General features: G+C 33.9%; 3 protein-coding genes and 1 non-coding gene across 4 annotated transcripts; 1 reads left to right on the plus strand and 3 right to left on the minus strand.

Annotated features, from left to right (window-relative positions):
• Positions 1 to 16,227: 16,227 nt before the first annotated feature.
• LOC115987405 (NDR1/HIN1-like protein 6) lies at positions 16,228 to 18,718 on the minus strand. Its single transcript, XM_031110938.1, has 2 exons — positions 17,689 to 18,718; positions 16,228 to 16,677 (listed from the first exon to the last, which is right to left on the minus strand). Exons 1-2 carry the CDS (start codon positions 18,435 to 18,437, stop codon positions 16,662 to 16,664), a joined length of 765 nt encoding a protein of 254 aa, XP_030966798.1. The 5' UTR covers positions 18,438 to 18,718; the 3' UTR covers positions 16,228 to 16,661.
• Positions 18,719 to 43,544: 24,826 nt separating this feature from the next.
• Positions 43,545 to 43,616, plus strand: TRNAM-CAU. Its single transcript has one exon. It is a non-coding gene; the product is annotated as a tRNA-Met (tRNA).
• Positions 43,617 to 43,990: 374 nt separating this feature from the next.
• Positions 43,991 to 49,376, minus strand: LOC115987864 (putative glucose-6-phosphate 1-epimerase). Its single transcript, XM_031111469.1, has 8 exons — positions 48,013 to 49,376; positions 47,764 to 47,838; positions 46,775 to 46,831; positions 46,532 to 46,695; positions 45,826 to 45,960; positions 45,435 to 45,537; positions 44,734 to 44,833; positions 43,991 to 44,498 (listed from the first exon to the last, which is right to left on the minus strand). The coding sequence occupies exons 1-8, from the start codon at positions 48,121 to 48,123 to the stop codon at positions 44,305 to 44,307; spliced, it is 939 nt and encodes a 312-aa protein (XP_030967329.1). The 5' UTR covers positions 48,124 to 49,376; the 3' UTR covers positions 43,991 to 44,304.
• A 12,462-nt stretch (positions 49,377 to 61,838) lies between these two features.
• Positions 61,839 to 62,534, minus strand: LOC115985510. The gene has a single exon (XM_031108448.1). The coding sequence runs from the start codon at positions 62,532 to 62,534 to the stop codon at positions 61,839 to 61,841; it is 696 nt and encodes a 231-aa protein (XP_030964308.1).
• Positions 62,535 to 72,089: the final 9,555 nt, after the last annotated feature.

Genomic DNA, 72,089 nt, shown 5'->3' on the forward strand with positions numbered 1-72,089 from the left:
TTTGTAGTTAAATTTCTGGTTTCTTAGTTTTGATTTTGGTTAAAGTTTGATTTTGGTTGAAGTGCATAAGACGCAAGGTAAAAATCTAAGTTTTCTCTCAATATCTTCTATTAAATCCTTTGGGTTTGTTATTTTATGATATTTATGGTATATACTTGGTGGGCTTGGTGAGTAATGGAAGGTTAGAGGGTTATGAGGTTTTGGGTAGCAAGTGTTTTGTTTAAATCCGAAAATTTCAGTTCTTTTTTTTTGGGGGGGGGGGGGTTGCTTTGATGGGATGATTTTTTTATTTTTTTATTTTACTAATGGGTATTTGAGGGTTGCTTTCCTAGAGCAACCATATGGATTTTGTTGTTGCATGAGTTGATTTTAAAGTGTTCCCTTTGCATTTGATGGACTTTGAAATATGTGAATGTGGGCATGTGCTTGTTGCATGCCAAGTGTTTGGTGAATTGTCTATATGAGTTATCGGATTGATTTTCTTGACTTGTGTTGTGATGTTTGTTATATGAGGTTATGAGTTGCAATCCTAGTTGTTAATATGTGCCAATGCATGTAGCTTTAAGTTTAACCAAGTATTAAATCTTTTGGCATACTATTAAAATTATAGTAATTTTCTTTTGGGACTCTAAATCTACCCCTAACAGATTTGAGTTAGCTACACTATGTGATTTTTAATAAATTATAGAAAAATATTTTAAGCTGAATTTTCAGTGGTATATACTAGACATATAAGGGCCTCTCCCTATTTAATTTCAAGCTATTTGGGTAAATTTAAGTGGACCAAACGAATTTTATAAAAAGGGCTGACCTGCTGCAAATATAATTTGCGGTTTAATTTTCTCTATTTTGTTGATTATGTGCGTTTTTGTTTCACATTGAGTTAAAAAATGGAATAGGTTGTTGTGTGGGGTTTTATTGGTTGTTGTCGTTTTATGAAACCATTTCCTTTAAAATTGGATTGTTTGAAAGTATATAAAACGCATGACATTAGAGAGGTAAGCCAAGTATTCCTTTATGTGGTTTATATAAACACGTCCAATGAAATACATAATCTCAAGTCTAGCTAATTGTTCATGTACATGTCCTATGGCAACATATCTTATACAATTAATGGGCTAAAAAATGATTAACCAAATGTTCATATACGTGTTCTTATGGAGACATTTTCTTAAATGCATAGGCTTAAAGAGACTCGGATCAATTCCCCTTCATCCATTGCTATAATCACAAGGGATCTAGTTCTAAACTTCTCAACACAATTGATTCTTGAGTTCAAAGGTATATTCTCAGTCCGGAAATTTGTTTACACAAATGTTCTTGATGTTTTGTTTATCTTAATTTTCAGGTTTTTTTACAAAGTAACTTAATAAGAAGAGAGGATTACATAAAAAATGTTTCATACTTCATCAGCGAAGTATCTTTTATTTCTTCTAAAATTACATTCCAAAGTTTTAATTATTACTATACTGATATATGGGCTTAAAGTTCTTGAATCTATCAAAATAAATGCAATCCTTAGAAATTCCTTCTATTTGAATAAAGAATGCCTACTATGAGGCATACAAATTTTATGCCACAATGGTAAAGATGTTTAAATTTTGATTCTTAACAGACATGAATGTCCTTATATGTGGATTAACTTGCATGCAGTACAAGTTCTATGTTGATGGACAATGGGGATATGATGAGTCTGAACATCATGTGACTAGTGATTATGGAATTGTGAACCCACTACATTTGTCTATGGATGACATGGATGTTGATAATGATGCCTTTTCGGCATGTGGTGAGTCAGATATACCATATGTTTGAAATCATGATTACCATGATACTTTGGCTCTTCTTGTTGTCTTTTGTTTTATTGTGATTTTGATGTAAGTCAGAAGTCTTAGCGATGTCTAAATGTCTCTGTGGGCTTGACTTAAGGAGTTTTTTGAACTTTCGTGTTCTTAATACCCAACCAAGCTTTGCTCATTTGAAACATATGAGTCTATGAAGCAAGTTTTTATTTGGTATCTACTTCTTTTTTATTAAATTACGTTAGAATTTCATGTGTTGTATATATTTTCTAAGTGTATTAATAAATTCCTTATAAATTAAAATCATCTTTTCCAGGCTAAGCATTCTTTGCTTGTGGTGAGTTTGGATTTCTTTTGAAGAGCTGTGTGTTTGGCTTGAGCATAGTAAGTACTTTCTACTTTAATACTTGTAGAATTCTATAATGAGATGTTCATAACTGTTTTATGGTGGGTTGTTGAGTTTGAGCAACCGGGTGGCTTGCATGGTGATATGGTTTACATTGATATTGGGAGTGTTGATTGTTTTGTGTATTTTTGGATAATTATTGTTAATGATGTGATCATAATTATTTCCTCCTAGGGACTTCTATTTCTTGATTCATGGAAATTATTGAATGAAATATATTAGTGTTTTGGTAAATTTAAATTCCTCTATGAAATCCTTTGGATTTTGTTGTTTTATGATGATTATGTGGTAAATTCTTGATGGGTTTTGGTGAATAATGGAAGATTAGATGGTTAGGAAGATTCAAGTAGTAATGGTTTGTTAAAATCTGAAATTTTCAATTTATTGGGGGATTTTTCCTTTGATAAAAGGATTTGGTTGTCTAATTTACTAACGAGTATTTGAGGGTTGGTTTCCTAGAGCAACTATATCAGTCTTGTTGTCTCATGTATTGAGATAAATTTATTTTAAGGTTTTCATTTGCATTTGAGATAGTTTTGACTTATGTGAAAGTGATTATGCTTGTTGCATGCCAAGTGTTTGGTAAATTACCTCTATGAATTATGAGATTAGATTAGTTGACTTTTGGCTGTGATAATTGTCATATAAGGTTATGGGTTGCATTACTAGTTGTTAATATATACTAACACATGTAGCTTTAAGGTTTATCTATACACTATCTTATATTGAGTATTCTTTTGTTTCTAAAACACTTAAACAACTATAGCTAGAGGTATGTTTATTTTCTTCTGCAACTTTAAATTTATTCTTACATTTGGTATCAGAGTCATCTTTCATGTGATGTTGTTATTAGAATATGTATTTAACGTATTCAATTGGTAATGGATTAGTCTTATTGTGTTATTTAGTAATGTTGTTATTAAATATTTAGGATGGTGATGATGCGAGTGACCATTCTCCTTCTGCGCAAAATCAATCATCAGAGGAATCTCATTAGGAAATAGCCGCTTGTGGTAGTTTTTTTCCCCCCCTCAATTTGAGGACTGTTTAATTCATCTTGTTGCACTATCTGTATTAAATAGTTTGCAACTTTGATATGACATTCTACACATTTGGAATATCTTGTATTGGGCATAACAATTAATATAGCTAGAAATTTTATTATTGTATTATATTAATTTGATAGTTTGAAAATGTTTGATTATTGTAAGGTCTATATTGCGTGTGTAAACTAGATCTAGTCTAGCAATTAATATTGATTTTTGTTAAGCCAGCAATAGATCATTAAAGCAAAATAAGGGGAAATTTATGTGCTTGGAAAAAAAAGACCTATAGTGGCAGTTTAGAAACCGCTAGTATAGGCTGTATTGGAAAATTATAAAAATTCCTATAGTTGTGGTTTTGAAACCACAGGCATAAGCCACTCCTATTACAGCGGTTTAAGTTTCGAAAAAAGCGCCAATATAGGGTTCCAAAATCGTCGTTGAATGTTATATGAGAAAAATGTAAAAAGTCCTATAGTGGCAGTTTAAAACTACTGTTATAGGTTCACCTACTACAGCAATTTGCACTTTCGTTAATATAGGGTTCCAAACTACTGATATCGGATATCCCAACAATTCTAAAAAAGCACCGATATAGGGTTACAAAACCGTCGGGTCCTATTCTAAAACCGTCGGTGTAGGTCACCTAGGCTATTGTCACACTTATTGCGCAGCATTGGGAAAAAAAGCACTAGATAGTCCAATAAGACCTATACTCGTGGTTTTTAGGCCTATAGCCGCATTTTAAAAACGCTGCTATGGCCCCAGTTCTTTGTAGTGACTTCCTCAAGAATTTTTTTGGTGGGTGCGACAACTTGCAATCTGCTTATGGTCATTTGATCAAAGATTTTTTTTCTTATGTGAACTTTTTATAGAGTTATTATTTGTCTTATGTTTATCGGTAAGGTAATGTAGTAATACATGTCTTAGTGAACAAAACTTTCTTCACCTTTATTTCCTTCCAACTTGTTTCTACTCATTACGACTGATTTACCATGCAGTTGAATAAAATCCATGCTAATCATTTTTTCAAAAAAAAAAAAAAAAAAAAGAGAAGAATGAGAAGAAAAGTTAAGATAAACATGACGTTGTGGGTTCTAGTTAGCTCAATTGGTAGATTTTCTGATGATTGAATAAGAGACCTGGGGTTCAATCCCTGCCTACACCAAAAATCGATTGTTGACTTGGTCTAATGATAAAGAGCTATCAATAGAAGCGGACGCCATAGGTTGAAACTCTTTCTCTCTCTCTCTCAAAAAAAAAAGAAAAAGAAAAAAGAAAGATAAATATGACTTCTGTTTCCTAAATCATATACTATATAATAAAAGTTGGGCTTAGAAGCCATGGTTGCGCCAAGTGGCTTTACCAAATTGCAATTTTTTTTTTTTTTAGATTTTTAGATTTTAATATTTTTCTTCTTCTATTATTTCTAAGTTGATAAAAATCTTAATTTGATTACAATCCAAATTCTTCATCTAATTCTTATTTTTTACGTGTAGTGTGTATTATAATCCAAATTCTTCATCTAATCCATCTAATCTTTTCTTTTTTTTTTTTAATTTTTTTTTAGTGTAGTGTATTGTAAAAAATAAAAATAAAAATAATAAAAATTCATTGGGAGGATATACATACGGGAAGAATTGATAATAAATTTATTATCTACTTTTTTTTTTCAAAATATTTTCTTTAATTCATTTTTTTTGGATAAATATAAAAGTTTTGGATAACAAAAAAAAAAAAAAAAAAAAAAAAGCTAATAATGTTAACAACTTGATTTTTATATCAACTTCTTCATAACTTAAATTTATTGTTTTAAATAGAACAACTTATCAATTTTTTTTTTTTTTTTTTTTTAAGTTTACCGTGGTTGAAATTTTGTTTGTTGGATAAATATAGGAATGATTATAGATAATAGTTTTATTCATCTTTAGATTTTCAGGTCACTATAAATAATAAGGATAGATTCATGATTTTTCTTATTAATATTTTGAACGTCCAAGTATCTATCATCGCTTCAAAAAGTGTTAGGACATATGTCAACATTTTATGTAATTGGCTAATCCTTTGACAAAACACACTTTACTTGTAATTAGGTAGATCTAGGATGTGTTTAATGCTTCAAGAAACAAGGTTTCAAGTTCAAGTGTTAAAACCATGCAAGTTTGTCCAAGAATCAAGTAATGAAGTACAGAATTTTAAAACTCGACAGCTAGCATCTATCGAGGTATAAAGCTACTGAAACCCGTGGCTGGATAGCTAGCTTGATAGATGACTATTTATCGAGATTTATGAAGTTTAGATTTTCAATTCTGATTTTCATCCAATCTGTGAATGTATATTTGGGCTTTCTTTTCTCACAACCCTAAACTTATATAAGGATTATTTTAAGAGCCGTAAATGGTGACACAAGTTGCACAAGAGCACAATTCCGTAGTGTGAAGAAGAGTGTGACCGAAAACCTAGTTTGCCCTAGTTCTTGAAGAAGCTGCTGTGTTTGCATACCATAGGGTTTTGTGACCAAGCAACTTCATGATCTTCATCGTGTGATAAACTGAAGAACTTTGCACCCAACATCCTTCTCAAGTTGGTGATCAAGTCGTGTACTTGAATCTGTGCAATTGGTTAGTCATGTACTTGGAGTCGTGCATTGAAAATGAGAGATTGTCACCACAGAACAAGTCCAATTGGGTATTGGGGTAAGGGTTCAACTGTAGGTTGGTATAAGGTACTGAGATTCCTTTACTTGTAACCACTTGTTTTGATAATAGTGAATTCTCGAGAGTGGTGACCTTAAAATCACCCTGAGGGGTTTTTGCCGTGTAGGTTTTCCCCATTCCTAAACAAATTATCATGTCAATTTATTTTCTGCTGCATACTTTAGTTAATTGGTGATTTGTTTGTGCTGCCATGTACAATTGCATGTTAATTTGATTAATTAATAAACTTGATTAATTAATCAATTAATTTATCACAAGGGGTCAATACGTTTTTGGCCTATCAAGTGGTATCAAAGCAAACACTCTGATTAGGGTTAATCTTTGCTGTGTGATCCATTAACCCCTGTTTGTCATGGATAGAGGACAGTCTCTTATTATACCTCCTTTATTTTATGGCATTAACTATGCATACTGGAAAGTACGCATGAAACCTTTTTTGCAGTTTTTAAATGAGAAAGTGTGGCAAGCTATGGAGGTAGGCTGGACCAAGCCTACGAAAGCGCCGGTTGATTGGGATGATGCTAAGATCAAGGCGGCAAACTTCAACAGCAGGGCATTGAATGCTCTATTCAGTGCAGTCACAAATGAGGAATTCAAGAAAATATCCTCTACTGAAACTGCTAAGGAAGTATGGACCATTCTCCAGACAACCTATGAGGGAACCAAGGCTGACAAGGATTCATAGCTTTAAAGGCTCACTACAAGCTTTAAAAAGATCAAGATGAAGGAGGATGAGTCGTTTGACAAGTTCTATGCCAAGCAAAAGGACATAGTAAACTTAGCATTTAATCTTGGGGAAACCATTCCTGAACCCAAGATTATGAGAAAGTTGCTCAGATCTCTGTCTGAAAGATTCCATGCCAAGATCACCGCAATTGAGGAATCAAAGGACATTGACAAAATACCTTTGACTGAGCTGGTTGGAAATCTGCAAACCTATGAGTTGGGTTTGACGAGGATAGGGAAATCAAGCAAGAGCAAGAGCATGGTTTTGAAAGCCAAGAGTAGTGATATTGATGAGTCTTCTGATGATGAAGATTCTAAGATGAAGTCCTACATCACCAAGCAATTCAAGAGGTTCATGAAGAATGCCAATGCAAAGGGCTTCGATAAGGACCGAAGATAGTTGAGTTCTTCTCAATCTAAGAGCCAAGACAAAGGGAAGAAAAATGCTAGGGATGGCGGTCAGTACACTGTTCCCTCAAGACCAAAGTGCTTTGGGTGTTAAGGTTTTAGTCATATGAAACAAGAGTGCCCTACATCTTTCAAGACCATTGGGAAGAGCAAGGCACTTGCTGCTACGTTGAGTGACACTGAGCCTGAGGATGATTCTGATAATAGGGATGATGGAATCCTAAATGCCTTCATTGCTACCGTAAATTCTACTGAGCAGATTGTTGAAGATGTGGATGAAAAAGAGGAATTGGTGGAGTTTAAGTTTAAAAAGATGGATGAACAAGATGACATCCATACAGCCTATGCAAAGTTATACAAGGTCTCAGAAAAGCATGAGCAGTTGTATAGGTTGGCCACCAAGAAGCTTAGTGATGTGGAGCTTGAGCAGGAAGAAATATCTACAAAGTTTGATGAAGCAAATCAAACTATTGGAGCACTGAGATTTGATAACAATTTATTGGCTGAGAAGACCAAGAAGCTTGAGGCAGAATTGTTCCAAGTCAGAGCTCAGCTGGAAAGGACTTCAAGCGCTAAGCTCGATGAGATGCTTAGTCTTCAGAAATCTGCTTCCAATCGAACCAGTTTAGGGTATGATTTCTTTTCTCCTAGTATTGCTTTTACTAGTGATACTGTTTTTGATCCTCCTGCTAATAATATTGAAACTAAGAACAATGATGTTAAAAATGAATTAGTTAGTGAGAACATAGACAAGGGTAAATCTGTCTTAGGAGCACCTCCTAAACTTGATAAGAAAGAGATTAAAAACCCTAGGACTAAGAAGGGAAACTCTCAAAAGCCTAAACAGAAATTTTTGTCATAACTGTGGAGCAACTAGACATACTCGACCTAATTGCTACAAGTGGCTAGCCACTCAAAAGAGCAATAGCATGATCGCGTTGGGAGATTAGAATCAGTTTCCATGCTCTTTTACTCCTCTTAGAGATCTTCTCAAAACCCTCATGTTCCTTTCGAACTTGAATGTTTTTAACTCTTCCCCCTTATCGCCGGATCAAGGGTTCGCTAAATGGAAAGGTTCTTCTAAAGTGTGGAAGGAAAAGGGTTCCAAGTGATTTCATCGCTTATTCTCTCTCTCTCTCCCCTTTGTATTTTTGTTTTTCATTACTTATGTGTTTTGCTTTATTGTTTTGAGTCAATCTAGTTTTATGCATTGCCTTGTTTAATTTGTTTTTTTTTTTTTTTTTTTTTTTTCAGTTTTGGTTTTTTTTTTTCATATAAAAATAAAAAAATTGAAAAAAATCATAAAAATACAAAAACAATGTGTTTGTGTACATTGGTACTTGTGTACCTTGGATAGCCATTGAAACAAAGTTTTCTAAACTTTGTATCTCTTGTAGCTTAGATGAGCATCTCTATGCACAACTAAGCAAGTGAGCTTAGTGGCTCGTGTTTGTGATGAGTAAGATTAAGTGATCTCTTGTACTTAACACTCATATCACTCTTTTTGATGGGAATGACTAGAAAATTCTAAGAAAAAGATATAAATAACCATCTCATCACTTTTGCCCGCCAATCATGAAATGACATCTGTATACTTCGGCATAGTAAAAGTGTAATGTCAAAAGCTTAACATTATTGGGTATTTCTTTTCTCTCTCCTATATGCCCATGTATGATATGTTTATTAAAAGAAAAATATGCAAAGAAAATAAAAGCAAAAAGAATAAATATGCTTTATATATGATTGCAAGCGTGTATTCTAGGAGATGTGGGAGTTATAAAATGTATCTCGAAGGTAATAGTCCCCATCAAACAGTTATGATTGTGTGTGAGTTAAAGTGATTTTCTCATATCTCAAATCGTCATAACATGTAGACACTTATACAATCTTGCGATATTTTTCACACACAACACGTGATATTCTTTGCTACTCTTGATACATGTGCAGGTACAATGTGATTTGGCCACCACAAGGAATACATGTGTTAATGTATGCTCACTAAACTGTCTTAACTTGTTTTTGAAATATAAAATTGGTTAGACTTGTTTATTGTGTGTGTGTGTGTGTGTTTTAGGATCTAAATGCTTATCAATTTTATTGTTGAGAGGTGATTTTGAGAGCTTAAAATGTTGTTTGGATCCTTGGTTGAGTTGCATATTTGATTGCATTCATGTCTGTGTTTTTCTCTTCTTGAAAAACTGTTTTTCAAGAAATCTCGACAGCTCCTTGACACCTCTCAACACCTAGCTTATCTATTGAGCTCTTCAGCTTGTTTTTATCGCAATCTCGACAGCTTCTTGATAGCTCCTCGATCCATCGAGCTTCTTTTTGCTGTGGACACCTGCTCGATAGCTGAATCTGTTGACCCTTTAAAGCTTGACACCTCTCAATCTGTCGAGATTTACTGAGCCTCTATATATAGGGTCGCGCGATTCAAATCTCATTTCTCTTGATATCTCTTGACTCCTATTGCCTCTTCACCTCCCAAAACCTCTCTCTCTCACTTCAAACTTCATCCTCAAGGATTTTTCGGCCTAGATCAAGTTTTTCTTCACTTAGTAAGGGTCCTAATCCTTCTTTTTCATGCATTTCATGCATTTGACCTAACCTTTTGGTTGGGATTTTTTTGAAAATTTTAGGGTTTTTCAAAATTGATGAAGTTATTGTGAAATTTTTGGGATGGGTTTTGTATTTCTGATCTTAAAACATCATGCATTGCATCTCATTTGCATTATAACAATGTTTTATGCATTCTTAGATGTGTGTTTACTTTGTTGAAAACAAGTGTGCTGGTGGGATCGGATTGGGCTGAGCCCATGATGTTTTTACTATTACATATCACATGTTCATGCATTTTTCATGCATACGTACTTTACATTCTTTATATTCTTATATATTGAACTGCATTAGGACTTTTCTGATTGTCTCTTACTCCCTCTCTCTCTCTCTCTAGTTTAAGTTAGTTGCGTCATGGCACCTAAACATAAATCTACTCTGTCCCGAAACCCTCTTTGTTTCGAGGCATCCACTTCTTCTGTGTCCAAAGACAAGCTTATATCCTCTTTTTGTGAGCGTCCCTATGATTAGGGTGATCATCAGTTCACTTCTTGTACGGCCTTTGCTAAAGGCCCTAGGTTTCTTAACATGGTTATGACTTTTGTTTTGTATCCTCTTTCTCACTATAACTCTATTACCGAACCCTGTGCTCAATTTTTGCTTTCTCTTTTAGAGCATTTTACTATAGATTTTCTCTCTCATTTCATTCTTTCCATCATAGATGTATATAGGGATACGACAACCTGTGATAAGCTCATCTTCCCTTTGACTATCACGAGGATTCTACGCCATTTTTCTGTTCCCTTTCCCGTTTCTGAGCACTTCCATGTTATGTGTGCCATTGACGCCACTTCTATTAAACGGAGCGAGGCGTAGCTACGTTCGAGGCAGTCCGGGTCAGCAGCTCTTCCCACTCCTTCAGCTTTGCTCTTTCTTCTTCTGTGGGTGATGTGACTCTTAATGTGTTTATGACGCAGCTTCAACGCATGGATGCTTGCCTTGATACACTCACTATTGAGTTGTATTAGGTGAACACCCATGTTAGCCATATTGCCAGATGGCAGGCTTGCCTTGGTGGCTTTGTGGAGTCTCCCTCTCCTCCTCTCGAGGCATCCGAGGACGATGATAACTCTGACAATGATGATGATGATAAGGATAGAGATGTTAGCTCTTCCAGTGCTAACGAGATGTCTGCTTGACACTCTTACCCTTTGTCACTCATGGCAAAAAGGGGAAGTAGTTTTGGATATGAGAGTAGTTATACTCATAGGGAGAGGGTTAGTATAGGAGATTTTTGTTAGGGGGAGTGTTCATTTTTTTTAGGGATGTAGTGAGGATTTCATGTATCTTTTTCTTTTCTCTATATTTTAGATACATTGTTCTTGTACCTTAGATCTTGTGATCATATTGTGATAGCATACCTTGTACTTGTTAATATATATATATATATATATATACATTTGAGGTTGTTATTATAGCTCTTTCACCTATCTCTCCATGTGTTATTTCTTTTCTATCTTTATACACATGCTTCTTATACAATGTATGTAATCTATTATTTCTGTTTTACACTAAGATGCTATGATGAGTTTTGTTTAAAGTGTTTTAGAAATACAGGTTGTCAAAGTCTACTTGTCTTCTTGCAAAGTTTTTCAAGAGTTTGTGTTAGGGTAGATTTTATTGTACTCAACAAGTGAATATGAGTTGAGTGATTTATGACTTCTCTCATATGTTCATTTGTTTGTTGTGCTTTTGTCACGGATTGCCAAATGGGGAGATTGTTAGGATATATGTGATTCAATGTTAGGAACATATGTCAACATTTTATGTAATTGACTAATCCTTTGACAAAACACACTTTACTTATAATTGGGTAGATCTAGGATGTGTTTAATGCTTCAAGAAATAAGGTTTCAAGTTCAAGTGTTAAAACCATGCAAGTCTGTCCAAGAATCAAGTAATGAAGTGCAGGATTTTAAAACTCGACAGCTAGCATCTATCGAGGTTTAAAAGCTACTAAAGCCCGTGGCTCGACAGCTAGCTCGATAGATGGCTATCTCTCGAGATTTATGAAGTTCGAATTTTCAGTTATGATTTTCATTTAATTCGTGAATGTATGTTTGGGTTTTCTTTTCTCACAACTCTAAACATATATAAAGATTATTTTAAGGGCCGTAAAATGTGACACAAGTTGCACAAAAGCACAATTTCATAGTGTGAAGAAAAGTGTGACTGGAAACCTAGTTTACCTTAGTTCTTGAAGAAGATGCTGTGTTTGTACACCATAGGGTTTTGTGACCAAGCAACTTCATAATCTTCATCATGTGATGAACTGAAGAACTTTGCAGCCAACATCCTTCTCAAGTTGGTGATCACGTCACGTACTGGGATTCGCATAATTAGTTAGTCTCGTACTTAGAGTCGTGCATTGAAAATGAGAGATTGTCACTACAGAACAAGTCCAATTGGGTATTAGGGTAAGGGTTCAACTGTAAGTTGGTATAAGATACTAGGATTTCTTTACTTATAACCGCTCGTTTTGATAATAGTGGATTCTCGGGAGTGGTGACCTTAAAATCACCCAGTGGGGTTTTTGCCGTGTAGGTTTTCCCCATTCGTAAACAAATCACCATGTCAATTTATTTTCCGTTGCATACTTTAGTTAATTGGTGTTTTGTTTGTACCACTACGTACAATTGCATGTTAATTTGATTAATTAATAAACTTGGCTAATTAATCAATTAATTCATCACAAGGGGTCAATACGTTTTTGGCCTATCAAAAAGTAGACTCCCAAATTTTTTTTTTTTTTTTTTAAAGGGAGTTTCCTTGAGGTTTCGAAACACCCAATCAAACAATACTCTTGGTATCGAGTTTTTCTCCAAAAAAATTCTTGAAGTTTATATTTACACATTTAGTTTTGATAGGGTGAAATTTGGGGTCTCCTCTCTCACTTTCAAAGACAAAAATTCAATTCTTATGTTAGTTTATCTACTTTTATTTTTTAATATTTAGTAATTTGGGTTGTTCATAATTCTTAACTATTACATTGAGGCTATCACTTAAATATGCTTTGAATCTTTTTTTAAAATTATTGGATTCAAGGTTTTTCATTTAAATATGGGCTTTAATTATGCAAACTCACTTTATAATTTTTTTAGGCATCTCCTTTTATATTAGTTGCATAATTATCTACTATATTCCATTCAATTAATTTTGGACTTATATATGATTTTTTTTATTTATTAATAAAAGCTTATTCTTACACAATGTTCATTCATTATATAACTTAAAGTAAAAGGTTACTTCGTTTTAAAAAATAGAGTAAAAGATTACTTTATTTTTATTTTCTATTTAATTTTAATTAAAATAATATTTTTTTTCATTAATTTACATATGATTCTTGATTAAACCGTTCATCACATGGGCATAATACTAATATATTAATACAGCTTCCAAAATTCACAAACCATATGACAATGCACTTCCTCTTTGATAAGTACATTCCCAATTCAGCTCATTAAAAAAAAAAAATAGTACACACCCAATTCCAACCAAAAGGGAGATTGATCATATCGAAGGATCCGTAACATCGATATACAATTGCAAGTGAAGGGCGCTTTTATTTTTTATTTTTTTTGAGACTTGTGATTTGATCTTTATGTGTCCTTTGCATGGTTGTCAAAACGTAAATCGTATCATGACTCAATTTTTTATTTTTCCGTATCGTGTATTGTAAAATACACAAACACTTAATAAAATTTATAAATATATATATATATATATATATATATATATAAAGGGTATATTTATTATAAATTTTGAATATATTCAACTAATGACTAATTTATTCATCACTTATGTAATAATATTTAACAAACAAACTAAATAAATCAAACTAGCGTGTATTTATAACATACACAAATGACCCAAAAATTAATTTATTTTCATTATATTCATCATATTGGCTAATCAACCCCATCTAAGTCAATACTATCATCACGTTTATCATTTTACAAATTTATTTCTTCATTAAAATTTTCTTCATTGTCATTAACATTTACTATCTCTTCTTCTTTTTATTTTAATAATTAAAAAAAAAAATTCTTCTTGGCATTCTAGTTTCTTGGACTTATAACAATAATGAAGAAAATAAAAATAATTATATTTTCAATTAATATCTTATTCACAGTAAAGAAAATAAATTTGTAAATATTAAAGTGAAGTGTAAGTATGTATTGTGTAGTCCAAAATTTGTAGAAGAAAGAGAGGAAAAAAAAACTTATTATATGTTATTTTATTAGGTTAAATTAAGTAAACTAATAATTTTGTGTTTAAAATAAGTCTAATAACTTGTTAGATTCAAATAAAAGTACAAATTTTAACAAAAAAAATCTTATTTTAAAGCATTTGTCTATGTATCGTACGATACATATGATTTTACAATACAAAATGATTTATACGATACACACATTGTATCATATAATTCATGAGCACTTATGATACGCCAATACGATACGGAACTTCTTACATACGATACGATATTGACAACTATGGTCCTCTGTCTTCTTGTTTGTATTCCTTTTTAATCTTCACATTCCTCCACGTGTCGCACATAGAAGTTATGTTGACCTGACTTTTAAATCTTTTTTTTTTAAATACTAAGTATTTTTAACATACACACGATGAGAGATGAGAATGTCTTAAAGAAACTAATAGTGGTTTAAACAATACCAACCTAATTAATATTAGGGTTTAAACGTTTAGTAATGCTAAAAAAATTACAAATTTAATGTAACTCTTATAAATTGATGTGTCAAATTTTAAATACTATACAAAAAAAAAATTTAAAATTTTATTTAATCTTGTTGATGTAATACCATCACATTTATTGTTATGTTAATTTATAATTTTTTTATAGTAAAATTAGTAACAGTTTTACCATTGTTCAATAAGGTTTAGAGCCTTGGTTAAGAAACAAAAATTGGTGGGTCCTGTTGTTTTGTTTTGTAGCCTGTTTTCATAACAATAATGTTTTTAGAGATTTAGGGTTCCAGTTAACTCAATTAGTTTAGTAAAACTTTTAATGATTGAATAAAATATCTAAGATTTAATTCACACTTATACTAAAAATCGATTGATGTATTGGTTTGATAATAAAGAGCTATTATTAAGAGCGGATGCCATAAGTTGAAATTCTGTTTAAAAAAAAAATTTAGAAAAATATTCTTGTGCAAAACAGTTTTAAGAATGGTGTTTTTTTTTTTTTTTTTTTTTTTGGTTTTCTAGCTATTGTTCATATTATAATAATATATATTTTTATTAAATCTCTCTCTCTCTCTCTCTCTCTATGAGGGTGAGATTGGATTAGGACGTTAGGTTGCAACAAGGTTGTGTGGGTTTTGAACTGAATCTAATTGTGGGATTGGCATGGTTGCAATTTGTTATTATTATTATTTTTTAAAGAGAAATTAAAAAAAAAAAAAAAAAAAAGGTACCAAACAGTCTTTTACGGTGAGAAAACAATTTAGATAGCGTTTTAGAATAATTTCTTAGAAAACAAATTTTGAAAGCACAATCCAATTAGACCTTTAGAACTTCCTACCCAAAATTGTGTTGAGTATTTTTTTTTTTTTTTTTAAGAAATAAAAGTTGTGTTTATGCCTATTTCCTAAATCAATTCATTGTAGTGGGTTCTAGTTAACTCAACTCATAAAGTTTTTTATGGTTGAATAAGAAATATGAAGTTTAATCCCCACCTACATCAAAAACCAATTGATGTCTTAGTTTGATGATAAAAATATAATCAATTATAGGTTAAAACTCTCTCAAAAAAAGTATTTTTTTAAAAAAGTCCATGAATGAGTAGATTTTATTTTTACACACCACTAGTACTTTCTACAAAATTAGGTGATAAGCTATGAAGCTGTCATGAGTCATAAAGTGAAGATTTTTCCTAATGACACTATTTTATTCCTCCGATAGTTTGTTTATTGGTAAGATTAAGATCTCAAAGATCTACCTAACCTCACAACCCCATTCTTTTATCACCTCAGAGCCCAAAAGGATGATCCGATTCATAAAACGACAATAATAACATGGACAATCTCATACCATCCAATTAATTCAAGTTAGAGATACTTACACTAGTGTAGGAGTTGGGCACTCGAATCTTTCAATGAAATCAAAACCCTTGCACAATAACAACCCCCCCCCCCCCCAAAAAAAAAAAAAAAAAAAAAACCTGTGAGGAGATCAGCATTGTTTTCATAAAAATTCTTCCACCTATATTCATGTCTAACAAAGCAGATTATCATATCATATCCCTCTCTGGCTATCCTTCCTTTGCGAGGCAGCCACTCTATTCGTGTAACCCACAAGTTGTCTTTTTCCCATTTTAGCTTTTCCAAAAGGGATTATACGTTACACCTTAATTATTCTCCAAAAAAGGAGAGAAGATTATGAAAAAATAATAATAATAACAAATTAAAACGATATTACAGCTTATTTCACTTTCATATATAATTTTGATTTATTTGTTTTCTTACAAAGAAATGGCAGCCTGGCAATCCCATCAAGAATCCAAGACACCAACTTCCTACCTCACAACTGGCCACACCGAATCTCAATTTATTTAACAAAAAACAAAATGAAGAACAAGATCTATGTAGATGATGTGCCAATCTACCATCCAAAATTAAACAAACAAATAAATTCAATCCCATAAATAATTCAACTGATGTGCATCCCATTATACATAAGAAGAATCCAAAGCATAGACATGGACACTAGTCAGACTGTTATAGATGCCCTCCAATCCTTTTTTTTTTTTTTTTTAATTATTTACCAAGTAAAGAATATTGCATGTGATTATTTTAGTATATAAACGATAAAACTAGTAAGAATCCTGAGTATAGGTACAAATGTATGCCAGAAAAAAATTGCCTCGTAAAAATGACAATCACTCTTCCACCATTACTCATCTTCAAGCATGGCAACCCCATTAATGTATGTTTATCCTGCATCAAAACAAAAATCTCAATCATAATCTTCAAATGTCAACCAATCAATACTCAAGATATATACAAATCACCCACCATAACAGTGACTCATAATCAAAATTCATTAATGTAAATAAAACGCTGTCATAGACAGAATACCATGTTGCTATCAACAGGAGGTGGTTTTTACTATAAGGAAGGTCCCCCTTCCTTATGGAAAGTAATTCAAAGACCCAAATGAGAAATAAATCCAGTTGAGCTCCAGTCCACAACTTATATTTTATATGGAGTATCATAAGCATTATTTTATGATGTAGTGTTGACAGGTATTATATATAAACAAATTAGTTTTGAGAAACTCCAAATACAATTAAACTAATAAGTCATTTTTGTGTGTTATAGATAATTCAATGTGTAAAGTTTCTTATATATTGTTGAATAGGATACCTAGATTTGAATATTATTTACACTAAAAGGAACTAATTGATCTTTTGGCCTATAAAAAGAAGCAATCATCATTGAACAAAATGCCAGTTGTATGTCTATGCACATTCAATAGAGAACAAATTTGGCACAACTATAAACTACATACATTTTCATTTCACTCTAATTAGACAACATATTCATCTCCAAATTTTCAAGATCTTTGTAATTCAACTGATACACCTTAATGTTACAAACAAAGATATCCAAAGCTTAAATCTGTCCTCATTGAATAATCAAATTATCAAAAAAAATCTCCTAATTGAAAAACCTATAATCCCTTAATAGCATTTTACTCATTATAATTCAAAGTCTAATAAATTCAGATAATCAAACTACATTAGGAAGTAAAACAATATATATATTTTTTTAAACAGTTAAATCACATAAGATTATATGAAAATGATATATATCATAAATCCCAAGTGCATGATTACTAAGCTTGAGGAGAAATTTCAGAATTATAATTGTCAAGTACTTGTACCATTGCCATATAGATTTGAAAGAAAATTAAAAAAGAAAAGAAAAGAAGAAAAAGAAACATACCATTTGAGCGTATTGATGGTACACTTGGGAATTTTACCATCTTCAAGACCCTTCAAGCTCACACCACCACACAACACCTTCACACCAAGTGGCCCTATTTTGAGACCACGCACAATGTATCCCAACCCAGTCCGAGCCTCCACGCTCACCACCAACCCTTTGCTTTTAAAGCTTGCCTTAAGCTTAGTTCCCTCCCCATCATCCACCAGCTGGTTCTTCACATTAGTTTCCACCTTCAAGCTCGTCGTATTTCTCTTCCTCTGAGTGAACCCGGCCACCTTCCCCGATCCCAATTCAGTTGGGTCCGCCTTGGCCCCGACCTTCACGTTAACGTTAACATGAATATCTTTATAAAACAGTGACAGTTTGCCGTTCGGGTTTTTGGCTTCAACCCTAATCAACGTTTGTGCGTCTAAATAAGTGCCGTCCGGTTTGACAGTCACGTTGAAACGTGGGATCCGAAAGGATTGGAGGCGGAAAGCGGGGGTTTTTGGCAAGAACCAAAGGTAGAAAATGGCGGAGGCGACGCCGACGATGACGATCAGGATTAGGAGTAGGACACAGAAAAAGCAACAGCATGATCGACAACAGCCCCTGCTGCGCCTGCTGCTGCGTCGTTTCTTGGGGTTGTAGGATTGTGGAAGGAGCGGGGTTCGCATAACCGGCTTCGGAGCTGATTGAGTGGGGAAGTTCTGGTCTCGGAATCCCGGAGGTTTTTGCAGCACTGGCTTCAATGGTGGTTCGGCCATTTCCGAAAGGAATGTGATTTTTTTGTATCTGAAGGAAATGGAAGAGGAATGAATGAATGAATATTATTGAAGCTTCACATAAAGAAATAATTAAAAAATATAAAAGCAGATCTAGAGAGAGAGAGAGAGGAAATGAGATGAAGAGGAAGTTTTCTTATATACAATGAGATAGAGTTTTGGGGAGGAGAAGGGAAAGAGAAGGGTAAGTTGTTGCGAAAGGCCTTTTTGAAGGGAAGGAATTTTGATGAGAGAGAGAGAGAGTTTTGCTGACATGGCGGGAATGGATTTGTTTCACTTTCCACAGTGAGGATGATAGGAGTAGGACAAGGTGTTTTTTTGTTGCTAATAGGCGGTTCTCGTTACTTCTCTTGTTTCTTTTTCTGCTCTTTTTTCGTTTCTTTGTTACATCTTTGGAATTTTATCCTTGTCTCATTGTTTAGTTTTACGCAACTCATCATTTTTTAACTTTTTAACTAAAACTGTAACTTAAAGTATTGCCAAATATCCTAATTTAGTTTGTTTTTGGTAATGTATTATGAAATTATAACTAATCATAACTATATGATTAAATTCAAATATTCAGAGACAAAAACCTTATAGCTCAATTGGCATATTTTGGTGTTTCTAATGAAGAGACATCTATGATTCAAATTTTCTCACCCTCAACTATCAATGTATTTAAAAAAAAATCAAATATTCAATTTATTGTTACCTAGAGTTACTCATAAATGACATGAATGTTGTGCTAAATGTCACTTTTGATCTTGAAAGCTGAAACCCATAAATGAGGCCCATAAAAGCCATATGCCCATTAAAATTTAGCATTCATGTCAACATTTAGCACAACATATATTATTAAGCTTTTTTTTTTTTTTTTTTTTAATAATGTTAAATATATTTCAATTTAAGAGCAATCACACCACCGTGCACCCTTGACACGATGATCACTCCACAATTATTAAGTGTTTGTGGGATGTGGAGGATAAGGGTTAGGGTTCAAATTTCCAAAAGGGAGCTTTACACACATATATATTTAGATTAGATTAGAGTAAAATTTTTATCTTGTAAAAAAAAAATTAAGAGCAATCTCTCTCTCTCTCTCACACACACATACACATATATAAAACTAAGAGAAAATTCAATTATATTTTCAATATGGAGTCCAATTTTTCACATCCAATTTTTTTATAAAATTTTGTGCTAAGTGAGTTAATTCTATGCAAAATACAAGAAGTTCAACATAAAATTTCACGAAAAATTTAATAAGGATCTCAAATATTGATTGTTTATATCTTATTTGAATAATATAAATATGAAATAAATTTTTTGCATAACAATAAATAAATAAAAAATTAGGTTGAAAAGCTATATATATGAGGCTTTTTTTTTTTTTTTTTTGGTCTAGTGTCATAATTTTCATTTTAAAAAAATTTGGATAAGTTTGTTTTGAAAACATGGATTAGTAAAAGAGTATTCTATTTTGTAGGCATTGTAAGTGGAGTTAGAGATATATTTTTATCAGGTTTTTCTCAAGTTATTTTCCCTATTAGATCTAAGGTTTAGGAGTACTTCTAAATTACATAAAAGTCTAATTCAAAGAAAAGAATTCTCTTATAGATAGATAGTGTGTGTGTATATATATATAATATAACCATCAAGAATGGACCTTTTTTTTACTGGTCACATCAAGAATTAATAGTTAGAATCAAAATAATCATAAGTAGTATTAAACTTAGTTAAATAGTTTAAGGCAGAAATACATTTTTGGTCCCTACATTTCAGGCTCATTCCCATTTTGGTTCCTACTATAACCATCATGAATGAACATTTTTTTACTGGTCACATCAAGAATTAATAGTTAGAATAAAAATGATTGTAAGCAGTATTAAACTTAGGTAAATATTTTAAGGCGGAAATACATTTTTGGTCCCTACATTTTAGGCCTATTCCCATTTTGGTTCCTATTTTTCTATTTTATCACTTTTAGTCTCTAAAATAAAAAAATGTGTTCCATTTTGGTCCCTACTGTCATCTCACTAACAAATATTGCTTATGTGGCATATAGAGTACTCTGTTAGCATACTAAATGTTGACGTAGTCATTAAAATAATATTTTAAAATTTTTATTTGAAATTTAAAATATGCCAAATGAACATTTTAATTTAAAAAAAAGCCACATCATATAAAATAATTAAAAAACATTTCTAAACTTTAAAAATAATAATAATAATAAATTTTTTTTTTTTTTTTGGTATGGAAGAACACAAAGAACTTAGAACATGATTGTTCTTCTCAGTCAGTCATGTTCTTTATTTTCTTACCCAACTAACATGTTTGGTTGCCTAGATAATTAAAAAAATCAAGATTTTTTTTCTTGCAATTTCTTAGCAGCCAAACCCATAAAATCACTCAAATTTTCCAAACACAAAGACATGCCCACAATCACACAAACATAATTTTGGCCCCAAACGCAAAACTCAACCCATATTTTCAACAATTACACAAAGATAAAACTCAAAGACATTCAACAATTACGCAAAGACAAAACTCAAACCCAAATTTTTGTCCCCCAAACACAAAACTCAACCCAGATTTTCTTATACTTTCTAAGAAATCAAACTCAAAACTCAAATACCAAATCGATGAACAAAACCCCAGATCCGAACCACAAACAGCCACAGATTTAGAGAGAGAGAGAGAGAGAGAGAGAGAGAGAGATTTTCGGCCATGGGTTTAGAGAGAGAGAGAGAGTTAAGTTTATAGCCATGAATTTAGAGAGGGTGAAAGAGAGCTCACCTTCATCCACCTTCAGTCAGCCCATGCACCTTTAGCCGAAACCCACCTTCACCTTAAGCTTGGAGAATTTTGTAGAGAGAGATAGCTTGGAGAGAGAGCTTGAGATTTTTGTAGAGAGAGAGAGAGAGAGAGCTTGGAGATTTTTGTTTGAGTTTTTACATTATAGAGAGATTTAACTTTTATGTTGTGTTTGGTTGCCAAGAAAGTTTAAAAAAAATTGAGAATGTTACTACAAAAATTCTCAATCTTTAAAATTCAAAAAGTTTTTTTTTGGTTTTATTTTTTCAATTTAAATTAAAATTGATAAATTAGAAAAAAAAATTTCAATTTTTTAAATTAAAATGCTAAAGCAGCATATTTTAAATACCAATTTTTTAAAAAATATTACTTTAATAGTCATATCAGCATTTAGTATGTCAACAGTGCACTCCATCTACCACGTAAGTAATTTCCGTTAGTGAGATTATAGTAGGGACCAAAATGGGATGCATTTTTCATTTTAGGGACTAAAAGCAATAAAATAGAAAAGTATGGACCAAAATGGAAATGGCCCCAAAATGTAGAAACCAAAAATGTATTTCCGCCAAATTTTAATATGCATCCAATTACATTTTTTTTTTAATAATTTGATTAATTATGTATATTTTTTATGATAAAAAAATTGTATTTATTTTTAAATGTTTCTATGCGTATGCATGAGTTTCAAGTTAGTAATGGATATAATAAATTGAATTCATGATTATTAAAACATCTTTAGAAATTAAAATGGGTATATTGCAAAGTACACTCATGAAGTTTGGAATTGCTTAAATTTTACACCCTGAAATTTGATTCTGGTAGCAAAACCTCACCATCCATTAGTTTAAGGTGTTAAGTGACATGGCTAACATGTTTTATTTTTGCCAGCCATTCAAAGCGGCCCCATTAAAGAAAGGAATAAGCACTGCTGCCAACTCTCCAAACGGCAATGTTTCGCCCAAACTATAAACACAAAACACAGGATCTGCAAACATGACACCATTTCATAGATGACGGCCTATTCCCAAAATCAAAAAACCCCATAGGATATGCAGTACAGTGGCTTTCTCCATAGCTTGTCTAAGGGTGCTTCCTAGTTCATGTGGTAATATTTCCCCCACCTCTAGCCTTTGCCCCATCCCAACCGTACCTGCCTCCTATCATGAGCCTAGAACAACCTGATCTCACCATAATAGCAGACCCACCTACAGGGCCAGCCCTAGGCATTTTGGAGCCTTAGGCCAGAACTAAAATGATGTTTTTTTTATTATATCTATGTATTAATTAAATTAATATTTATTTAATATTTTTATATTATAATTTATTTCATTTAAAATGTATTTTTCTTGTCTTTTGAGATGCAAATTGACTAATTAAATTTTTGTATTTAAGTTCTTCTAATATCTCATTTTTAATCGATAGTATAGTCAATCTACTTAATCTTTCTTAAGACATTGTCAATCTTAGATATGACTTTATTTATTTTAATTTTGAAAAACTTCTTTCTGCAGAAGCAACTATAACAGGTATTATTAGTAAAATTTTATAAGCAATGCATGTATTTGGAAATGAATCTAACCTTTTTATATAATTTAGTATGTCAATTGGAGTATATGATTTTATTTGTAAAATTTCTTTTAAACCTTTTAACTTTGAAAATAAATCTAAACCATCAATATCATAATAAACATCATGTTTGAGAAAAGATTCAAGTTTAAGACAGTATTTTTGCAAACGATCATCATCTAGTTGAGAGAGAGAGGCGGAAAGCAAGAGTGAGAGAGAGAAAAAGGTATGAGTAAATTTTAGGGATTTGAGATTTTTGATTTGTTTTGATTTGAGATTGATTTGTGGGTAATTTTTTTAGACCGGATTTGCATTTTATCCAGTAGATTTTTAATTTGTCTGGAGGTTAATGATGATATTTTTGGAATAATTGATTTTGTTTAGATCAAAGAATGTTTTGGGGTACCAATGTTTACAAGGATGTTCCAGTTTTTTATTCTTTAGTCACAAGGATATTTAGATCAGATTTTTGGAAATTTCATTTGAAACTATTTTTTTTTTTTTTTTACCCCTTCTTTTTCAAAATTTTGGGGCCCCCCTTCCACTTGGGGGCCTTAGGCAATGGCCTAATTGGCCTAGTGGAAAGGCTGGCCCTACCCACCTATCTCAAACCACTACACCAGCAAACCCATTTCTCTATCAACCAAACCCAATATAACTCATGAGCTCTCTTCCTTTGGCCTTATTGGAAGAAATATAGATGGGGTTATTCTCTCCAAGGCTTGGACAACCCAATATAGCTGGGGTTTTGATTTTGGGAATAGGCCATTCAATGGTTGTGAAAAGGTGTAGTGCTTGCAAATTCTATGTTTTGTGTTTATAGTTTAGGCAAAAAAGTGTCGTAGGAATACCTTGGAATTTTTGTTTTGATTTGGGCAAAACTTTGCCATTTAGAGAGTTGGTAGTAGTGCATTTTCCTTCCTTTGAAATGGTGTCGTTTTGAATGGCTAATGTGGCAAAAATAAAACACATTAGCACGCTTACGTGTCACTTAACACCTTAAACTAACGGAGGGTGGGGTTTTGGTAATGGAACCAAACTTTAGGGTGTAAAATCAAATGGATTTTTTTTGAAAATAACACCATTTTGCTAATAATTTCGTTAGTTAACAATGTTTCCAAACTATTTAGGAAACTAACATCTCGAGTCAGTTCATTGTAGTAACTCGAGTTTCACATGGATAATTTTCCACCTCAGCTTTGCCAACCCATGGAACTTGAGTTTCTAAAACTCGAGTTGCTACTATAAGGTTGAATTTTATCAACCATCTTGTTGGCTTTATTCCATACCAAATTTGCTTGTATTTTAGCAATTAGTAACCCTGTATTTAGGTGAAAATCATGTAAGGGTAGTGTGTGAGAGAGTGTGAAGAAATGCTGAAGATTGTGCAAAGAATTAGGGACTCGCGACTGGATCTCGCAGCTTGCAAGCCGCCAGAAGTTGCACACGTGCCAAGCATGCAGAGAAACTGAACCATCATGCCAGCTGTAGCACTACAGGACAAAAAGTCCAGTCTGGCCGTTCAGTTACCTCGCGGCTCAGACAAGCCATGAGGCTAAGCCGCCAGCCAGCTCTATTTTGGAAAAACTAACTCTTCGCATTCCAAACACATACAAGTATAAATACCCCTTATATCCACGAATTGTAGAGAGCTTCCAAAGAGAATATTGAGAGAGAAATCCTAGAGAAAAATAAGATTGACTCATCCCCAATCTTCATATAGAGACTCTTCAAATTCCTCTACTCTCACCCTTTCCATTGTTACATCCTTGAAAGGTACATTACCAAAACCTTTTCTCACTATACCCACATCTGCGAGAAGGCCATTTGATGCTTGGGAAGCAGTTAGGAAGGGACCAATTTCATACTGGTTAATGCTATGGGCTATAGCAGAATCCGGTAAGCTAAAGAAGAACTAGGTTCGACATAACCTCGTTGGAGTAGGAGCTTAGAGGGCTTGGGTACACTGGGTAGATTAGGCTTGGAGGGTCTTCTGCTGTTCATGTATCCCAACTTGATTCTTTAGTGGATTATTTACCGCTTGGAAGGCAACGAAGAAGGTTTTACACCGAGAGCTTCGGTTTCCTCTTCGATAACACATCGTTGTATTGTCCTTGCGTTTTCATCTCTCTTCCCTTAATCCTTTCCATTTAATTTCTAGTGTGGATGTGATTTTATTTGGTTTAGATTGTTTATCAATTTTGTTATATGCTTATGTTCATATTTCGCACATTAATTGTTTGATAATAAGCTTGAATTGATTATTTGGAAATTGGGGGTTTAAACGTTCATAGTATTTTATACACTTATTGAACATTCAATTGGTATCAGAGTGGGTACACTTGTTGTGGTTTAAATACCTAAGTGTAATCCTTGACCCCTAGTGTTTATTTGCCATGGATAGTGCTTTGTATGTCTCTATGCATGTTTTGGATGTTGATGATTATAATATGCCACGTGTTTGTGAAAATGCCTCTATGAGTGATACTCCTCATGATTGTGATGCTATGTTACATGAATCTTTAGGTGTTGTTGATATTCCAAATGACAAACTCTTAAAGAAAAATGTTAAGAAGTTTCAAAAGAATTTGAGCAAGTTATTTTGTGAAAATGATGATTTGATTGCTAAGCTTAATGAATCCAACAAATTGGTTGAGAAATATAAGAAACTTGCTGAAAATTCCCTTGAAAAACTGCAAGAGTGTGAATGTTTGAATATGGACTTGGATGCTAAACTTGTTTTGTCTAACAAACTTGTTGATGAGCTAACATGTGAAAATGAATCTCTTAAGATGCATGCTAAGTGTTTGATTGCTGAACTTATTGCTAAAAAGGATGATAATATATGTTGCAATCATGTTGTGGTACCCGATTTCGTGCCTATTGTGAGTTCTACCTCAAAGGACAAATCGGTGTACATTCCTCCACATAAAAGAAATTAAAAGGTGGAGAGAAAGACTATTAAGTCAAAGCCTCCGTTTAAGTCTCAACCTAAAGTTTTGGATGGATCTAAGTTTGTTCCAATTTGCCACCATTGTGGTGTGATTGGTTATATAAGACTTCAATGTCATAAGTTGAAGAAGGAACAAAATCTTGTTGCTAGATCCCTTCCTAAAAAGCCTAGTGGACCTAAACACAATGCTTGTTACCATTGTGGTGCCTTTGGTCATCTAAGACCTCAATGCTCTAAATTTCATGTTTTTAAAAGAATCAAAAGAAAAGAGAAACTTGAACTTCTTGGAAGCTATGCTAAAAAGGGTAAACCAGATTTGAGTGAAAATAGCATGTTATTAAAGAAAGTATTTAATGCTCTTAACTCCTTGTCTATGTGCATCTCTGATTCTCATTCTTTCAACCCTCGTCTCACTTCTTATAAGACACTCATTCCAAACAATCGTTGTGTTTGGATGAGGAAGGGTTCCTATGGTTGAGCTTTTGCTCTTTTGGTCCTTAATCTAATTCTTACGATCTTTGTAGAACCCTTCATGCATTAGATGCTTCATTGTCATGCATTTGTGCATCATGCATATCTTTATATGCATTGTTTTGATTGTTTTTGCATTTGATATTATTTTTTTTGTTTTTGTTTTGTGTGAGTAAAAATCTAAAACCACATAAAAAGTGAAAAATTCAAAAACTTTGATCGTATATGTTTGAGCACATATCACATGTGAGTTTTGCCTTGTACCTTTGTACAGATGGCTTTATGCATTTACAAGCTTAGCTTATTTTTTATGCACTTATTTCTTTGTGGAAAAAAATCTTGAAATCTATGTATAATTGTTGTAAATCGATCTTTAAGTTTTTCATGAATGATTGGTCAATAATCTTGATGGTTTTGATACTTGCATAGACTTGTGCCTATATATATTCCCACACTTTTTATTGTTTTTGCTTAAAGAGCTCAAAAATGTAAATCTCAAAATGAAAAGAGATAATGAGCTGCAAAAGCTGTCGCACATACTAGTATTTGACTAGGAAAAAGGGAAAGCGACTTGTATTAAAAATGTATGATGCCCAAAAGCCAAAAGCTTGTTCATCAAATTAAAATATCAAAAATTTCAGGTATCAATCTCACAATGAGATGTATTGATTCAAAATGATTAAATGTTTTGAATTGTAAAGAAGCCAAATGAAAAGCTTCAAAGATATGTAATCGTTTTTTTATGGGAGGTTATATATGTTCATTTCTATAATTGAGATAGACCATTTGACTTAGTACTAGTTATGTATGACTTGATTAAATTGATCATTGAAACTTCACTCTAGACTAATGACTATTCCACATTTGATACACACACACACACAACACACATGCCTAATGTTCAATGAATGCCTTATTCATTTGTTCGACTGCACTTGTTTAAATGTGATGTATGTGTGCTCAATCATATATGGATTAATCTAAAAAGATTTTTGATCATTTTATATGTTTTTGGAAGTGATTTTTATCACTCTTTGTGTTCATGTTTAGTGCTTACTTTGTTTTTCATTGTTTAAACATGTCCTGTGTTGAAAAACAAGTGTTAGAATTTTTGACTACTCATTTTGGCTACTTGTACGAGTAGCGAGCAAGCTACGAGTTTTGGCTACTCGTTTTGGCAACTTGCAAATCGCGAGTCCAAGCCGCAAGTTTACATAGAATGGTTTCACGAAAGGCCCATAAATAGCTTTTTAAAGAGTTTTTTTGTGGGAAACTTGTTTTAAACCTCTCCCATCCTCTCTCAAACCCCTCTTTCAATCTTTTTACATCAAAACCCAATCAATTTGAATGATTTTTCATTCCATTAACATCTCTAAGGTATTTTTAAACTCTTTTCGTTGATTTGGATCCTTAGATTATATTTTGGAGAGTTTTGTGCTCTTGGTTAGGATTTTCATCATTGGGGTTGGGAAAACTTAATTTTTGTCAAATTCTTGTATGGGATTGGTTTTTTTTTTTATGATTTGCTTTGGATTTTGGCTCCTTATGGAAAAAAAAGCATGTATTAAGGGTGGATTTCATGATGTTCATGCATTGTTTTACATTGTTGTTCATAGTGTGCACGCTGAGATGTTTGATAAAATGCCTCTTAGGCATTTTCTCGCTTGTTTGGACTCCGATGAGTACCAAACTTTGGAGTTTCTCATGTTTCCTCATTAGGAACATGTTTGGTTCATTGGTTGTGTATTTAACACATATTGTCCCACAAGTGCTTTTTTCCATACATTGGTCATGCATTGCACATAGCCACTTCTTGCACACACATTTGCTACCCTTGTCATGCATTGGTCTATACCTTACTTCTTCATCCTAGCATATCATGTTTACCTTATGTTTTGTAGCATTTTACTTTGTCTTAGGTTTGAGCTTCATTTTCTCATTCATCTCGCACCCCTCATGCATCATTATCATTGTTCATACTTTCATCTCTTGCCCTCTTTTCTCTTTGACCCTTTGTCTATTCCTGACAAAAAGGGAGAGATTATACTCTAGAGAGTATACCGAAGTGTTTTTGTAATTTTTATATATTTCTGTATGACTCTTGTACACATCCTTAGGGGGAGAAATTTTATTGCTCATTCACATTTGAAGGGGGAGAAATATTCCATAGAGGAGATGCATATACCAAGGAGGAGAAGACATTAAGTTAATAAGAAAACTTTGTTTTGTTTGTTTCTCTTTATGTTGTTTTCTTGTATTGCATCGTGTTTATGTATTGGACATGCATACTTCCTTATGCTATTATGCTTCATTGAATGCATGTTCAAATGATCAATTGATTTGCTATGTGATCATTGTAGTCATTTCTATATGACTGTTTTGGTGTATGATCAAGTTGCTCACATGTTTCACATCATGTTTACATGATCGCAATTTACTTGTTACATTATACTTGTCCTTTTATTACTTGCTTTACCTTGAGGGTCTAATGTGTTTTGTGCAAGTGTTTCAAGTTACAGGTATACATGTTCCAAGTTCATCACAGCTCCTATGACTCATTAAAAGGGGAGTATTGATGTTGAAGAGCAGGAGCTGCCTATGTTTAATGTTTTGCTTATTGTTATCATATGTCTTAGTTTATATTCAGTATTTTGTTTTGTACCTTTGCTTTTGTAGCTTTTGTTTTGTACCCATGTTGCTTTTGTAAGCTTTTAGAGTTTGTTTCTATGTGTTTGTAGGTTTTTATGGTTTGTACCATGCTTATGCAACCTAGTACTTTTAGCTAAATGTTATGCATTTTCTTTAAGTACTCTCACTCTTATGCCCTAGTAGGATCTTGTTCCTAGATGCATATACTTCATGTATTGTATATTGGTTGAGTGTTGGACATGCAAGTGATTTGCATAGAGCTTATTAGCTTGTATGTCCGGATGTTTATTCCAAATGTAAATGAGCATTGTGGTCACTATTTTATAGTGACTGCTTGTATGGTCAAGCCATGGTTTATTACTTAATTCCATTTTGCTTGATAGCATTGTGCTTGCCTCATATGCATTACAAGTTTTTCTACATACAATGATCATATTGTGTTTTTGTGTTTTAAGAGATACTTGTTCATATGATTCAAGAGCTACACAGATTCTAGAGTTAGGTGTGAATGAGTTTTGTTCAACTGTTCCCAACTCACATGTTAAGTCTAGAATTTGTTTTAGGGTTTTGTCACGGAATAGCCAAAGGGGGAAATTGTAAGGTTGAATTTTATCAACCATCTTATTGGCTTTATTCCGTGCCAAATTTGCTTGTATTTTAGCAATTAGTAACCCTGTATTTAGGTGGAAATCATGTAAGGGTAGTGCGTGAGAGAGTGTGAAGAAATGTTCAAGATTGTGCAAAGAATCAGGGACATGCGACTAGATCTTGCGGGTAGCTCGCGGCTTGCAAGCCGCCAGAAGTTGCACACGTGCCAAGCATGCAGAGAAGCTAAACTGTCATACCAGCTATAGCACTACAGGACAAAAAGTCTAGTCTGGCCGTTCAGTTACCTCGCAGTTGGAACTCGCGGCTCAGACAAGTCACGAGGCCAAGTCGCTAGCCAACTCTATTTTGGAAAAATTGATTCTTCGCATTCCAAACACATACAAATATAAATACCCCTTATACCCACAAATTGTAGAGAGCTTCCAGAGAGAATATTGAGAGAGAAACTCTAGAGAAAAATAAGATTGACTCATCCCCAATCTTCATATAAAGACCCTTTAAATTCCTCTACTCTCACCATCTTCATTGTTACATCCTTAAGAGGTACATTACCAAAACCTTTTCTCACCATACCCACATGTGTGAGAAGGCCATTTGGTGCTTGGAAAGCAATTAGGAAGGGACCAATTTCATATTGGTTGATACTATGGGCTATAACGGAATCCGATAAACTAAAGAAGAAATAGGTTCGGCTTAATCTCGTTGGAGTAGGAGCTTGGAGGGCTTAGGTATACTGAGTAAATTAGGCTTGGAGGGTCTTCTGCTGTTCATGTATCCCATCTTGATTCTTTAGTGGATTATTTACCGTTTAGAGGGCAGCGGAGAGGTTTTACGCCGAGGGCTTTGGTTTCCTCTTCGATAACATATCGCTGTGTTGTCTTTGTGTTTGCATCTCTCTTCCCTTAATCTTTGCCATTTAATTTCTGTTGTGAATGTGATTTTATTTGGTTTAGATTGTTTATCAATTTTGTTATATGCTTATGTTCATATTCCGCACATTAATTGTTTGATAATAAGCTTGAATTGATTATTTGGAAATTGGGGGGTCTAAACGTTCAGTGTTTTATACACTTATTGAACATTCAGCTACGTTGCTAACTAACGAAATTGTTAGCATTTTGGCGTTAAATTGCAAAAAAATCCAAATCAAATTTCTTAAACTTCAAGATGTAAAATCCAAGCAATCCAAAACTTCAACGGTGTACATTGAAATTTATCAAATTAAAATACAAACCAAGAATAAGAATATTTATTAATATACTATTAGAGCGTGGTTACTCTCTTAATTCCTCTTGTTCCTTCAAAATTTTATAACACCTCCAAAAAAAACACACGTGAACACACAAAAGAGAAGGGTTTTGAAAGGCAACGAGTGTCTTTTAAGCTTAGGGTTTTAGATTTCAGAACTTGAATACCTTCGATTCCCACTTCCAGTTGCCGTTGTAGGTATGTATTTCAAAACATTATTCCATTTCTTTCTTTTTGCTTATTTTCTTTAAGAGCTCTTATAATTTCAGCAATGGTTCTTGCTTGTTTGCAATTACAATTTCCAAGTTGTTAATTGGTTGTGGTAAAGTCTCTTTTCGTTGAATAACCACTTTCCGCTTATATCAAAAATCAAAAATCATTTGATATATTAGTCTGTTGATGGAGAGCAATCATCATGGAGCAGATGAATTAAATTTTATTGTATCTATTAAAAAATAAAAAATTCCTGAGTCACCCATAGCCGGAAATGGCATACTTGATTGATATCTCTGTTTTTAGGTTATGGGCTTACCACCTTGATTTTTAGTGTGGAAAATCAATATATATATATATATATATATATATAAATAAAAGTTAGGCTTAGAAGCTGTGGTTGCAACAAGTGGTCTCACCATATTGTAGAAATTTTTTTAGATTTTTAGATTTAAATATATATATTTATATATATATAATTTTTCTTCTCCTATAATTTCTAAGTTATAAAAAAAAGTCTAATACATCTTAAATTGCAACAATGTATACTATACTAAAAAAAAAAAAAAGGTTTAATGCATTTTAAAATGCAGCAACATAGACATAGTGTAATCTAATTCTTCTTATTTTTTAATTACTACACTAAAAAAAAAAGATCTAATTCATGTTGCAGATTTTTTTTTTTTTTTAGATTTAAATTGATAAGACACGTAAAAAAAAATAACTTTGGAAACATGGATAAGATAAGTAATTTACTTAGAAGCCGTGGTTGCGCCAAGTGACTTCACCAAATTGCAGAAATTTTTAAATTTAAAATATATTGTGGGGCCCAATGATTTAAGGACCAAGCCCAATCGCTCCTAGAAGATCCGAAGGCCCGATCCGAGGAGAGCTGTGGCCCAAGCTTTACATTACCAAGCACAAAACAACTTTGGAAGGCAGCCGAGGACAGTTTAGTCCTCGGCAGATCCAGAACCCATCAGAATTAAGGGGTAAAACTGGTATAGGGACGAATTCGTAAGGAGATCCAAAATATCTTGGAGAAGTTACCCTTACTACCCTTCCAGATAAGACCCAACACATGACAGAGCCGTACTCTGCAGCCTTATCAACCATCCCCAACAATTCTGGGATTAGACGGATGGGACAAGTATCCGTCTTGCAAAGATTGACCCTACACGTGGACGAAGGACAATTAACGCAGATGAGTATAAAAGAAGAAAGTAAGTAAATCTAAGGGGATCCCCTTCCACCTCCAAAAAAAGGAAGGATCACATGGGAGAGAACATCTCAACAACACCGGACTTCACTGAAGAAAGTCCGTCGTTGGATAACCGGGGTTAGGCCTCAATGGTCCTCGGATCAACTCCGAGGAGTCCCATCCCATAGGGTGCGACGTCTTAGGGCTTAAATGTTCAGGCCCAACTCCTTTTTCTACCTGAACTCCTCTAAAACCAGGATCGGACATCGCCCCGTGACCAGCGGCTAGCTTTTTAAGCCCACTCTCTACAAATCATATTGTGAGGGATCTTCCGTGCGCGAGCCCAACATCCTTATTGGGCCTCCAGAGAATCGTGTCCTTACATATATATATATATATATATATATATATAATATAATATAATATAATTGTTATGCCAAGTGGCTACACCAAATTGCAATAAGTTTTTAGATTAAAAAAAAAAATTAATCTTATCAACTTCTTTGGATAAAGTAACAATAAGTTTTCTAATGAGCTTCTTCTTCATTTCTTTTTTCTTTTTCTTTTTTTAAATTTTATAAAGTAACAATTTTACTCTTAGCTTACGTTAGTATTTTTTTTTTTTTTTTGGGATAAACATTTATCCTACATCATCTATTTCCTAATAATAAAGTAACAAATTTAAAAGTATTATTTTTTCTTCTCAAATTTTTTTTTTTTGGGAATAAATAACAAAAAAAATAGCTAATATGTATTAACTTTAATGTAAACTAAAAAAAAAAAAAAAAATTCTAATAACAATCTAATAACATTAACTATTTTTTTGGGATAAAATAAAAATAAAATAAAATAAAAAAACTAATATGTTTTAATCTTATCAACTTCTTTGGATAAAAATAACAATAAGTGTTCTAACGAGCTTCTTATTTTTTAATTACTACACTAAAAAAAAGGTATAATTCATATTGCAGAATTTTTTTAGATTTAAAATGATAAGACTTGTAAAAAAATATATATAACTTTGGAAACATGGATAAGAGTATCTCCAGCAGATTCTTCAAATTTTTGTACTGTTTAAAGAATGAACAATGACTTTTAGCTTTTAACTACCTACTTTTTCAAATACGCTTTCCAACAGATTCTTTATCCATTCTCTATCTCATTTAGATATTATTTTTTCATTCTTTGTTTTAAATATTTCTTTATTCTTCCTTTATTCAGTATATTTTTCAAATATCCAACTGCTACTTTTTAAAAAATTTCATAACATTTTCAAATTTTGCAGCAGAAAGAGAACAAGAGGAGAGATTTTTTTTTTTTTTTTTTCTTTTCTTTCAGTTGTTTGATTTTGTTGGTTGACTTCAATGATCTCACGGTGCTAGAATTTGCGAAGACAACAAGAAGAATCCAAGAAAAAAAAATATAAAGGTAGAGCCTCCATTCACTTGTTCTGTGAGAAGCAACGGAGAGAGAGTATGAGAGAAAAAAGGAATCCAGAAGAAAGAGAAAGAATTGATATAATAGTAGTTGGTATAATTTTTTAATCAAAAAAATCTAATTGCTAATGTACAGTAGCCCATCAAACTTGATGAGTTACTATTCATGAGCAAAAAATAAATTGTGATTTAGAGATTCCATTGGAGACCATTTTTTTGGTTTCATTCTCTATTATAGAGATTATTTTGCTTTTACCTAAGCTATTGGAGATACTCTAAGATAACCAATTTACTTAGATTAGGATCGTGTAACCATTAGTATTTTATTTAAAATAAAAAATAAAAAATTATAGATAAAAAATAATTTTACAAAAAAATACACACTATTTTTTTTTTGATAGAAACATTTTTTAACAATATATATATATATATATATAATTGATTAGAATTTCACATAGGATAGGTGTCTCTTTAATTCCAAACCATCTAATAATTTCTCTTATAATTTAACTTCAATATAATTTGAAATTCTATGTCTAATAGAACTCTCCCAGTCCTAACTTCCAAGGTTTTTTGGATAAACATGCATTTAAGTGATGAATTTTACTTTTTTTTTAAACATTAATTGTGATAAATTTTTTTAATACATATCTTTTTCTTAATAATTCTATTTATTTTATAATTCCTAAATTGATTAAAAATCTAATATCATCCCAATTGAAAATTCTCTATATATATACTTTTTTTTTTGGTATTCTTATATATTTATATGCACAACTTCTTCATTTACGTGTTCTTTCTTTCTTTCTTTTTTTTTTTTCCTTTTTACTTTTTGGAGATAGAAACATTACTTATTGTTCTAATCAATTTTTTCTCTCCCCATTATTAATAATAAGTTTGTGTCTCTCTTTTTGTTTGCAGTAGAATGCAGGTATGTTTCTTTTTTTTTTTTTTTTTTTTTTTTTTTTTTTTATGGTTTTGCTTATGAGTCATAAATGCAATTTTAAATCCATAAAATCAATTATATAAACCTCTATAAATATTATTTGAGCTTGTTTTGTTTGTAGTAAAATGTTTTATCAAAGCCACCATCCACACTATTATAGTTATGTTTATTTTCTTTGTTTTTGTTTTTTTGAGTCATAAAATCAATTTTAAATCCATGTAATTCATTATATAAGCCTATATAAATAATTATTTTCTTTATTTTTGTTTTATGTTTATGAGTCATAAAATTTTGGGGGCCCCCTTCCACTTGGGGGCCTTAGGCAATGGCCTAATTGGCCTAGTGGAAAGGCCGGCCCTACCCACCTATCTCAAACCAGAACACCAGCAGACCCATTTCTCTATCAACCAAATCGAATATAGCTTGTGAGCTCGCTTCCTTTGGCCTTTTTGGAAGAAATATAGTTAGCAAAGCCGTCAACAAGAACAAGGTTAGAGCTATTCTCTCTAAGGCTTGGACAACCCAATATTGCTGGGGTTTTGATTTTGAGAATAGGTCGTTCGATGGTTGTGAAAAGGTGTAGTTTGTAGATCCTATGTTTTGTGTTTATAGTTTAGGCAAACAAGTGTCGTAGGAATACCTTGGAATTTTTGTTTTGATTTGGGCAAAACGTTGCCGTTTAGAGAGTTGGCAGTAGTGCATTTTCCTTCTTTTGAAATGGTGTCGTTTTGAATGGCTAATGTGGCAAAAATAAAACACATCAGCATGCTTACATGTCACTTAACACCTTAAACTAACGGAGGGTGGGGTTTTGGTAATGGAACCAAACTTTAGGGTGTAAAATCAAATGGATTTTTTTGAAAATAATACTATTTTGCTAACAATTTCATTAGTTAGCAACGTTTCCAAACTATTTAGGAAACTAACATCTCGAGTTAGTTCACTATAGCAACTCGAGTTTTAGAGACTCGAGTTTCACGTGAATAATTTTCCACCCCAACTTTGCTAGCCCATGGAACTTGAGTTTCTAAAACTCGAGTTGCTACATTGCTAACCAACGAAATTGTTAGCATTTTGGTGTTAAATTGCAAAAAAATCCAAATCAAATTTCTTAAACTTCAAGATGTAAAATCCAAGTAACCCAAAACTTCAAGGGTGTACATTGCAATTTATCAAATTAAAATACAAACCAAGAATAAGAATATTTAGTAATATACTATTAGAGCATGGTTACTCTCTTAATTCCTCTTCTTCCTTCAAAATCTTATAACACCCCCCAAAAAAACACTTGTGAACACACAAAAGAGAAGGGTTTTGAAAGGCAACGGGTGTCGTTTAAGCAAAGGGTTTTAGATTTCAAAACTTGAATACCTTTGATTTCCACTTCTAGTTGTCGTCATAGGTATGTATTTCGAAACCTTATTCCATTTCTTTCTTTCTGCTTATTTTCTTTAAGAGCTCTTATAATTTTAGCAATGGTTCTTGCTTGTTTGCAATTACAGTTTCCAAGTTGTTAATTGGTTGGTAAAGTCTCTTTTCATTGAATAACCACTTCCTACTTACATCAAATATAAAAAATCAATTGATATATTAGTATGATGATGGAGAGCAATCATCGTGGAGCGGATGAATTAAATTTTATTGTATCTATTAAAAAATATAAAATTCCTAAGTCACCCATCATCGAAAATGGCATACTTGATTGATATCTCTGTTTTTAGGGAGAAAATGGGTTTTTACCCTTTTTTTTTTTTTTTTTTTTAAAAAAAATTCAGCATTTTGCCCCATTTCCTAAACTAACTAGGGAAATGTCCCTATTTTGAAACTCGATTTTTAAAAAATTGAGTTTTAGTTTAAAATTCAATTTTTGGACAATCGAGTTATATAACAAACTAAAAATAAATAAATAAATAAAAATTTTTGGAGCCCTATAGTGGCGTTTTAAGGAGCCCTATAGTGACGTTTTAAGACCCTATAGTGACGTTTTGGAACTCGAGCTCTATGAACTCAAGTTCCATGCAAGTTTTTATTTTATTTTATTTTATTTTTTTAAGTTTGATTGCCCCATACCTATAGTGATGTTTTAAGAACCCTATAGTGGCGTTTTGAAACTCGATTTTTGGACAATCGAATTATAACCGGGGCATTTCCTTAATTAGTTTGAGAAAGGGGGCAAAATGCTAGATTTATTTAAAAAAAAGGGCAGAGGCCAATTTTCTCCCTGTTTTTAGGCTATGTGCTAGGCTTTTATTGCCTTGATTTTTAGTGTGGAAAACCAATATATATATCATATCATATCATATCATATTATATATAATAAAAGTTAGGCTTAGAAGCCGTGGTTGCACCAAGTGACCTCACCGTATTGTAGAAATTTTTTAAAATTTTTAGATTTAAATATATATATATATATATAAATATATATATAATTTTTCTTCTCTTATAATTTCTAAGTTATAAAAAAAAGTCTAATGCATCTTAAATTGCAGCAACATATACTATACTAAAAAAAAAGGTTTAATGCATTTTAAAATGCAACAACATAGACATAGTGTAATCTAATTCTTCTTATTTTTTTAATTACTACACTAAAAAAAAGAGCTTTAATTCATATTGTAGAATTTTTATTTTTTATTTTTTGGATTTAAAATGATAAGACACGTGAAAATATATAAATATATATATATATATATATATATATATAACTTTGGAAACATGGATAAGATAAGTAATTTACGTAGAAGTCATGGTTGCGTCAAATGGCTTTATCAAATTGCAAAAATTTTAAAAGGCTTTTTAATATATATATATATATATATATATATATATATATGTATATATATAATTGATGTGCCAAGTGGCTACACCAAATTGCAATAAGTTTTTAGATTAAAAAAAAAATAATAATCTTATCAACTTCTTTGGATAAAGTAACAATAAGTGTTCTAATGAGCTTCTTCTTCACTTTTTTTTTTCTTTTTTTTTTTTTAATTTTATAAAGTAACAATTTTACTCTTAGCTTACGTTAGTTTTTTTTTTTTTTTTTTGGATAAACATTTATCCTACATCATCTATTTCCTAATAATAAAGTAACAAATTTAAAAGTATTATTTTTTCTTCTCAAATTTTTTTTTTTTTTAGGGATAAAGTAACAAAAAAATAGCTAATAAAGTAACGCTTTGTTTGTTTCAATGGAAAACATTGTGTAAAGATAGTTTTCTGTATTTTCCAGTGTTTGGTAGCATTAGAATAAATGAATTAAAAGAAAATTATTTTTAGTCAACATAAAAAGTATGGCTTATTTTAAGAGATTATTTTCCATTAATTTTTTTTGGAAAACAACTCTATCTCATAGCAAGCTAAATAAGGGAAGTTATAAGATTGTTTTTCAACTCATTTAAGGTTACTACCAAACATAGGAAAATAAGATAGTTTTATGAAAAATGTTTTTGGAAAATTACTCATTTTCTAGAAAACATCATTGCTGAAACAAACAGAGTGATGTAAACTAAAAAAAATAAAAAAATCTAATTACAATCTAATAACATTAACTATTTTTTTGGGATAAAAAAAAAAAAAAAAAAAACACTAATATGTTTTAATCTTATCAACTTCTTTGGATAAAAGTAACACTAAGTGTTCTAATGAGCTTCTTATTTTTTAATTACTACACTAAAAAAAGGGTATAATTCATATTGTAGAATTTCTTTTTTTTAGCTTTAAAATGATCAAACTTGTAAAAAAAATATAACTTTGGAAACATGGATAAGATAACCAATTTACTTAAATTAGGATAGTGTAACCATTAGTATTTTATTTAAAATTTAAAATTATAGATAAAAAATAATTTTACAAAAAAAATACACGCTATTTTTTTTTTTTTTTTGGATGGAAACATTTTTTAACAATATATTTATATATATATATATATATATAGTTGATTAGAATTTCACATAGGATAGGTGTCTCTTTCATTTCAAACCATCTAATAATTTCCCTTATAATAATTTAACTTCAATATAATTTGAAATTCTATGTCTAGTAGAACTCTCCCAAGTACTAACTTCCAAGTTTTTTGGATAAACATGCATTTTAAGTGATGAATTTTACTTTTTTTAAAACGTTAACTGTGATAATTTTTTTAATACATATCTTTTTCTTAATAATTCTATTTCTCTTATAATTCCTAAATTGATTAAAAATCTAATATCTTCACAATTGAAAATTCTCTCTCTATGTATATATATGTTTTTTGTTTTTTGTTTTTTGTTTTTTTTTTTTTTGTATTCTTATATATTTATATGCACAACTTCTTCATTTACGAGTTCTTTCTTTCTTTCTTTAATTATTTATTTACTTATTTATTTTTTATATAAGATAGAATTTCTATTCTAACCTAATCTAAGTGTATATGTGTGTGAAGCTCCCTCCTAGAGACTTGAACCCCAACCCTTGCCCCCCACACCTCACAACCATTTATACTTGTGGAATGACCACCATACCAAGGATGCGCGGTGGTGCCACCATCCACATTGTAGGGATAAGGGCCCAAAACCATATGTTGGGCCTTGGGCTTTGTCCAAGGACTTTAATAGGTCCGAGAATCAGTAAATAGTTGTTTGATATTCCCAGTTAAAGTCTCATAAGTAGGGAACGAAGGAAAGACACTCCAAGGAGGAAATTTACATGTACATTGTTGCTTTTCCTGGTTCCTTGGTAAATTTACATGCCTTTTATTTTTCCTGGTTCCTTGGTACATCTACATCTACATTGTTGCTTTTCCAAATGAATTCTTATTTTGTCATGCGAACAGATTTGAACCATGTGGAAGATAGTGCTGGAGGTCCTGATCTCACTGTAGGGTTTCTACCAAAGTTCGACAAATTTACTCTTCTGCAGGTTACATCTGAAAATCTGCTTTTATTTATTTTTCTCAGTACCTCTTACAGGTTTAAAATTTCATGATGTTTGATATAATGGCTCATTCAGTGCTTTTGTGCTTTTGAATGTTTCTAAACTTGGACTTCAAAACAGCTATGAGCCTCACATATAAAGAAATTGAAACTCTCTCTCTCCACTTTCACTTTTTTGCCTGCACTTCAATCACTATTGACCTATTGCTGAACTGCTTTTGGGCAAGGTTGATGCAAGATGCTTCTCCTGTGTCCTGTTGGCCTTACAGGGATTTGGAATGTTCAGAATTTGTTATAATATACCTTGATTGATTACACTGATCCATGTACTCAACCTTGAGTATTTGGGATTAGGATTTTGATTACTTGCATTATTGATATGTTTGATACAACTTTTGCAGTGTTTTTGAAGTGTAGATTTATTTCCCCTTGAAGTTTGGGTGATTTTTTGCAACTTTTTGCGGTGTATTAGGCTCAGTGGTTCAATTTATACCAATCATTTTGTGCATCTCAATTACTTTGCCATTAAGGGTTTTCCTTGATTGATTTAACAGCATTGCCCAAGAAAGGTAAAGTTTTTTTTTTTTTTTTTTTTTTGTGGAGCACTCATGTGTTGTGTTCTAGCAGATGGATTCTAAGTTACCCATTGACATTTTTGAAAATGTCATGCAACTTGCAATAGAAGGATGCAAAGCCGTTGCCAATTACGTTCGGGAAGTAAGTACATTTTTTTTTTGTAGCCATCGATAATGCTGGCATTCACACTGTTTGTGATTTAGTTAGAATATATTGAGTGACCTCTGTGCTTGATCAATACTCAATGACATCTCCTATCAAAAAAAAATTGCTCAGTGACATCTATATAGAGATACTTGCTTCAATAGTTCTTTTATCAGTCATGATGGATTTATTGGAATTTTTTATTGGTTTTGTTGGCAGATAATGCTAGAGAATACCAAACAACTAGAATATCATCGGGGCATATAGTTTATTAACATGATAAGATACTCAAATTCCTTGATTTTCAACGGAAGATATTTAATTATGTCTTGCAGTTCTTTAATTCCTACCTGCAAGTATCTCCTTTCTAACATTCTTCCTTGGAAGCTTCAGCTTGGCTTGATATCATTTGGGAGTTCACTGCACTTGTTTCAACTTTTAATTAATCCCTGCTTGTGGGGATTTTGGCAAAAGCATTTTTGCCCTTTTTTTTGCTGCAGCTCTTGGATATATATATATATATATATATATTTTTTTTTTGGGGGGGGGGGGGTGGGATACCTTGAGCTTGTTCTAGTTATCCCTTGCTAGTATTTAAACCATAAATTGAATTTGTATCATATAGAATTTTGATCAAAATTGTGAACTCGTTGAGATTGAAACTTTTTGGGTGCATGTATCGCAGTTTATTCTGTTTCATTCTCTTCCCTTAATGAATGGTTTTTTTTTATAATTGTTAGCATTTCTCTATCTCTGAAAGATAGTAGGACTTGAACTGACTTAAACAAAATCTCTTCTAGCCAGTTGGTCCATATCTTGGATGAAAGTACTAGTGTACAGATGATGACATGAATCATCCATTATGAATAAGCATTTCATTTTGCTAGAGTTTTTGTTTCAACTTATGCAAAAGTGTGTAAATATAAGAGTTATATGGAGTCTGCAAATAAATTTTAATTTGCATATCAAGGTCTGCTTGGTTTATGAGAATTTTAAATCGAGTTGTAGGTTCTTGAGGGCTTAATCCATAAGAATTCAAATGCCTAAGAGTCAAAATTTATGTCATTACCAATTGGCTATTACTTGAACACCTTTTTTGTTTAATTTAAATAAATAGATATAAATTAAAATCATAAGTGCAAATTTGATCATTTAAAATATTTTAATATAATGTAATTAGTACTTCTCCCATTCAATTTTCCCAATTTGGGGCACTTTAAAGTAAGGGGATTTAATGTAGGGAAAGTGATGAGCTACGATATGATTTAGAATTATATGAAAAATGAGTTGCTTATAACACACTACTAGGTAGTTATTAGGTAGAATTCTAATTAGTTCAACTGGTAAAATCTACTACTACACAATCAGTTTAAACACAAATGAATGCTCAAACACCACATGACTTTGATGCTATTGCAACTTATACTACTACACAATCAATTTGCATCAAGATGCACAATCAGTTTAAACACAAATGAATGCTCCAATGTAGCCACATTTGCGTCAAGATTGGAGAGGTATCCCTTCAAACCTTCTCTCTCCTCTCACTTTAAAAACATCCAATCAATGTCATTTAAATCTCTTTCATCCCTTCCCTCTCCTCCTCCTCCATCCAAAACCATTGTTAATGACTTGACATTTTGCATTACTTTTAAATTTGAACATTGATTAACAATTTTATTTTCTAAATTTAAATCTAGGGAAAGTTACATTTTAGCTCTTAAATTTGAAGGTGTAACAAATCAAATCATGTAATTTAAAAAGTGAGATAAATTATGGATAAGTATCTAAGATTTCTTTTAATACAAAAAGTATCTAACAAATTAAACCTCATAACTACACCTCTTCTTTATAAAATTGACGAAATAAACTTCCTCTTCTTCAAGTTCCAAACACGAACTAGGAATCTAGGATCACAAAGTGAAAAGAAACATATCAAATCTTGTAATTGCTTAGAAAAATGTGCTCATAAATATATAAATGTAGTTTCAAGATTTCAAAACTTAATTTTAGAATCTGTCAAAAAGAATTTATGATCCAAAAATCAAAGGAGAATATCTAACGAAATTAAGATAATCAATTGTTGATTATGAAAGAACTCCTCATACTCTATCACATGATATTAAAAAAAAAAAAAAAAAATGAAATCACTATGCAAGATTTACAAAAGAAATAAACCAAGTAACGAAAATAAAAAGACCTAGAGAATCAACAGACACAATTGATTTTTTTTTTTTTTTTTGTGCTGAAAATGGACATATAAATTCAAAGAGTACAATTAATGATGTCGGATGTTTTCCTCAAAAAAAAAAAAAAAAAATGATGTGGGATGTAAATGAACAAACTTTTGAGAAATACCAATAAGACACTCTCCTACTAACTCTGAAATATTCTCAAAAAAAAAAAAAAAAAAAAAAAAAAAAAAAAAAAAAAAAAAAAAAAAAAAACTCTGAAATATTCAAACAACAATATATTTTTAAGACAAAAAAATTAAGAAGATCAACAAGATGAACTCCAAAATACAATTGACATTCAATTATTCACAGAAATCAGTAAAAATATCATGTCAATATTATATAGTCATAAACAAAAAATATCGAATCAACACAGTAGCACTAATAGACACTGGCACAAATCTTAATTGTAGGCGAGAAGGATTAATTTCCACAAAATATTTTGCAAAAAACAAAAGAACAAAAACGACGTTCAAAATTAAACATACAATACAAACTTTCAAACGCTCTCATTTATAACCAAAGGAATATGATGTACTTTCATATTAGTCAAGCACTTTTTGGTTGATAACAAAGGAATTAAGTCTTTTTTATTAGAATTATTTTTTGGCACAATTTTGAATGGTTTACTTGCATAGATTTATGTTGTTTGAACTTTGAATATAAATATGCATGGCAAACCAAAGGAGTTTGGAGAGAAATCCTTCAAACTCCTCATATATCTTTTTATTAAATAGGAATTTTGAAAATATAACTCTTAGATTGCATGTTATTTATGTTCTTAATATACATGTCAAATTTCTTTCAAATTAGATGTTATTTACTATTTTGATCAATAAACTTATTTTTCATACATAATTTTAGGGGAAAAAAAAAAAACCTGAAATGTAAAAATTTGATTAATGACATAGCTAGATCTTTGATTTTCTTCAAATTTTATAGAGAATATAATAAGAACATGCAATCCAACAATTAAATTTTCAAAATTCACATTCAATAAAATTAATATAAGAGGAGTTTAACGGGTTTCTCTTTGACCAAAAAAAAAAATATATATATATATATATATATAAATATAAAGGGAGGAAAAATTCATTAAAATAAATAACATTAGTTCCTAAAATTGTAATAACAATCAGAGTGGCGCAGCGGAAGCGTGGTGGGCCCATAACCCACAGGTCCTAGGATCGAAACCTGGCTCTGATAAAGAGTAGCTTCCCAATGTTTTTTTAAAAAATACTATAAAAGAGAAAAAGGAATAGGATGATGATTTAAAAAAAAAAAAAAAAAAACCTTTTTTGACAATTTGGTATAGAATTAATGTATTAAACCAAGAATTTTAAATTACCATTAAAAGAGAAAGGAATAAGATGGTGATATTATAGAAGGAATAATTGGTACCCACTTTCCTGGGGCAGCCATTCAATTAAAAATGCGGCTTTCCCCAGCTTCCCAATGTTTTTTTTTTTAAATACTATAAAAGAGAAAAAGGAATAGGATGATGATTTAAAAAAAAATAAAAAATAAAAACCTTTTTTGACAATTTGGTATAGAATTAAACCAAGAATTTTAAATTACCATTAAAAGAGAAAGGAATAAGATAGTGATATTATAGAAGGAATAATTGGTACCCACTTTCCTGGGGCAGCCATTCAATTAAAAATGCGGCTTTCCCCACAATCCTCTATCCTCTATTGTCTGAGGTATTACAAAGCACTAAGTACATCTTAAGTATCATTGCACAATTTCTACAACTTGAGAGCTATTATTTTATCAAAAAAGAGTAGAGAGCTATTACATAAGATTTAACTATGGTTTCCTATAAGGACAGAAAAAGAACAAAAGAACCACATTGTGCTCTTGAAATTTTGTATCATTCCTCAAAGGACCTCTCCTAAAGATTGAGGTGCTCGCTGCAGAAACTCGAAGGCTCAACTGAGAGCTGCAATCGCCCTGTCCATTCCTCGCCTGGCTTCAAAGTGATAGGTTTCTCAATTGCTGCTCCATCAACACAAAGCATCTGTTTGTACTCCTCATCACCCAAATCTACCATTGATTTTGATTTCTTATCCCATGGATTCCAGACCACTGTAATAAGGAAAAGAACACAGTCAGACCAAACATCATAATGATGACCATTTCATGTTGATGCACATGAACCAATGGATATAAACCCATGATTATGATTTATGAATACATCTTAGTTGGTCCACTCATTATAAAACTTTGATTATGATCATAATTTATGCCTAGAAAAACTTTCAGAATTCTTCTTTCTTTATTGGTTGTGGTGCTGTACTTCCTCAAATGTATGGCAACTTACCAGCATCTGGTAGCCCTTCCTTTCTTATAACATATGTCCGCTTTTTTTCATGATCAAGGACTGCAATCACATTAGGAGAACTAAGATAAACTCGATCCATCTGCAAGGAAAATATAGGAAAACAAGAAATCTTCAATCCAAAGCACTTGTTTTGCACCCAAAATAACAGTAATGACATGATAATTATTTATTTTTATACAAGTAATGAATAATTATAAAATACCATACTTTGCTTCTATGTTATACTTGTGAAACAACTACAATTGAAAAGGCTTGATTTAAGCAATCTAAAATTTGAGAATAAGACTAACTGCAAATTTTAGGCCATGGAAATTACAATTTCAACCATGTTTCTCCCTGTATCAGTCTTGAAAATTGAATTTCTCTCAGTCATCAATTTCTAACTCTCTCACAATTGAAACCTTAAGTTCTGACTCAAAGTTTAAGGGAAAAACAGACACACTCACTCACAAACACATTTTGGGTCAGACAAGGGAAGTACTGCTTCAGGGCAATTGAAACATGGAGCAAAACTTCATCAAAAGAAATTCAACATTCTGATATGATCTAATAACATTTTTTTCATTCAACCTGTTTTAGAAATTTCACACCATTCTCTAAATCTAGATTCTCCCAACTAATATATAACTTCTAATGTGTCAGATGGCTCGGATCACAAAATAAAACTACAGAAAATTTACCTCAGATTCAAAAGTTATGGCATCTCCTTGTTCCGTAAAACGTTCTCTTTGACAAAGATTGTCTAGGTAATCAAGAGTCTCCAAACCTTCTATTCTTACTTCACTGTGGACACCATGTACATTATAAGTGCAAACTAACACATCCAGAAAAACACATTCATAATTAAAGAAGCAGAAAAACCATAACTTGTATGGCTTTACTAGAAGATAGGTACAATTTGGAAGTGCAAAGGTATTTTCACTATTCTCTAATATTTACAAGAAATATAAAGAATGGAGAAGTTGCTTTTCATTTTCCTTTTTTTTCCAAATAAATATGATTCTGCTTTGTAATATTTTTTACATGTGATTTTTGTTTTTCTTTTAAAGTTCAAAAAGTAATAATCCATACCTTATGTCAGAAACTGACAAGTATGTGTGATAGGCAAATGAGAAACTAAAAGGCTTGCCATTGATGTTCCTAACTCGTGATATCAGTATCAGATCTCCATCTGTTGTAAGAGAGACCCTAAGACGAAACTCAAAGCTGGAAAGGAAGAAAAAAAGTAAAATTATGTTAGCAACAACATATCATCCCTTGAAACGCAGATAAAGAAATAGGTCAATATAGGCTGTAGTGTGTTCTGCAGTGCAAAGGATTCACTGCAAGTTTGTGAAGCTATTACCTCACTCAGGAAAGCCAAACCAATCCATAGATGACTACGGTTCTAAGTTACCGTCTAATTAGTTAGCATTACGTTTTGATTTCAAGACATTTGAACTTTTGAAATTTCTGTACACAGTTCCAATATTTTAACAACAATAAGAAAACTAAATTCAAGACTCTGTGTTACCACTTAATTTTTGCTAATATTTTGTCTATTATTTCTTTTTCAGGCTAACCAGTAGTGCCACTCGATTCAAAAATCAATAAAACCGTAGTCATGCAGACCATAAAAGACTTCATATTTCATCCACTAAATATTCCATTGACAACAAAATTGATGGTGCAAACTTAAGCATTGGAAATATAGGAGTTAGTTCAAGACTGAGTGCAAACTATCATATTTCAATGCTACATCCTGTAATTTCAGTTATAACAGCAGCCAAACTCATACCTGTGGGGCCAGCCCTTTTGGTCTTCTTCGGATGGTTTAAGGAGTAAGTCAATGAAGGATTTCCCATGGGAATCATTTGGGTGCAAAGGTGGAGGATTATCATCAACTGTCCAAATCTTGTTCCTTGCAAATCCATGCTGTTCTAGTGATCCGCAGTTTCCAAACTTAAAAGGCATTAAAATAAGATGCATCAGTGAAAAAAAATTTCAAATATATGAATGCAAACAAGAATGACTAAAGTACCTGTGGGAAACAAATGGGTATTCCTCCCCGCATTGCTTTCGGGGGCTTGAAAATGGCCTACATTTTTATAAAAAAAAGGTAGTGAATCATCTTTGTATCTCTAGCAGGTAGAATTCGATGCAATAGTTGTTGCTAATTTAGCCACTAAGTGGCAGACACCTGACTGATAGGCCAACTCTTAGTTTACTAGTTTACAAATTAAATTTTATTTTTTCAAAAATTTGGTAAAGGCCTGTCTGTCCTGTCCACGACATCTCTGTGAAGCAACAAACTCAATTGAATTTCCACACTAAAAATGCAGCTAACCTTTATAACTTTATATTTCATCAACAATCACCAAAATGAATTATCCTGCTTCAGATTGGTAATACCAACAAATTGCTTGGTCAGCCAAGCTTTAAATATTGATATATCACAATCATATAGGTCCTAGGTAAGCACCATCCAAACATCAACAATGGGCATTTCACGATAGTTGGCAAAATAGTGTCATTTGACAATGCAAATGTTGAAATATATAAATTTAACCATTCTCTTACATTTAAAATTTTTGTGTAAATGGTTGTTTAAGCTTTTGGACTCTAAAGAACAATAAAAGTCATCTATTTCAACTAGAACTTCCATCAAATAAAGGCTATGATGCATGAAACTTCCTCGTCTACATACTGCTCAATTGGTTGCATAAATTACCCAAATAAGTAGCCTCATTTATTGTGTGCAATCAAAGTAATCTTCAGCAACTCAAAAATGTTACAACTCAGTACCAAATTAGCATATTATACAATTTTAAATGGAAGGGACGAAGGGTGGTGGAACTATCAATTCAATTGAAAGGCTAGGATTCTAGGAATCCTCTTCTAATCTTCTCTTCGCCAGACTACTTTGACTAATACCTAACATGACTTCCTTTTCAGATCCAAGGGTCAGACAAGACAGAGCAAAAAATTAACATAGGAAAACCATAAAACGATTGAATTAGACATCCACACCTTACTACTAGTGAATAGGAGTTCTTCTCCATGCTCATTCCTCCAAGAAGTTACCTGTCCTCCATGTAAGCTAACCTATATCACCAAAAGAGAAATCATCAAATCTCTAAGCCATTAATTACCCACAATCAAACAGAAACTATATATGCTACACAGTATGCATTTTCCTATTAAGTATTGGTTTATTAAGAGTACATTGAATTTTTTGCTTCAATTGAACCAACACAAGGATGAAGGGAGAGTTCTCACCCGTGCTGAAGCGCCTTGTGGGTTCCGAAGCAAGAACTGATTAATCCCATTCCAGTCCTTTGTGATTTCAGTTGCTGCCCTATAATCCCATACTGCTGCCGAATGCCACATCTTGAAACACAGCCAAAATTGCAAAATTTTTCCCTCTCCTACTATAATTTGAACACTCCTCTGGACTTCTAAGCTAAAATTGAAACTCTCCAAACACAAAGAACACTAAGACTAATGAATGAAAAGAAGCACAAAGTTCACTATAAGAGTTGAATTATATGTGATAAAACTTTGGTCTTGTGACTTGAAGCAAAACCCAATTCCCAATGTAACTTTCCTAATCTTTCATTGCCTCCATCCCTCAGATCTAATAAAACAACTCACACCCCAAAATGCTAATATCTAAGAAAATGCCACTGAAACCCTATAATTCAAATACAGAAACTCCAAAAGTGGACCATTTGGCAACTGAATAGAAAAACCGTCCAACACCTAAATTTCACAAAAAAATTCCCAGAAGCTTGCCATATTTAATCAAAACAAAGACAATCAAACTTACTCCTAAAGTCAAAAACCAAATTTTATGAATATCTTTTTATCCTAAAATTCAAACTTTGCTACTGAAACAAAACCCAATTCCAATTTCAAAAACCCATCAAATAAAAAAACTAAAGAAAATATCAAAGCTATCAAGAAGTATAACTGTAATTACCTCAGTACCAAACAAAACCAAGTTCTAAGAAAACCCAACAGATTTCAAAACCCAGAAAAGTTCAGGAATTTCAGAAGTAAAAAACCTCTACAGAACTACCCCACTTGAATTAAAATGTTCAAAATTGTTTCTTTGGGAGGTAAAATGTTCAAAAATGATATTAAACTAGTGCCCATTGAACAACTTCAAAAAACAAAACAAAAAAACGAACTTTATGCATGGCCAAGTTATTTCAACTGTTCAAGCAACAACTTTTCCCCGAAAAAATTTTAAAATTTTTGTATTTAAAAAATGAAACTAGAATTCAAAGGAACCAAAAAAAACAAAAATAAATAAAGGGTTCTTACTATTGAAGCATGAGAAGCAAGAATTAAAAATAAAAATAAAAAAAGGCCAAAAAATAATCATATAATATGACAATGAGAAAAAAAATGGCGTGGTCTTGGTTTTTTTTTTTTCGTTGTTGCTACAGTTGCATTGATCTAGGACGTGGAGATACGAGAAGTACCTGAAAGGAAAGCTGTACAAACGGTCAATATTTTGAAATAAGGAATTTCAGATTTTTTTTTTTTTTTTGGGTGTGGATTTTAAGATTAAGACAGCTACTATTTTTAATGTAAATCTTGTCTTTCTATCGGATATTAGTATCACCAACTTGACAGTGTTGATGACATCAAAAATAAATAAAAATAAAAATAAAAATTGACAATGTAGACTAAGGAAAGGAATAAAAAAAAGTGAGGGTGACCATTAAAGAAACAAAACTAGAAAGAGGATTGCTTTGCTTGCACCGTTGCACAGTGAGTTCATGAAAAGCTAAGGATATCCAAATAACCATCCAAAGGTTTTTTTTTAACCATTGAAAGAGAGGAAAATTTTTAGGTAATTTCATAGTACAAAAAAAATGGTATTTTTTCCTTTTATATTTATGGTAGATTTTACAATAAATTTAATAAATGAACCCTATTATGAATGTGAGAGAAAAAAAACATCATTTTCTATACTTCACAAATACCTAAAAATTAAGTTAAAAGATACAGAAAAACTTTTGATTTTGTGGCCCACGTGCATCATAATCGCATAAATTTTTTTTTTTTTTTAAAGAATCACATAATTGGATGAGTTCAAACTCCAAAGAGATGAGGACGGGTTTACAGCTTACGTGCGTTCATGTCCAATTAATTAAAATATTATTAGCTATTTAAATTTAGATTTACTAATAATGGTGTATGAATAATGACAAAAAAATTTTGAATTGGAACTTGCCAAGGCATCTACATTTGAATTGACGTTTGAATCAAACTATGCATGTATATTCCATATATATAGATTGGAGAAAAATACACAAAACCACTTATAGTATTATTTTATGTAAAAATACAACTTAGATATATACACTAGTTATCACATAAGCAACTTATTGTTTATTTATATTAATGTATTTTTAAATTAATTTATATGGATATTTAATGATTTATATATAAAACAATACAACTAGTGATTGAGTATTATATTCAAAATTTCAAAGAATTATGAGTTATATGGAAGAAACACATTAGCTTTTTGTGTAATTTTCCCTTAAAATTGTGTAATAATTAATAATTCTCTCTCTCTCTCTCTCACTTTAAAGTTATTGTACTCCATCTTATTGATTTATTATTATTATTTAATTCATCTTATGGATTTATTTCAGCGCACTCCATCTCCGTCTTATGGAAAGCGTGTCCATCATGTATACAAGAAGGCATAAGTCACATTCGCAATTGTATAGATCTACAACATGACGTTCTTTACAAGTCAAATATCATACCACATTTAAAGATATATCAACACAGACACTAAAAGTTACTTAGCAAAAAAACATAGATGTTAAAAGTTATTAAGATTGAAAAAAAAAAGTATAAAGCAAAGAAAAAAAGAAGAAGTATAAAGTTATTATAATTTGTGTTGGTGCATTTTCATAAAAATAAATAAATATATTCATAATTTTTTTGTTACAAAATTTATTATGGAATATTATACTCCATTAATTTATATTGTTGTTACAAAATATTTATATCCCATTAATCCCATTATCTTTGTAATTTATTTCTCAATATATTGCGATAAAATTCTGGCTATAGTTCTTATATATGCTAGTTCTAAAAAAGAATTTTGATATCAAGAGCCATATAGCTCAATTGACACTTTCTAGTATTTTCAACAAAGACATTCGAGATTTAAATCCCTTCCAACCTTAATTATCGATGTTTAAAAAAAATAAATAAATAAAGAGGAGGAATCTTGCCACTCTTGAGATGGGTACCAATAAAGCCCTGTGAATGTACATGCAAATATGTAAAAATGATAAATAAAAAATACACATTAGGATAATTTAATGTATATTATTTTGTGGGTAAATGAAGGTGGCAAGATTCAAAATTTTGGTCATTCATGTTTCAGTTTGGCTTAAATGAAAATGAAAATTTGAAACAAAAATGGCCAATATGAAAATGCAATCAAACATGATGGACCAAAATAAAAATTTTGAAACATAAAAGTCAAAATTAAAAAATTTTAAAATTTAAAAAAAAAAAAAACCCAAATTTTAAGGGTACTTTAATCTTTATTTAATGGAATTTTTTAATGAACCCACCGCACTAGTTGAGACATATGTAGAATATTCTCCCATGGTGGCACAAAACTCTTTTAAGGAAAACAAGATATTAATGCCTCAACAAGAAGTCATATAACAATGATATTTAGTTCTTACTAATCTTACTATGGGTTCCAGTTAGCTCAACTGGTAAAGTCTCATATGGTTGAATAAGATACCTAAGGTTTAATTCCCACCTACACCAAAAACTTATTGGTGTTTTGGTTCTATCATCAAGAGCGAACCATAGGTTGAAACTCTCTAAAAAACAAAAACAAAAAAAATCTTACTAATCTTACTATCATAAATTATTTACACATCACATGCACATCATTTATCTTATGAAAATATTAAATTAATATTTGAAAATGCGTTTAATTTGTTGTGAGCTTGTTATATTATTTTATTATTTTTAAAATATAGAACCAACATATTTTCATTTGTGAGTGAAAGGAAGCGGATTTGTATTTTAAATAGACTTGTTCCACATAGAAAGTTTACAATACTTTTGGCGAATTTATATTATATACCATAACAAAAATACCAGCAATTAAATTATGGAGAGTCTATGACTATGAACTTGTGGGAGTTATTTTATAATACTAAAAAATAACTAATTTTTAAAAAGAATAAACATGATTTTTAGAAAACATTTTATAGGAAATTGAAAGTAATTAAAAAAAAGTTAACTATTTTTTTATTTTTTTTTTAAATTATTATAATATATGCTATAAGGGTATATATTAATAAAATCCTTTTTAGAAAGATTCCCAATGAAATGTAGATTGAAGAGTCATCAATTATGGAAACTCTACGCATGATTTATAAATAAGAGGGTTTTTTTTTTTTTTTTGTAAGAAATAATCTTTGTTCCCTGCTCAGAATAATTTTACAGATTGCACTTAAATTTACATTCAATATAAGAATATAGAGGTTGATGGGTGAATAATAACTTTAATGATGGTCAAAGAACATTAAAAACTTTTGCTTGGAAAAGATGTACAAGACATAAAGCAATGGTTAAGGTTATTGAAACAGGGGACAAAAGCCGCGAGTCTTTTCAAAGTCATTTTGGCACTCTGCCTATGGCCTAGGGTTTGACATCATGTGCCCAGCCTTGTGACTTTTTGGCCCATCCGGTTGCCAGATTCCCTACACGTGCATTTTTTATTTTTCACTAGCTCAAGCCTCAAGCAATGACCATAGCAGCAGCATAGGCTCAAATAAAATAACATGAAACCTAAAATATAACCAATAAAGTTCAAAAATCACTTATATGTTATGAATTTGTTATGCAAAATAGATTTTGCTTTAGTTTATGTGCAAATATACAAATCACTTAGCCTATACAAAACATTTTTTTTTTTTTTAATTTCTTTGTGTTTCTCCAAGCGTTGAGGAAAAGAATGAATAATTGATTATTATAAGGACTGAAATGGGGTTGATCCCAAAACTGAATTAGGCTCAAACTCTAATGGCCCGAACAATAAATTTGTAGAGCGTGGATAGAAGAACTAAATTTATCTCAGAAGAAAAACGATTAAACTTAACGATTCAAGATGGTTTGACACAAATAAGATTATCAAATTTTGTCCTCGGAACAAAATAAGCGCTTTGTTTTATATGGTTTTCTCCAAGACAGAAATTGTATCAGAGTTCCTCTCCACTTTCAATGCATTCTTCCAGGTTATATACTGCAATCTTCATGTCATCCTTACCACACACGTGTATGCTAGATTAGGGGGATTCCTTCCTATCCCATCCAACACTTCCTGGAACCATCAATCAGTAGCTGTAAGGCTGCTTGATCACTATTCAAGCATCACTTCCACATTAATGCGGTCAGAGAGTTGGTTGAGAGGCAATTAATGCGGAGGTCACAGCCTTTGAAGATATTTGTCTGCCTTTTTATCCTTATCCCTGGTCCAATGTCCTACTTTCAGCTGTGACGTAGCCCCGAAGTAAGTTCGTGATGATAAGGTACTCAGATTCATCTCGGACACATGTTGCCGAGGATACTTTTGTCCTCGGATACTTATTGGACCCATCTCACATTGCCTCTACTCCTCTCTTAACTTTATTCTACTCATAGCCTTATTTGGGCTTCCTCGGATGGTCCAACATTCTCGGATAGGGCCATAGGCCCAGTTAGTACCCTTTTTAACAATACTTCCTAAGTAACTAGTCCTCACAATAGCCCCTCAAAATCTTACTTTTCGACTCCTCGGAAGAAAATGATGATTTTGATGTCCTTATTACGTCTCGTTTTTGGCTTCACTCCGTATTTCTAACCTCCTCATGTCTTTTGGTATGCTTTGGATACGCTCCTGACGCTTCAGCATCCAAGGCGTGCCTAGCATTAAATTTTGGCGATGCCTCTGTCTCCCACGTTCAACAGCAAGATTTAAATCGAACGGTGGGAGGCTTTTCTTGTTTTACGAGCGGGAACTTTCCCGCTTGTAACTTCTGAGCCAATATAAATAGTTTTTCAAATCAACTCTCTCTCCTATTTTCATCAATCACAAAATCCTAGAGCTCATACACTGAACCTGTCACTTTCCTTCGTTTCCTTGTGCGTTTACAAACACTAGACTCTTGTCCGAGGACCTTTTTTCAAACCTGTAAGTCTTCTCGAAACCTCTTTTTAACTTTTATCTTAAACTTATTGATTTTTCTTTGAAACCCCTTAGGAGAATGGGTAAATTCGAAGATGTGGTTAAATCCGAGGAGGGTATGAGAAGTTTCCGGGCCAAATATAGGATTCCACCAACTGTGGGTATGAGATACGCTGCCCAGGGGGAATGGGTTGGCAATAGGAGAATGGGGGAGGTAGTCATTCCCATGATCGCCTTTATAGAAGGTGGGATGACCATTCCCATGGGTCCTATTACTAGAAGCTAGCTTAGATTTTTTAGGTTGTCTCCCACACAGTGTGTCCCAAACATGTTTAGAGTCCTGGGAAGTATAGAAGCCTTAAATGAGAGAATGAACTTGAACCTAACCCATCATGATGTAAACTGGGTGTATAATCTACATAATTTGAAGGGGCAGGGATACTACCTCAAATCAAGGTATCCCGCAATAAGGCTAATCCAGTGCCTTCCCACTTCAAACAAAAATTTAAAGGAGGACTTCTTTATTTTTTTCGGGGAATGGCACGATGGCTTGTCTTGCCCAACGGAGGAGGGAGTACCAGGTGGTAGTACAGCCATGGACTCATGAGTTTTAGTTTACATCTTTTCTTTGTTTGTTCCGTGTCTCAATACCTTTGTTTCTCATGAAACTTTCCTTTAATTCAATGACTTTGCAGATAGGCGCTATACCAAGCCCAACCTCCGCCTAGTCAACAAAGCGAGTTTGGATAGGGTGTTGCGAGCTGAAATATACGTGAACGAAGCTGACGGTCAACTCTGAGCAGCCCACTTAATCCTTGGATACACACCTCTCTCATTCACCTTTCAAGCTCCCAAATACGTAATTAGAGCTCGTGATCCTCGGCTCCAACGTATCAGCGTCGCCTACAAGGGGTTCGTCGTTCCAGAAGGTATACCCCTTCCTACCCACACTCAACCTCTTTTTGTTGCCAATGTCTCAGTAGGAGCCTCTTCATCCCAGCTTTCCCTCAGGGAAGAGGAAGTAGAAGAAAAAAAAGGAAGAAGAAGAAAAAGAGGAAGAAGAAAAAGAAAATCCAGAGGAAGTTGTAGAAGTATCAGACTCCTCGGATGACTTCGAGATTTTTAATCAAACTATACTCTCCGAGGGAGATCTTGACGAAATGGGTGTACAAAGGAAACCCTAAAGAAGTCTAATGGAGCTGATAGAGAATCAGCCCGGGAAGAGTGCACCGGGGAGATCCACGCAATCTCAGATTCCTCCTCCTCCTACCAAGTCTCCTCCTCCCGCTCCTCACCAACTTTCTCACCAACCTCCCCAGCTGGTCCGAGCTAAAGCTGCCGATTTGAAAAGGCGAAGGGAGCAGAAAGGGAAAGACGTGGTAGATACCGGAAAATCCCATCCGACCCGTGAGGAAGAGGCCCAACAAGCTACAAAGCAGTAAAAGACTAGCCATACTTCACAGTGAGGCCAGGAGAGGTCGGACACTCAACCTCCTGAACCACAAGCCTAGCTGCCAGCACTCATGCACGGTGGGGAGCCCCTAAGAGATGATGCATCAATTAGGGACTTCAACGGTGGCATTGGGTGCCACATAGCCTCGGCTGTAGAGGAGGCTTTATTACTTCCAAAGGACATGGCCGAACTAAAAAATGCAAGGAAGAATGAACTCATCCTTAACAATAAAAGATACTTGGGAATGGTATAGCGCTAACTCTTTTCTTTTTCTTTTTACGATCATTATTCACGGATGTGTACTTTCTACTGACTATGGTGTTGATTTCTTCCTTTTAGGTTATCCAAAACACGTTTAGACTAGATGAGATGCTCAATAACTATTACCAACAGTTAGAGGATGAAAGGAAAAAACGGGCGTCTGCCATACAAACATTAACCATATTCGAGCACAATCTGGCGGACGCGAGAAAAAAATTAATTGCTGAGGAGTAAGCTCACAAAAGCGCTGACTCGGCCTTGGAAGGTGCACAAAGGCAAGCCAAGGATTAGAGGAAGAACTTGCGTGAAGCAAATGAAGAATTGAAGGCCGCCAGGGATCAAATGGCAGTTCTTAAAAAGCAGCTAGAAGAGGCCTAAAAGTTAAAGAGTCAAGCTGAAAAATCCAGGGAGGAGGCCAAGAAGGCAAAGGTTGAGGCCGAGCAAGCAACGAATGAGGCTGAACAGAAAGGTTGCAACCTTGGGGTAGCTGAGACAGAGGAAACCCTCAGGGCAGAGGTGCCAATGGTGTGCCGCATTTACTGCGCCCAAACTTGGAATGAAGCCCTTAACCAAGCTGGGGTTGAGGCTTCATTTGAGTTGAGGAAGGCAGAGAATGTGTTCTATCCTACTGCGATCCGCGCCTCGGATCCTCCATCCACTCAAGCCGAGGTGACTCCCACAACTACTGATCCCAATCAAGAAGTTCTGCCTCAGAATCCTCATCCTCCTAGCCAACAAGAACCAGCCAAAGAGACCAGTGCCCCCCAAGAAGCATCCTTGGATAAAGCTGTAGCTGCCCCTAAGGCAGAGGTAGCCTCCCAAGGCTTTCAGCAAGATTTGGCCTCTACAGTCATGCCAGCTGAAGGGGCTGTTAAGGACAAAGAGGGAGTAACTACCTCTGAGGCAGACAAACTGGCCAACCAAACCTCCAAGCTTCAAATTAAGTTGAAAAAATAGGCCTCATTTTGTAATTCAATTAGAACTTTTGTAGGGGATTTTGCTTCCGTTTGTTTGTTGTTTTCTTCTTTAGACATGTCTTAATGAAGTATGCATTTTTACTTTTTGAAATTTGTTTAAATTGTTGTTTACCTTATTTTGGTGTTGTTCGTTTTGTTGTTTTAGTTTGGTTGGTTTCATCTTGATTGTCCTTTGTCTATACAAGAGAAAAATATAACTTACACATATTAACTGTTATCAGCAAAAATGGATGATAACCATTAAGACTATGAGGTTACATAGATATATGAGGTTACATAGATACATCTCGGATATGTATATATATATATATATATCCTTTCTAATAAACTGAAACTTAAGGAAGTGTTCAAAAGTGGGTTAAAGTTAGGTCTGAAATACTTCAATTATACATTAAAAGATGCTTACAGGCCTCTTGGGATTTATATCTTCAATAGATGATTAAGAACCTTGTGGCACCAGCATTTTAATAACAAGAGGCCGTATTAGTTTCCATTAAACCCATTTAGTGCTTCAATAGATGTCATAGGGTACTAATTTCCACTAAGTTTGCGGTCCGAGGAACCTAACATAACTTAGTTTCTGTTTAATACTTCAATAGATGTCATAGGGTATTAATTTCCACTAAACTTGTGGTCCAAGGACCTGACATAACTTAGTTTTTGTTCAATACTTCACAAGATGTCATAGGGTATTAATTTCCACTAAACTTGTGGTTCAAGGATCTGACATAACTTAATTTCTGTTTAATACTTCACAAAGTGTCATAGGGTATTAATTTCCACTAAGCTTGTGGTCCGAAGACCTGACATAACTTAGTTTCTGTTCAATACTTCACAAGATGTCATAGGGTATTAATTTCTACTAAACTTGTGGTCCGAGGACCTGACATAACTTAGTTTCTGTTCAATACTTCACAAGATGTCATAGGGTATTAATTTCCACTAAACTTGTGGTCCGAAGACCTGACATAACTTAGTTTCTGTTTAATACTTCCATAGATATGGAAACACAAGATGCATGATTAGCATAAATTAAAAGAAACTCAAATTAGATTACTTTTATTAATAATAATACCTCTTGAGATTGTTTACATTCCAAGGATGGAGTACAGCTTTTTCATCTAAGTCTTCCAGATAATAGGCTCCTATTCTGACTACTGAAGTAATCCGATAAGGCCCTTCCCAATTAGGCCCCAATTTTCCCCAAGCTGGATTCTTGGTGGTTCCCAGAACTTTCCTCAGTACCAGATCTCCTACAGCTAACGGCCTCAGCCTTACATTAGTATCATAGCCTTGCTTGAGTTCATGCTAGTAGTAAGTCAATTGGACCATTGCATTCTCCCTTCGCTCTTCAATCAAGTCTAAACTTTTCCCCAACAGCCCATCATTACCGTCCGAGGCAAATGTACTAGTCCTTAACATTGGGAATCCAATTTCTAACGGGATGACAACCTCAGCTCCATAGGTCATGGAAAAATGAGTCTTTCCTGTTGATCGTCGAGGCGTTATTCGATAGGTCCAAAGAACATGTGGCAATTCCTCCACCAATTTTCCTTTTGCATCATCCAGCCTCTTCTTAAGCCCATTGACTATTACCTTGTTAACAGCTTCAGCTTGCCCATTCCCTTGAGGATGGGCCGAAGTGGAATATCTATTCTTTATCCCTAAGTCTGAATAGTATTGCCTGAAGGCCTTACTATCAAATTGAAGGCCATTATCCGAGATAAGGGTGTGCGGAGTTCCAAACCACGTCACGATATTCTTCCAGACAAACTTCTTAACATCTACATCTCTGATGTTAGCCAAAGGTTTCGCTTCGACCCACTTAGTGAAATAATCCGTGCCGACCAGCAGATATTTCTTGTTTCCTAATGCTTTAGGAAAAGGGCCTACAATATCTAACCTCCATTGAGCAAAAGGCCAAGGGCTAGATAGAGAAAGGCCAAGGGCTAGATAGAGGGTTAAGAATTCCTCTAGGCTGGTGGATGTTTGGAGCGAACCTCTGACACTGGTCACATTTTCTAACATACTCCTATGCTTCCTTCTACATATTTGGCCACCAATATCCTTGAGTGATGGCCCTGTGTGATAGGGACCTTCCCCCCGTATGACTTCCACAAATTCCTTCATGCAGCTCCTCTAGGAGTGACTTTAACATCTCGGGATGTATGCAAAGCAGATACGGCCTAGAAAAAGAATGTTTGTATAACTTTTTGTCCTCAGATAACCAAAACCGAGGAGCTTTCCTTCTTATTTTCTTGGCTTCTATTTTCTCTTCAGGCAAGGCATCACTTTCGAGGAATTTCAATATGGGATCCATCTAGCTCGGCGCTAGATTGACTTGATGAACCTAAGGCACGTCCTTCCCTACTGGGGTGGGGGTGCACAAATCCTCAACAATTATTACCTGGGGAAAACTCCGTGCCGAAGAGGCGGCAAGGGTTGCCAAGGAATCGGCGTGGGTATTTCACCTCGGGGAATATGCATCAAGTCAAAAGATTCAAACTTCATTTGCATACGCCTAACATGACTCAAATATTCCCGCATTCTTGCATCCCGAGCTTCCAGTTCCCCTTTCACTTGGCCGACTATCAATCTTGAATCCGAGAATAATTCTACTACTTTTCCACCCATTTTCTGGACCATACTCATTCCCATCAACAAAGTCTCATACTCTGCTTCGTTGTTAGTAGCTGAGAATTCCAGCCTCAAGGATTTTTCAATAATGATCTCTTTAGGGGATATCAAAACTAGCCCCAATCCTGCCCCCCGTTGGTTTACCACTCTGTCCACATATACTCTCCAGGAGGAAGCGCCTTTGGTGGAGATCAAACCAACCGATTTTTCATTTATGTCACTTTGCTTCATGTTAGCTTCTTCTGGACACTCAACGAACTCGGCTACTAGGTCGGCAAGGATCTGGCCTTTCACCGAGGTGCGAGGCATATACTTGATGTCGAAAGCACCTAGGACTGTGCCCCACTTAGCAATCCTCCTAGTATAATCTGCACTTCTAAGTATGGACTTGAGTGGTAGCTGAGTTAAAACTACTACAGTGTGGGCCTGGAAATAATGTGGGAGTTTACGTGTGGCATGGACCACCGCTAAGATGGCCTTTTTCCAATGGTAAGTATCTCACATCGGCTTCATGAAGTGACTTACTTACGTAATAAACTAGTCTTTGGACGCCGCTGTCCTCTCGTATCAAGACAAAACTAACTGCATGAGAGGCAACTACCAGATAAGCAAATAGGACTTCATCCACCTCAGGGCTAGACATGATAGGCGGCCTGGACAGGTACTCTTTCAACTGCTGAAATGCCACAGCACATTCCTCGGTCCACTCAAATCCTTTCCATTTATGCAATAGAAGGAAAAAGGGGCGACACCTCTCAGCTAACTTGGAGATAAATCGGTTCAAAGCAGCAGTCATTCCTATCAGTTTTTGCACCTCTTTCGAATTCCGAGGTGCTTGTAAATCGTTAATGGCCTTAATCTGGTCTGGATTCACCTCAATTCCCCGATGAGTCACCATGTACCCCAAGAACCTTTCGGAGTCTACACCAAAAGAACACTTTGAGGCATTCAGACGTAGCTTATGCTTACTCAGTATTCCAAAAATGCTCGTAAGATCTTCCACATGCTCGGACACCACCTTACTCTTCACAACCATATCATCGATATAGACTTCAATGTTTTTGCCCAGCTGTGGTTCGAACATTTTAGTTATCATCCGTTGATAAGTAGATCCTGCATTTTTCAAACCAAAAGGCATCACTTTGTAATGATAGTTTCCAATGGGGGTGACAAAAGTTGTCTTCTCTTGATCGTCCAATGCTAACGGTATTTGGTGATATCCTTGGAAGGCATCCAAAAAACTCATCCGAGAATGACTAATTATTACATCTACCAACTGATCTATCTTCGGCATAGGAAAAGGATCCTTAGGACAAGCCTTATTAAGGTCTGTGAAGTCCACGCACACTCGCCATTTCCCGGTCTTCTTTTTAACCACCACTGTATTGGCTAGCCATTGAGGGTAAAATACTTCTTTGATAGCCCCGACTTGCTTGAGCTTGGCCACCTCCCTTTTGACAGCTTTGGCGTGCTCTTTTGATGGGCGTCGAGGTGGTTGTCTTTTCGGAATAATGGTAGGATTCACATTGAGTCGATGATAGATGAAACTCGGATCTACGCCTGGGGCTTCATATGGGCTCCATGCGAACACATCGACATTTTCTCTGAGGAATTGCAGCAATCGCTCCTTCTCCTGCGAAGGCAGTTTAGCCCCAACCTGGAAAAACCTCTCCGGATCATCAGCAATAATTACCCTCTCTAAATCTTCACACTTTACCTCATCGGCTGTTCCATTTAAGGGTAATGCTGGGGCTTTTAATTGCTATAATCCATTATCGGCGGTAGCCGAGATCTTTACCTTTGGCCGATGTTGTATAGCCACTACCAGGCATTGTCGGGCTGCAACCTGACTTCCTACTATCTCTAAAACTTGGCCCCCAGATGGGTACTTCACCTTCTGATGTAGAGTAGATGAGACTGCTCCTAGGGTATGAAGCCAAGGTCTACCCATAATAGCCGTATACGAAGAGAAAACGTCCACAACGATGAAGTCCACCTCCACCACATCCATACCAGTTTGTACAGGTAATCTGATCTGGCCTTTTGGAACGACCATCCTTCCTTTAAAACTCACCAGAGGGGAACTGTAGGCTACCAAGTTCTCAGGCCTCAAACCTAGCCCCTTGTACAAATCTGGGTACATTATATCAGCAGCACTATCTTGATCAATCATCACCCTTTTTACATCGTACCCACCAATTCTCAGTGTGACCACCAGAGCATCATCATGGGGTTGTATGATTCCAACCTTGTCCTCATCCGAAAAGCTTAAAATCAGCAGGATGTCCATCCTGACTCTTTTAGACGCTTTGTTGTGCTCCTCGGTTGGAGATTGTAACATCGACAATACCCTGGAAGGACAAGATCCAGTCCTCCCTGGGGTAGCAAAAATAACATTTATTGTACCAAGGGGGAGTCTCGAAGAGGCATCCCCACGCATCTCAGAGCCTGCCTGGCCTACCCGACTACTGGAATGATGCAAGAGTTGCTTCAACTTCCCTTCTCGGACTAGCTGCTCCAAATGGTCCCATAAATTCCTGCAATCCTAAGTTGTGTGCCCATGATCCTGATGATAGTGGTAATAAAGATTCTGGTTGCGTCTCTTAAGCTCTCCTGTCATTTTGTTTGGCCATTTAAAAAATGGCTCATTCTTGATCTTCTCTAGTACCTGTTGCACCAGCTCCCGAAACACAGCATTAACCGCCTGAGTGTCAGCTGAACTTGATTGCCCAACAAAGTCTTTCCGAGGTCGGTTATTATTGTAACGGTCCGACCTGAAATCCCTCCTATCCTGAGGGATTACCTTAGCCTTTCCCTTTCCCTGCAATTGATCTTCTTCTACTCTTCTGTACTTGTCAATTCGATCCATCAATTGGTGTACACTAGTAACAGGTTTACCAGTTAGAGATTTCCTTAAATCATGCTCGACTGGAAGACCAGCCTTGAAAGTACTTATGGCCACATCATCAAGCTCTCCCTCTATCTCATTAAACATTTCCCCGTATCTGTCCGAATAAACTTTAAGAGTCTCGCCCTCTCGCATGGACATAGACAGCAAGGACCCCAAAGGCCGAGGAACCCTGCTGCAAGTAATAAAGCGAGCGCCAAAAGCCCGAGTGAGCTTTTTGAAGGACTCAATAGAGTTGGCCCTCAAACCGTTAAACCATCTCATTGCCACAGGACCCAAACTTGATGGAAAGACCTTGCACATCAAGGCTTCATCTTTGGAGTAGATAGCCATCCTTTGGCTAAAATGGCTAACGTGCTCTACCTGGGTCTGTCCGACCATCATATAGGGTGAATGTAGGCTGATGATTCTGAGGAAGAATCGCCTCCTCAATATTCCTTGTGAAGGGTGATTTGGAAACTTGGCTTAACGCTTTTTTAATGGCGTTGTTCCCCAAGCCCTTGCGAGGCGGGCTTTTGCACCTACATCGATGGCTGTGTTCCTCTTCATAGGAAAAAGTTTCACTAGGCGGAGTCCTGGATCTCTGTCTATAACTAGCTCTATCTGTCTCTTCGGATGATGGTTTGGAGCTAGGCGGGGAACGCCTTCGCCAGGCATGGCACAACTCTCTTTTCAACTCGTCAATCTCATGCTGCATGTCCCTGTCCTTCTTTGCATGGGAAACGTGACTCTTCCCACGAGAGTGACTTTTGCTGGTATGAGTTGTCCACACACTCCCCTCACGGCCCTCTCTTCGTTCGAGGCTCCGTTGTGGATTTTCATGCTGGGAACCTCTTGACTCTACTTGGTGCAGGGTAGCATCTACCTAGTGTGGTCCTGCTGCAAAGTGATGTGGACCCGCTTCCTCCATCATGAACGTTATAATTGGATTTCCTTTAATCTAAATCAAGCTCTTCCCACAGACAGCGCCAATTGTAAGGATTGAAATTGGGTTAATCCTAAAACCGGATTGGGCTCAAACTCTAACGGCCCAAACAATAAATTTGTAGAGTGTGGATAGAAGAACTAAATTTATCCCAGAAGAAAAATGATTAAACTTAACGATTCAAGATGGTTTGACACAAATAAGATTATCAAATTTTGTCCTCGGAACAAAATAAGCACTTTGTTTTATATGGTTTTCTCCAAGACAGAAATTGTATCAGAGTTCCTCTCCACTTTCAATGCATTCTTCCAGGTTATATACTGCAATCTTCGTGTCATCCTTACCACACACGTGTATGCTAGATTAGGGGGATTCCTTCCTGTCCCATCCAACACTTCTTGGAACCATCAACCAGTAGCTGTAAGGCTGCTTGATCACTGTTCAGGCATCACTTCTACATTAATGCGGCCAAAGAGTTGGTTGAGAGGCAATTAATGCAGAGGTCGCAACCTTTGAAGATATTTGTCTGCCTTTTTATCCTTATCCCTGGTCCAATGTCCTACTCTCAGCTGTGACGTAGCCCCGAAGTAAGTTCGTGATGATAAGGTACTTAGGTTATGTTTGGATTGGGCTAAAAACCCACGTCTGCGTCTGCGTTTTTCCTTTTTTTTTTTTTTTACGCATTTGTGAGACTTGCGGCTACTGTTTATGCACTATTCAATGAACAGTAGCCGCAAAGTTTGACTTTTCACACTTTTTTCAGCCAATCAGTGCACATCATGTACTGTTCACGAACCCACAAATTTCACTTTTCAGCAACTTTTTCATTAAAAATGGGTCCCACAATACTATTCACACATTTAAAAATTATTTTGCTACAGTGTTTTTCAGTTTTCAGTTTCAGTTTTCAATTTTCAGTTGTATCCAAATGAACCTTTAGATTCATCTCGGACACATGTTGCCGAGGATACTTTTGTTCTCGGACACTTATTGGACCCATCTCACATTGCCTCTACTCCTCTCTTAACTTTATTCTACTCATAACCTTATTTGGGCCTCCTCGGATGGTTCAACATCCTCAGATAGGGCCATAGGCCCAGTTAGTACCGCTTTTAACAATACTTCCTGAGTAACTGGCCCCCACAATTATTATGTGTGAAGTAAAATAAATAATTAAAAAATAAAAAAGTTGATATTTTATTAAAATAAAGTACATAATTGATAATCAGATGTGAGTATTTTGAAAAATAGTTAATTAAAAAAATGAAAAATTAGGGTTTGAAATCATGTTGCCAACCTTGGACTTTGTGGACCATTAGTTGGCAAATTCGCTACACTTGCACTTTCAATTTTTCATTAGCTCAAGCAATGTCAAGATTACCAATTTTTTTAATAACATTTTTCATAATTTGTTAAGTAATAATTTATGGTTGGAGTAACCACCAAGGGTGACCGTCGTTATTGGGCTTACACCCAAGTAGTTTGGGGAGTGGATGTCCCATATTCAAATCCTTCACACCGATTCCATTTCTTGTCGGCCTAGACCTAATATTTAGGACACAACTATGGTAATGTCCAAGTAGGAAGATACAAAGAGAAGAAGAGAAAGTGATTGAGAATGTTTTTTTTTTTTTTTCATTTTGTTGAGGACCAAAATTTCATAAAAAAACTCATTCCATGAAAAGTAAGGAAGGACCATGGGTCTTAACAAAAGAATGCCCAATTCATGAAGTTAAGAAGGACCATTAAGCCTTAAAGTCCCAAAAAGAAGGAAAAATAAAGGAATAATAATAATAATAATATAGAAAAAAGAAGAGGATCCCGGTCAGGCTAGAGGATATGTAGCAAGAAGAAGGATCCCAGTCAGACCAGAGGCTATGCAGCAAGATGTATGTTCATATTTCCAACAAAAGCAATTAAAAAATCCAGCAAAACCAGGTATTATCTTTGTAACCCATGGTCCAAGCTCGTGGGATCCTGAGTGGATAGTAAGGGAGAAATGGTTTGATCGGTAAGGGAATGATTTCTGGTGAAAGGAGGATCCTGAGAGTTTCCCTTGGTTCATATATTTGCTTGAAATGCATGAACCAATGGAGAACTCAGTTCCCCCATCTGCATGACACCTCCCCACAATTTCCTCTCAATTGTCATTTTCAACAAAGTTGTCACAGTACACTGAGCAGTCCACCCACTGTTTTGACTTTCTAAGAAGGAATCTTTCACTTATAGCTAAAGCTAAATGCCCCTTTTGAGTTATAATTGCCTAAATAAGCTAAACCTCTCCCCAATGCACCTTTTCAGGTTCCAGAGGACATGGTTTTACCCAGCAGACCTAGGACGTTCTCGCCCGAGGTACCAAACCATGTCCACTATAAAAGGAACACTAAGGTGTTATTACATATGTGTTTCATGTGTTAGGATATATGTGTTTCACATATTAGTATTGAAGTCACTATTTTATATAATTGGCTAATCCTTTAACAAAACGCACTTTACTTGTATTTGGGTAGATTTAGGATGTGTTTAATACTTCAAAGAACAAGAGTTCAAGTCTAGTATTGAAGTCATATAAATCTGTCCAAGAAACAAGTGAAGAAGTGTTGATTTTTTTAAAACTCGATAGCTGCTTAACACCTCTCAACAGCTAGGCTATCTATCGAGCTCTTTAGCTTCTTTTTATCGCAATCTCGATACCTCTCGTTAGCTAGGTCGATCGATCGAGCAACTTTCTGTCCCCTTGATAGCTCTCGATAGCTCGCAATAGATAGGCTCAATAGCTTCTCGACACCTCTCGATCGATCAAGAATTACGAAATTCAGATTTCCAGATCTGATTTTCAGCCCATGCTTATGTATTTGTGTAGGGTTTCTTTTCTCACAACTCTAGACATATATAAGGCTTATTTTAGAGGCTGTCACATAAGAGAATACAAGGAGAACATATGCAAAAGGTGACCGATGCCTTATTCTCTCTTAAAGAAGCTACTGCAGCTTTACACCTTAGGGTTTTGTAACCAAGTGCTTCTTGATCTTCATTGTTGATGAAGTGAAGAAATTTGTAGTCAACAATCTTTTTCAAGTTGGTGTGTTAGTCACGTACTAGGAGTCGTGCATCATTGGTTAATCACGCACTTGGATCCGTGCAAAAAGGTTGGCGTTCATATATTAAAGAGTTCAGATATTCTGAAGCGGTAGAAGGTTTCTGCTGTAAGTTTATCAACGGGGATTGTAGAGTCTAGGGGCAAAAGTTTTGTACTAGATCTGAAACTTCTCTTAACTATAGTGATTGCTTTTTGGGAAGGTTTCCCCCCAAGTTTTTTACTGTGAAACTAGTTTGTTTCATTGGTTTTCCTGAGTCATCATATCTTGTCTTATTTACTTTTCCGCTGTGCGTGATATTGACATGATATTGATGTTTGTTTGTTTTAATAAGTTTTATTCATAATAAATCTAATTAATAACTTGGATTTAAAACTTGTTAATTCTATCAACCAGGGTTTAAATTTCCCAACATAAGGCATAGTAGCAAGGGGGGAGAAAAATGGAGATTTAGAGAGATAGTTCAGAGGTTCAAAAGATATATTCTTAGAGTTTTAATATCCCAGCAAGGAAAAGAAAGAAAGAAACAAAATAAGAGAGCCAACGTGAAGGAATTTGTCCCATATCCTTGAGATCATTCAAAATATCACTTAGCCTCCAAAGAAACATATGCCAAAACATGCACACATCAAATATCACTCTCTCTCGCAAAAATCCTCCTCACCTAACTATCTTGGAAGGCAATGCCCAAGCAAAGCCACTTGGACTTGAGTTCCAAATCCCACAAGTCTTGTGCAAAAGCATTAAGTTTGCGAGAATTAAGGCCGGGATCCTCGTGGCTAAATCATTCTCATGAAATTCATTTACATATATGTATATGTATTAAAATGTATATCCTCATCTAAGAAACTAACAATTATTTGAAGATATGTGTATTGTATAGTTGTTCTTGTGCAGGACCTATAGAGGTAAAGGGAAAAGACAAAACTTCATTGCATAATAAGCATGGAAAAAGATTATATAGTTCAGAGAATTAGCATTCTAGGATTACAGGCCTAGTACGTCCGTGGTAGCACAACAGTACGCCAGGGGTACCAAGTGAAGGACCTCTTTTAAATGTTTACACAATAAAAGATAAACCTTAAATATTCTATTTCAATCTCTTTCTCATTGTGAATATTATGAATAATTATTTTACTTGTTTTGTAAGAGTAAAAGGTCATTTTATGATGCTAAAACATTTATAATGGTATTTTATTACTTAGGAGGAATCGTATTTTTGCCTTAAGGAGCTTTATGTGACTTGCACATAACTTGGTTCATAATCAGCCCCCATTTAGCTGCAGTGAACCAAGCCCAGTCCACCAAATAACAATTAAAGGGTTCAAGATTCTTGTTTCTAATTGGGCCTGGGTACTGTCCAAAAAAGGACCCACACACATTTAGACATTGATGTGGAATTTTTTAATGTCAATTAAAATTTATTATTATTACTTTTGTAATCACATAAGCATTTAAGTGTGCCACGTAGGCCTTTTTCATAAGTGAGTTGACATTATAGAGTAAATTGATTGCTTTGAAAAAGTGTAGACCAAATTACAAATGAGAGGCAAATGGTAATTTTGCCTATACTCAAACTAATTAGCAAAGCGTGCAATGCACGTAAAAATTTAAAATGTATAATTTTATATTAAAAAAATGATTTTTTCTCTCTTTTGTTTTTTATATAAATATGAAATTTGATAATTATGATAGTTATTATGATTATGTTTGTATATGAAATATTAAATATGAAATTTGATCATCATTATTGTTATTAATAGGTATTTATTATTATTTTGTAGAATCAAAATAGGTATTTATTATGATTGTGTTTTTATTTGAAACTGTCAAATATGTAAGTATGGTTATTAATAGATTTTTATTATAGTTGTATTTTTTTTTTATGTGATATTATAGTTGTATATGTATAGGGAAGTATGGAACTATTAATTCTAATATTTTTTTAAAAAAGTATATGATGTGTAAATATTCTAATTGAATATTTAACACTACAACAAAATGTATTTTCAATGACAAATTTTAGCGAAGAAAATTTTTTTGTCACAAAAAGGTACCATATAGTGACGAAATTTATATTTTGTCACTTTTATAAAAAAAATTAGTAACTTTTAGTGACGAAAATTAAATTTCGTCACTATATGTTGTGTTGAACTAAAGACGCCAAACAAAAATATAGGTGCCAAACTAAATTCATCTATAGTGACGAATTATTTTGTCACTAAAAGTTTAAGTTTTTTGTGACGAAAACTTTCGTCACTAAAGGTGTTGCTAAGAACACTATTAGTGACAAAACTAATTTCGTCACTAAATGTGACAAATAGTGACAAAAATAAGTCGTCACTAAAAGTAGGAACATAATATTAGATGGGGGTATTAGTGACAAATCCTAATTTTTGTGGCTAAAGGTACCCTATAGTGACGACATACAAGTCGTCACTAAAATGTATAACAACTAAAAATACTCAGCTTCATTTTTTTTTTTTTTTTGGTTGAGAAACAAACAAACACATAAGGGAAAGGGAATGAGTTTCTAGTACAAAGACATGCCACAAACTCCATTCAAAAGTTATGATATATAGAATATAATTTAAACTCAATTAAAAAAATATGTATTGAAAAAATGATATGTAAAATTGTGAGGATTCAAAAGTTTATGTAGTAAAATATCATGAGATCAACTAAAAGTTTAAATGTAAAATACTATTAAATTCTTATAGTTAAAAGAAGCCAAGAGCCTTGTATGACTTTGTAGTGATCATTTTGATAGTTATTACTACTAGTCTTTTATTATTAGTGTGTTTGTATATAAAATATTAAGTATGAAATTTGATAATTATTGTAGTCATTAATAGGTATTTATTATGATTATGTTTTATGTGAAAATATTAAATATGTAATTATGGTAATTATCAATAGCTATTTATTATGGTTGTATTTCTATATGGAACTATTTATTCTAATATTTATAGAAATATGATGTGTTAAAATTCTAATTGACTATTTAAACATAAAATAGAATCTAAACTCAATTTATATATTAAAAAAATAGATATACAATTTTTTTTTTTAGGGAAAAAACATTGCTTGAACTTTTTATTAATGAACTGCTAAATCAACCAAAACAAACATATCAAGATTCAGTAGAACATACTCCATCTAGACTAACAAAAGAAAAGAAAGTCTTGCTCTCTGAATTAAGACATGTGCAACCGCATTTCCTTGCTGAAGAGTGTGAGAGAAAGAGAAACTCCTAAGGGAGCTAGCATGAAACAAAGTTTCTTGTACTAAATGACCAAATGAGGAAGAAAATAAAGTACGCCGTTGAAGAGCCTTCATTATTGTTTTTGAATCTCCTTTAAAGAGTGGTTGATGTATACCAATTTCAGTGGCAAAAATTACAGCTCGCCTTGCCGTTAACATTTCCAACAGCTCTCTATTGCATGGTTTCCCAACCTTTTCGGCCAAAGCAGCTATGACCTATCCAGATGAGTTACGCACCACAACTCCGATCCCTGCCTCCTCACTTTCATTAAACATTGCTCCATCAAAGTTTATTTTATACTCACCCAGTTTTGGAGGCATCCATCTTTGTTGTCGTCTCGATTTTGTCGGTTTTTTGCTAAAAGGATAGTCACGGCTCTGCTGGAAAATCTGCAGAAATTTGCAGGTTGCATCTCTGATCATCCCCAACACAACTGTGTGCTCCCCAAGTCTGGTCTTGTTTCGGTGAAGCCATATATGCCACGCTGTTGTAGCAAACAACTCCATCACTTGAGGGCGCGACATGAGGCGACCCACCAGATCCAAGAAGTCCCCCTGAGCTGCTTCAAACTGATTTACCCAACTGAAATCATTGCACCAGACAAGCTTCATTGCCTCACAGCTCCATAGTGCATGCATTGTAGTTTCTTCGCACCATCCACACCTATGACAAATCGAGTCCGTCACGATTTTCCTTTTGTGCAAATTTGCTTTGGTTGGCAAACAGTTTGTACAAGCCCTCCACAGAAAGTGTTTAATCTTCCCTGGTACTTTAAGCTTCCAAATTCTAGACCATAAGTCCCTTGTTGTTGCCGAGTTTGAAACCGAACCCTCAACCAAAGCTTTCTTCCTCACAGATGGCCTTGTACCCTGACTTCACCGTGTACACACCTTCCTTTTCAAATGCCCAGTAATGATGCCAAAAATTGTCAGTAAGTCGCATAGTCCTCACGTGCTTAAGACGACACCTGTGAAACAAAAACAAAGAAAACCCTAGGAGAGTACCGGTGTGGTATTGGCCAAAGCCCCTCCGAATGTTAAGTTAGAGAACTTTTCACAACTCTAGAGTGCCAGAGCTGGGAGAATTATACGTACCTTGTTTTCTGAGGGCTTTGGGTTTTTATAGTGGTGTAGAGCCGACCTCCGTTTCTTGTGTAGGAAGGTGTTTCCTTACGAGAAAGATTATCATAAATACGCATATATTGCAGGATCCTTCTCATGTTGGGATTCTATTTGGCTAGGGTTAATCATGGGACGTAAGTTGTTTCCATTTAGGATTCCTTGGAGGCCACTTAAGCCATGTGGATACCACGTGATCTTGAGATCTGTCCACTTTTGTCCGTGTATTTCGGATTCGTCCATGTAGAGAAACTAACCGTCCACTTAATCTAGTACTGTCAGGTCTATTAAAATGGATCCATCACCCAGTATAGGAAATTAGCTTGGGGAGATACACATAGAGGAATGGACCTAATCTGCTGTGCTTCAAAGGGAATGAAGCATGAATCAAGCATTTGGTCGTTCCACCCACCTACCTCAAAATCAATCAACTCTGCCACTCTAGCCTCACTGTCCAGAACCGATGGAATGGGTGTGACAGTACTTCTAAATAGCCAGCAGTCCTTAAAAATCTGAATGCTTTCACCATCACCCACTATCCATTTTGCACCCAATAGAATGACCTTTCGTGCCTTCAAAATGCTTTTCCAAGCAAAAGAACCCGATGATTGTTTGGCCTAAAAAATGGTACCATTGGGAAAGTATTTTGCCTTGAAAACACGATAAAATAATGAATTTTTATCATGAACAAGTCGCCACACCTATTTTGCCAACATTGCGTCATTGAACTTCGCCAAATCTTTAAAACCCAACTCTTCTTCCTTCTATGGCTTGCAAAGTGTCTCCCAATTTTTCCAATGGATTTTTCTACGCTCTCGTCATTGCCCCCACCAAAATTTATGAATTAACATCTCAATGTCCCGACAAAGTCCCAAGGGTAATTTAAAGCACCCCATCACAAAAGTAGGAATGGCTTGCACCACCGCCTTCAAAAGCACTTCTTTTCTCGCTTGAAAAAGTAGTTTTTCTTTCCACTCTTGCAATTGTCCCCACACTTTATCTTTTATGTAATTCAAACTTGCCCTTTTTTTCTTCCCCACCACTGCTGGCAACCCCAAATATTTCTCATATTTTTTTATCTCCGAAACACCAAGAAGGTCTTTTATTGCATTTTTTGTAGTCTCGGTCACAGATTTGCTAAAAAAGAGGGTTGTCTTGCCAGTATTTATTTGCTGACCCGAAACTTTTTTGTTTACTTTCAAAATATTTTGGATGGTATTTATCTCCTCAATTTTTGCTCTACAAAATAAGAGGCTATCATTTGCAAAAAACAAGTGAGAAATTTTTGGTCCCCCCCCTACAAAGAGAATAACCCTGCATTATTCCTTCATTTACAGCATCTTGTATCAACCCATTTAGCCCTTCCAAACACAATAAAAAGAGATATGGGGATAGAGGGTCCCCTTGTCTCAAACCCCTTGTTGGTACAATATGCCCCCTTGGCTCCCCATTTACCAAAATAGAGAAAGAAACAGAGCTAAC

Source organism: Quercus lobata, chromosome 4 (assembly GCF_001633185.2).
Source record: "Quercus lobata isolate SW786 chromosome 4, ValleyOak3.0 Primary Assembly, whole genome shotgun sequence".
Classification (NCBI taxonomy): Eukaryota; Viridiplantae; Streptophyta; class Magnoliopsida; order Fagales; family Fagaceae; genus Quercus; species Quercus lobata.

Coding starts and splice junctions, on each gene's coding strand:
- LOC115985510 (XM_031108448.1), bottom strand. CDS start 62,534: ATGGCTATCTACTCCAAAGATGAAGCCTTGATGTGCAAGGTCTTTCCA.
- LOC115987864 (XM_031111469.1), bottom strand. CDS start 48,123: ATGTGGCATTCGGCAGCAGTATGGGATTATAGGGCAGCAACTGAAATC. Junction 47,839..48,012: donor CACAAGGCGCTTCAGCACGG/GTGAGAACTCTC, acceptor TTGGTGATATAG/GTTAGCTTACATGGAGGACA. Junction 45,538..45,825: donor TTGTCAGTTTCTGACATAAG/GTATGGATTATT, acceptor TGGTGTCCACAG/TGAAGTAAGAATAGAAGGTT.
- LOC115987405 (XM_031110938.1), bottom strand. CDS start 18,437: ATGGCCGAACCACCATTGAAGCCAGTGCTGCAAAAACCTCCGGGATTC.